Here is a 72,089-nt window from a genome sequence, read left to right as displayed (position 1 = left end):
ATATACAAATAGCTAAGAAAGGGACATAGTTTAGCAGAGATTCACATTAAGTCCCATTTTACAAAAAATTCCAGAATGGTAATACTGTTTATATATTTATTTCTTTGAAACTGATTCCAATCCCAGCAGTTTTCAAAAGTATTCACATTCAAAATCTTCCATTATTTTCCAAATATCTTTGCTAGAAAGCTCATCATGGATTTCTTCCATGTTTAAAAAAAAATTCCGATAATTATCCTACAAAGATCAAGTAAAACAGAGGCAGGGCTGGGCGTGGTGGCTCACATCTGTAATCCCAGCACTTTAGGAGGCTGAGGCAGGGGGATCACTTGAGGTCAGGAGATCGAGACCACCCTGGCCAACATGGTGAAACCCCGCCTCTACTAAAACTACAAAAAATTAGCCGGGTGTGGTGGCAAGCACCTACTTAGTGCCTCCAGCTACTCGGGAGGCTGAGGCAGGAGAATTGCTTGAACCTGGGAGGTGGAGGCTGCAGTGAGATTGAGTCACTGCACTCCAGCCTGGGTAACAAGAGCAAACTCCATCTCAAAAAAAAAAAAAAAAAAAAAAGAGAATGAGAGTAAACGTTGTTATTATTTGATCTATTCTTTTAGCACAAGTGTCCAGCTCTTGGAAAAAAAATAGGGCATTCAAACAATGCCCTTTGAGTTTCTTCTGGCAATGTAAGCCCACATCTATTATCATTTCTCTATATTATTCTTCTTCAAAATTTAATTTCCTTTTCTTTTTTCACATTTTATTTTTTCTTTATTTGTTTGTTTTGGGTTTTTTTTTTTATCGTTTATTTGTTTTTGAGACAGGGTCTTGCTTTGTCACCCAGGATGGAGTGCAATGGTGCAATCCAGCCTGCGCTCCAGCCTGGCGACAGAGCAAGACTCCGTCTCAAAAAAACAAAACAAAACAAAACAAAAAACAAACAAACAAAAAAACAGTAAACTCTGAAAAGTTTCCGAGAATAACTTGCAGAAAGCACAAGAAAAGTTTGATCAGTTCCTTTGATCTTTGGTAAACACAACCATGAACGCCGGGCATAGTAGTGGTGCTGTCATTTCCTTGACCACAGCAGAGGTTTATATTTGGTCCATCCATATCCAATTGTCCCAATAAATGTTTGACGCATTCAGCACCCATCTTCTCAGAAATAGGGAAGATGTCAGGCTGGGCTCACGCCTGTAATTCCAGCACTTTGGGAGGCTGAGGCGGGTGGATCACCCGAGGTCAGGATTTCAAGACCAGCCTGGTCAACATGGTGAAACCCCATCTCTACTAAAAATACAAAAATTAGCCAGGAGGTGTAGTGCATACCTATAATCCCAGCTACTCAGGAGGCTGAGGCAGAAGAATTGCTTGAACCTGAGAGGCAGAGGTTGCAGTGAACCGAGATCACACCACTGCACTCCAGCCTGGGTGACAGAGTGAGACTCGGTCCGAAAAAAAAAAAGGAAGATGCCCAAAAATGATTATTTTAATATGGTCATCTTTAATATGAACACATTTGATCACTTCAAATATTTAATAACTGTATGAAATATTAGGAGTTCCACCAAAAAGAATACAATTTTGCTTTTTTTTTAACATTTACCACTATTTTAATGCAATTTCCCAAAAAATGAATGAACGAATGCTAAACTATTTTGGAAATATATACTGAATAAAACCACCTTCTAAAGCAGTAGTCACCAACCTTTTTGACACCAGGGACTGGTTTTGTGGAAGACAATTTTTCCATGAATGGGGGTAGGTGGTGGGGATGGTTTTGGGATGATTCAAGCTCATTACATTTATCGTGCACTTTTATTTCTATTATTATTACATTGTAATATATAACAAAATAATTATACAACTCACCATAATGTAGAATCAGTGGGATCCCTGAGCTTGTTTTCCTGCAACTAGACGGTCCCATGTGGGGGTGTTGGGAGAGAGTGACAGATCATCAGGCATTAGATTCTCATAAGGAGCAGGAAACCTAGATCCTTTGCATGTGCAGTTTACAATAGGGTCTGTGCTCCTATGAGAATCTAATGCCACCAGTGATCTGACAGCAGGCAGAGCTCAGGTGGTAAAGTGAGCAATGGGAGTGGCTGTAAATACAGATGCAGCTTTTCTGGCTTGCCCACTGCTCACCTCATGCTGTATGGCCCTGTTCCTAACAGGCCATGGACTGGTACTGGTTCGTGGTCTGGGGGTTGGGGACCTCTGTTCTAAAGGAATATGTTTAATTTTTACAAAATGACCCTTCAAAACTAGATTGCAACTTAAGTCTTTCTACCAGCATCAAAATATTTCTTTTGTTTGCTGATGGTATATCTGCTTTATAACCACAGATAGAAAAGTTTTGTTTGGCTAGAAACATAATTAAGTCCAAATGATGATACAAACTTTCTCACTACTTTTTGTTTTTCATGTATTTTGACTTAATAGATTTTATCAATAGTGTTTAGGAGTTTACATTCCATTGCCAAAGTTTCCCATTTTTCTAAGCAGGGGAGATGTGATTCAGCAATCTCATAGTTCAGAAACTTTAAGATTTAATTTCTATCAAATTTGAATACCAGTTATCAAGTTGCATGTTCTGTTTTTTGTTTTTTAATCAGGCCATTGTTACATGGCTAGCATGTTCCGTTTTTAAAATCTTACCAGCAAGCTGTCTCCAACAAAAACACTACAAAAAATTAACCTTTTAAAATGAGCCATCTACTGGGTATGGTGGCTCATGCCTGTAATTTCAGCACTTTGGGAGGACGAGGAGGGCAGATCACTTGAGGCCGGGAGATCAAGACCAGCCTGGCCAACGTGGTGAAACCACATCTCTATTGAAAATTAGCCAGGTGTGGTGGTACACGCCTGTAGTTCCAGCTACTTGGGAGGCTGAGGCAGGAGGATCACCTGAGCCAGGGAAGCAGAGGTTGCAGTGAACCAAGATCGTGCCACTGCACTCAAGTGACAGAGTGAGATTCTGTCTCAAAAAATAATAGTAATAAAATAAAATAAATAAGCCATCTATGTTCTTTGCAGGTGTTTTTTGGGGGGAGGTATTTAGAAGACATTTATGAAGCCATGAAGTTATCAAATAAAACACTATTTTGGTTTTGTTTGTTTGTTTTGTTTTGAGACAGTGTAGCAGGACAAGCCTCAGACAAAACCCCTCAGACACCAAGTTAAAGAAGGAAGGGGTTTATTGAGCTGGGAGCAACGGCAAGACTCCTGTCTCAAGAGCCAAGCTCCCTGAGTGAGCAATTCCTGTCCCTTTTAAGGGCTCACAACTCTAAGGGGGTCTGTGTGAGAGGGTCGTGATCGATTGAGCAAGCAGCAGGTACGTGACTGGGGGCTGCATGCACCAGTAATCAGATCAGAACAGAACAGGACAGGGATTTTTACAATGCTTTTCCATACAATGTCTGGAATCTGCAGATAACATAACCAGTTAGGTCGGGGGTGGAACTTCAATTACCAGGCCCAGGGCACGGCGCTGGGCTGTCTACTTGTAGATTTCATTTCTGCCTTTTAGTTTTTACTTCTTCTTTCTTTGGAGGCAGAAATTGGGCATAAGACACTAGGAGGGGTCTCCTCCCTTATTTTCCCCCTTTGAGACTCTCACTTATTTTATCAGTGGGAGTTCTCACCTTCATTTTCACTATGTCTTCCTGCATGACAGATCGATACTGATTCATGTAGTACACTTGTGAACTCTACTAGGTGGCTGTTTTTGTAGTACTGTTATACAGTTTTTGCCTAAGGCAGCTGAGTCTTCCCACAGGAAGGGTAAAGTCCTTCTCTACTCTTGCTATACAGTATTGTCTAATGATTGAGGCTTTTTGGACCCAGAAGTTAGCAGGGTGATTTTTTTTGAGCCAGGAATTCATCAGGAACTGGGGCTGTAGTTACTAATTCTCAGGCTTCCTATGGCCATTGATCTCCTATTACAGTTCCTCTACATACATAACATGAAGTGACATTGAGAGACTGGGCTATATGCTCGGCTAATTGCAAAAACAAATTTCTGTTTTTCCTGGAATTTCTGGTACTGGCACATTCAGTTCATCATAGAAGGCTTGAAATACTGGCTCAGGAGAGCGTTTATAAACTTCTCCTCAAATCACGATATTTACTTGAAGATCCAGTCCAGCCCCATCAATTTTTAGGGCTACATGTTCCTCTTTTTTCTAGCGAGGATTAAGGGGGTTGGTTACTACTAGTTCTAAGGGGTTACACTTACCACTGGTACAGGAAGGGCCACTTTTCCCTTTCTGAAGGTGGACAGGATTTTTTCATTTTTTATCCAAGTAGCCTAAATGACACAAGATCAGTACACACATTTATTTTTATAGTCCTAATTTATGATAAATGTACTTATTTTCTGCCATATGGCCTCTTTTTTAATTAAGAGAACCACATCCTATTTCTAACTTATTACTATTAATGACAGCACAGGCATCAAATTTCAAGGTGACTTGTTTGGACACCTCTTTTTTTTTGTTTTGTTTTGGCTAACATTTTACTTGTATGGTTTATGAGCCCCCACCAGTCTTCAGTTCTTAATCTTATTTTAAAAACTGTGGTCATGGGAGGCTCAGATGGGTCATAACACACATCAGGTTGGTCATTTCCTGGGCTACATACCTTGTATATAATAACATTATACAAACAAGTTTTTTTTTAGAGTTCCAGTACACTTATAATAACTAAAATAATAGGACCATAGCAAAGTTTTGTCCTACCTCAGTGACTTGATGTATGCCCTGGGAACAGCCCTCAGTCTGAGGAAGGTCAGTTGAAGTCCTTACTGTACAAGTACAAATTTTAAGGAAAATGAGTCCCACAATGAGTTTCCTCATGCTTCGGCTGTGTGTGGACCAGTCAGCTTCCGGGTGCGACTGGAGCAGGGCTTGTCGTCTTCTTCAGAGTCACTTTTCAGGGGTTGGCAAAGCTGCTCCTGTCCACGTACAGCTCACATCTACTGATGTTCAAGGATGGTCTCGGAGGTTGGGCCTGCTAGAATAAACTGAGTCCAACACCTCTACACAGTTATGTTCAACTGGGCTCTCTGATACTGGGAGCAAGGTGGTGGGGTTTAGGGTGTTGCAAACTTCAATGGTTATGTGGGGGTTTTCACATAGCAAGCTTTTGTACTTGGCTAATCTAGCATTTGTTAACCAATGATGTCCTTTGGTAGTCATTAAAGTTACCACAGCATAGGGGGCCTTTACATTCAGGTTTTGCCTAAGGATTAGTTTATCTGCTTCTTGTGCTAACAAGGCCATTGCTGCCAGGGCCCTTAGACATGGGGCAGGGGGGTGGGCAGCCTTTGGAAACCCCGTCTAGTTGTTTTGAGAGATGGGCAACTGGCCTTGGCCAGGGCCCCACAGTCTGGGTTAAAATTCCAACTGCCATTTTTTCTGTTTCTGACACACAGGGTGTAAAGGGTTTTGTCAGGTCAGGTAGCCCCAGGGCAGGGGCCGACAGGAGTTTTTTTTTTTTTTTACCTCATGAAAAGCTTGTTGCTGTTGGTTGTAACAGATGTAGTTTATCTAATCTACATTTTTATTAACTGTCAGCTACTAAAATATTTACTTAAATCCTGTAGCTATTTGATTTTAAGGTTTAAATTGATCTGGTATTCCTTGCGGGGCTCCAGTTGCATCTAAATAGATGTGAGAGTCAAAAGACCCATAAGAGGTTTCTCTCGCTTTACGATGTCTTATTTTTTTCTCTCTCTGGTTGATGAAATGCCAGGGTGAAAGGGATAGCCAAATGGACTCAAGTACAAGTGCCACTCCAGTTATTTGGCAGAGTGTCCAGCAAAGGTCCACCACAATACCACCACACATCCACTCGGGGATTAACAAGAGCTGACAGATTGATAAGCTCTTGAAAATTCTTAAGCTCATCGCATTCCTTCAGGTCTCCAAGGAATGCTAAGTTTCCTCCCTCTCATGAGAGACACGAAGTGAACTTTGTGTTGGGAGACAGAAGCTGGATGGCTCTCGGGGGCTGACCCGCAGGGTGCCAGACTTTGGGATATAGCAGAGAAAGCTTGGCATGACTTATTACTCCAGGCTGTAGAATCCTGGAAAAGAGCTACCATGCAGCCTATGCCTGGTCGACTGGAGGACCACCTTAGCAGAAAGGGGACAATCTGGGGCTCTGGCTCCATGTGCACAAGCATAACAATTGCTTTTGTTTAATGTGCAGGTGGAATATTTGATCCATTTTAACCAGGCATTTGCATCTTGGTATACTGTCTTAATTGCTAAAGTTTGTTTTAAGTCTTTAACTTCTATGATCCTCTAGTAAAATGAATGTATGATTTTAGGAAATTACAGAAACCGGTTGGGGCAGTCCATCCTTGCTTTTTAGTGGTCCACAGAATGTTGGACCAACTACGGCATAAAAGCTCTACATTGGGGGCAAGACTCCTGGTTGGCACTGGGGTCTTTATCGAAATCTCCCCGGATTAAATGGTCCTAGTTTACTAACACCCAGTGTGAGGAGAGTCAGGAGGGACAGAAGTACTTTTCTGAGGTAGAAAGCTGTCTTTGACTTGGCAAGTCTCCACAGGGTATAACAAGGCAAGCATTAAATGCAATAGTTTGAGGTGAAATTGACTTGGTTATGTTAATAACTAGATGGTCAGCAATAGAACAAGGAAAGGAGAAAGAGTAATAGAATAGATGAAAAAAGTTAAATTTTTCTTAGCTTTAGTTTGGTACGGTTTTCACCTGGGACTATGGCTCACGACTCTGGAGGGGGTGGCGCTTTCTTGACTCGGGTGTGATGAGTCCATCCTTTTTTGCTGTACGAACAGCAGTCTTGGTGGTTAGCAGCACAAGGTAGGGTCCTTCCCAGGCTGGCTCGAGTTTTTCTTCTTTCCACCCTTTGATGAGAATGTGATTTTCAGGCTGGTGCTGGTTTACCGGAAATTCTAGGGGTGGTACATGTGCTAAAATACTTTTAGTTTTTGAGGGAAAGGAAAGTGGAAGATAAACCAAGTATATAATTTTTAAGAAATTGACCTTTTGTTTTAAATGTGGGGACCTTGGCAGTGGACTTTATAGTCTTTAGTGCCTTTTTACTGAGAAATTTCCTTTAGCACCTATTTTTATTAGTTTTTAAACCAAAGAAAGCCAAATACCATTTTACATTTAGCAATGCTTTTTGTATGATTTTTATACCAGATAAGCTAAATTTTACCTTTATATTAGTGTGTTATTAATGTTAAACCTAATTTTAATAAAACTTTGTAGACATATTTATCCAGTTTTTAATGTTTGACCATAAGGTAAGATTTTATAGACTCTGTTTAACCTTTTATAACTTTTGCTAAAGAGCAGGTTGGTGCTTTAAGAATAACCTGCTATGCTTTTATTTTAATGTCCAGTTTACAGAAAAACTGGATGATACCTCGTTAACTTTAGCCAATGTTTACACACAGAATTTTCTTTCCAATTAACATTTTAAAACTTGATTAAACCTTTGAAACAAAATATACATATTTTTAACCTTTTAATGTAGGTAAAAATTTACATTCTTATGCCTCCTTATAATACTTTCACTAAAGGTATATTTTACTTTCCTTATACACCTTGCACATAAACTGGTTTTTTTAATAGTTTTACATTCAGGAGGCATAGTTACTTTTAAATTGTACGACACTTCTTGCATAAATTCTTTTTTATTTTTATAACATTTTTCTCTTTCACGACTTTCACAGACAATTCTTTGACATGCCTCAACTTTCTGACTTATTACAAATACTTCTTTCTTTAAACAACCAGTTAATTTATTTCAGGACAAGAATGTACCATATAATACTATTTTTACATAAATTCCGCCCCCTATTTTTCCTTTTTTTTTTTTTGAAGATGATAACCATTCTTTTTCAAAGCAAACTTCTTTTATGTCTGTGCACTAGACTAAGGCCACAAGAATAGAAGTTAGTATAATACATGTTACGCTGTTAACTTTTAGCAAACTTTACTTTTGTTGAAAACCTTGTAAGTTTGGGATTTTAATTATCCTTTGCTATTAATAAGACCTTGTTTTGTCCAAATTAACTTAGAATTGGTATAGATGGCTTTTTTTTCCCTCCAATTACCCAGGAGGAACTATCGATCATCCTGCCCTGAAGGGAGTTCCTTCTAGGTTTGGTTGGACCTTTGTATGGTAATTAAGATTTAGATCCCCTGTTAGGAAACTTGCTGGGTTAAGGGAATTTTCAGTGGTTAATGTTAAATCATCCTTTTTTGAAATTTTTCAACATAATTCCTAGGAGGGTGGGCTTATTTGTGCCTGATCCATGCTTCTTCCAGACAAAACACCACACTCACACTACACGCACACCACAAAACAAAGAACGGGTGAAAACGGCACACACACACTTTTGCAGTTTACACCAAACCAAAATAAAAAAATCAGAGTATCCAGAAATCCAAGCCAGGTCAAAACCAAAACCAAAGTATCAAGCAATCCAAGTCAAGTCAAAAACAAAAACCAAGGTTCCAGTACAGGCACGCCGTGGGTGATCAGGCCACACTTCCACTCAAATGGAGTGGGCAAGTTCCCAAGACCAGGCCTGTCAAGCAATTCAAACCAAGTCAAAACCAAAACCAAAACCAAACCAAAGTGCCAATAAAGGTGCGTGATCAGGCCACGCTTCCACTCAAACGGAGTAGGCAAGTTCCAAAGACTAGTCTTACCAAGTTTCAGAGGTCCGGACTCCAAGTACCAGTTCCTTCCAGGTGTTCAGCCACTGCGTTGATCCTCCACGGGGGCCTGCCACACACTGCTCTGGTGAGGCGTCCCACCAGGCAAATGCCTACCCTGGAGCGCTCTCAGGATCTGTGTTGCTCATGTCGGAGTCCCCCGCAGGGATGTTCCACATGGCAGGCTTAAGCCGCCTAAGGAGCTGCCTCCACCATCCGCCAATCACCTCGCTTCCCGGTCAGGGAACCAAGAAATGTAGCAGGACGAGCCGCAGAACAAACTCCTCAGACACAGAGTTAAAGAAGGAAGTGGTTTATTTGGCTGGGAGCATCGGCAAGACTCCTGTCTCAAGAGCCGAGCTCCTCGAGTGAGCAATTCCTGTCCCTTTTAAGGGCTCACAACTCTAAGGGGATCCGCGTGAGAGGGTCGTGATCGATTGAGCAAGTAGGGGGTACGTGACTGGGGGCTGCATGCACCGGTAATCAGATCGGAACAGAACAGGACAGGGATTTTTACAATGCTTTTCCATGCAATATCTGGAATCTATAGATAACATAACTGGTTAGGTCATAACTACCAGGCCCAGGGCGCGGTGGCAGGCTGTTTACCTGTGGATTTCATTTCTGCCTTTTAGTTTTTACTTCTTCTTTCTTTGGAGGCAGAAATTGGGCATAAGACAATATGAGGGGTGGTCTCCTCCCTTAACAGAATCTCACTCTGTTGCCCAGGCTGGAATACAATAGCAAGATCTCGGCTCACTGCAACCTCCACCTGCTGGGTTCAACGATTCACCTGCCTCAGCCTCCCAAGTAGCTGGAATTACAGGCATGCACCACTACGCCCAGCTAATTTCTGCATTTTAGTAGAGATGGAGTTTCACCCTATTGGCCAGGCTGTTCTTGAACTTCTAACCTCAGGTGATCCACCCACCTGGGCCTCCCAAAGTGCTAGGATTACAGGCGTGAGCCATGGTGCCCGCCTATTGTGTTCTTTTCTCTCTTATTTTGAACGGTAGAGAAAGCTCTTCCTTCCTTCCTTCCTCCCTTCCTCCCTCCCTTCCTCCTTCCCTTCTTTCTTTCTTTCTTTCTTTCTTTCCTTCCTTCCTTTCTTTCTTTCTTTCTTTCTTTCTTTCTTTCTTTCTTTCTTTCTTTCTTTCCTTCTTTCTTTCTCTCTCTCTCTTTCTCTCTCTCTTTGTCTCTTTCTCTCTTTCTTTCTGAGACAAAGTCTTGCTCTTTTGCCCAGGCTGAAGTGCAGTGGCCCCATCTCGGCTCACTACAACCTCCACCTGCTGGGTTCAAGCAATTCTCCTGCCTCAGCCTCCCAAGTAGCTGGGATTACAGGCACGTGCCACCACGCCCAGCTAATTTCTGTATTTTTAGTAAAGACAGGATTTCACCATGTTGGCCAGGCTGGTCTCAAACTCCTGACCTCATGTGATCTGCCTGCCTTGGCCTCTCAAAGTGCTGGGATAGGCATGAGCCATGGTGCTGGCTGAAAAAGCTTTCTTTATTGTGAGAGACTCATTTTCCCTCTTCAGGTTGTTGCTCATGTCATATGCTATTAATATTGGCACACACACACACACACACACACACACACACACAAAGAAAACCAGTTATTTTCTTGACTAATTTATCAGTTTTAAACCAACAATTATTGATTAAAATTAGAAAAATAAATCTGTTAAGTCAGATTTAAAATACTTCATGTGTGAAAGTTTGCACTTACCAGACCAAAAAAAAAAAAAAAACTACCTCACAGTTTGTTCTTTGTTTCACAGTTTTAAATTTTAAACACAAAAATTCCATATTGAATGACAGAATTGAAGTGATGCAAGTTCTGTGTCATCTTTAAAACTACTGGGCTAATCTGTTTCAAACATAGGGATGTATAAGCCCACAGGTGAGTACAGATACCTACAACCCTGAGCACACTTCAACAGTTACATGACATCCAGAACTCACTCTTGAAACAAACACATGTGGCTGAGCAAATTAGTTACTGTTACCATACAATGTTTATTAATGGGTAAGTGACCAGGTGCGGTGGCTCATGCCTGAAACCCAGTGCTTTGAGAGGCTGAGGCAGGAGGATCGCTTGAGGCTGGTTCAAGGCTACAGTGAGCTATGATTGCATCACTAAACTCTAGCCTAGGTGACAGAGCAAGACCCTGTCTCTAATAAATAAATTAATTAATTAAGGATAAGTAACTGAAATGTACTAACTTGAACCCTAAATACATTATTAAAAGCCAACAGTGGCCGGGCGGGAAACCTCACGCCTGTAATCCCAGCACTTTGGGAGGCTGAGGTGGGCGGATCACTTGAGGTCAGGAGTTCAAGACCAGCCTGGCCAACACAGTGAAACGCCATCTCTACTAGAAATACAAACATTAGCTGGACGTGGTTGTGAGCGCCTGTAATCCCAGCTACTCGGGAGGCTGAGGCAGGAGAATCACTTGAACCCGGGAGGCAGAGGTTGCAGTGAGCCGAGATGGTGCCACTGCACTCCAGCCTGGGCGACAGAGCAAGACTCTGTCTCACAAAATAAATAAATTAATTAAAATAAAATAAAATAAAGTTAATTATTTTGCCTATGCTGATATAATTTAATTTTGCTTTCATCTCAAAACCTTAATAGCAACCTTTTTCCTGCCACACCAAAGGGAAATTGACCTGCTTTATTTCCAGGCTCTTCAAAGTACAACCCCACCCACTTACCAGTAATTCTTCTAATTCTTCAACTTCCAGTGGATAGGACAACTCCCTATCCCCTGACAATGTTCCCTGAACTTGCCTTGCTTGGTCCTGCCCCTGGGCATTTGCTCACCTTTCTTCTCTTGCCTGGGACACTCTTCCCTTGCCCAGCCATCCTACTCACCCTACTCACCCTGCAAACAGCTATGTCAGCTCTCATTTAATTAAAAAAAAAAAATGGTGGGAGTGAGAAAGACCTAGACTAGATGCTCCATATGCCCCCTAGGTCCACTCTCCTCACCTTCCCACCCAGCTCTGAGCCCTAGGAGGCTGACCTGTAGAAACTACCCCAGTAGTCTCTTACTCTCTGGCTTCCAGTTGGAACTCTCACCCTCAAACTTTGTGGGGTTTTTGTTGTTTTTTTAAATTTTCTAATTTTTTTTTGAGACAGGGGCTCTCTGTCGTCCAGGCTGGAGTACAGTAGTGTGATCATGGCTCACTGCAGCCTCTACCTCTCAGGCTCAAGAGATCCTCCTGCCTCAGCCTCCTGAGTAGCTGGGACCACAGGCACAAGCCACCATGCCCGGCTAATTTTTTATTTTTTTTAGAGATGGGGTCTCACTCTATTGCCCAGGCTGGTCTTGAACTCCTGGGCTCAAGGCATCCTCCCATTTCAGTCTCCCAAAGTGCGGGGATATCAAATGTGAGCCACTGCACCAGCCCTAACTCCTACTTTGTGAGATTGCCCTGGGATTGGTGTTGTCCCTTGACCAAAGGTCATTGTTCCCTTTAAGGTGGCCTCTTCTACATGAATGTCCTTCTGATTCCAGTAATTACGCTCTTCCCTAAATCCCTCCAGCCTGGACTTGGTAACAGCTCTGCTACTACCAGCCCAGAGCTATCAAATTATCCCTCATGCTTCTCTTACACTGCTATCTCTAGAAAGAGTGCCTTTATGAATAGATTTTTCTAACATTACCTTAATTTGAATGTCTTATCACTTTGCTTTTGGAACTCTGTATCAGATACAGTTTATACACCTCCTTAGGTTCCCCTGGCCCCAGCTGTCTCCCGTGCCCTTTGTTGCTCACTCATGGAGACCCCCACCACCGGCCATCACTACTCTCAGTGCCACATCATCAGCTGGACTGACAGCCCCCAAGCCTCCACCCAGGGGGATGCCCAGCTCCAACACAGCCCCCATTGCTCCCACTCCAATGAGAGTTGCAGCAGCTCTGATGCCCAGGCATGACCACACCTGGAAGGCTCTGGTGTTTCCTTTCACTGATGGATTTGGAGGAAGTGCTGAACTGTAGCACGTGGAAACTGGCTTTTCCAGCAGCTTCACAAAAGTGTCTGGAGACACAATCCAGAAAGGCAGGAGAGTGAATACTCATGGGAGAACTCTGACCAGTGGGAGACAGGAGAGAGGAGAGAGAGAGAAAATAGATTCCTCTCCCTTTTCCCCTTCAATGGGCTGTACTGGGACGCTGTGTTCTCTATGGCTCCTCTGAAGACAACCCCTGTGACTAAGCAACTAGCTGTGTGTTTTCCTGAAGCCATGGCCAGTTCTGGAACATATCTTCTTTTATTTGCTTCCCCTCCTCTCCTGAGGTGATTCCCTTTTCCCACTTCCCACTTCCCTCTTTCCTTGCTCTCACTGACCTGGAATTGGGCCTCCCATGAAATGTTAGCACTTAAGCTTTGCCTGATGCTCAGTTTTCTAGGAAGCTTTGTCCAAGAAAGACTCTAACTAGCAAAAAATAAATAAATGAATAAGTTAATTAATTGATTTAATTTAATTTAATTAAAGAATTTTGAGGCCAGCCATAGTGGCTCACACCTGTAATCCCAACACTTTGGGAGGCTGAGGCAGGGGAATCACTTGGGCCCAGGAGTTCAAGACCAGCCTGGGCAACATTGCAAGACCCCATCTTTACCAATTTTTTTTTTTTTAATTAGCAAGTTGTGGTGGTGCGCATCTGTAGTCCTAGCTACTTGAGAGACTGAGGTGGGAGGATCCCTTGATTACAGGAGATCAAGGCAGCAGTGAGTTATTATGCTGCTCCACTCCAGCCTGGACAACAGAGAGAGACCTTGTCTCAGAAAAATAAATAAATAAATTTTTTTAAAAGGAGTTTGAGCCGGGCACGGTGGCACACGCCTGTAATCCCAGCGTTTTGGGAGGCTGAGGTGGGTGGATCACCTGAGGTTGGGAGTTCGAGACCATCCTGGCCAACATGGTGAAACCCCATCTCTACTAAAAATACAAAAATTAGCCGGGCATGGTGGCACATGCCTGTAATCTCAGCTACTTGATAGGCTGAGGCAGGAGAATCGCTTGAACCTGGGAGGCGGAGGTTGCAGTGAGCCAAGATCGTGCCATTGCACTCCAGCCTAGGCAAAAATAGCAAAACTCCATCTCAAAAAAAAAAAAAAAGGAGTTTGAGGCCGGGCATGGTGGCTCACGCCTGTAATCCCAGCACTTTGAAAGGCTGAGGTGGGCAGATCACGAGGTCAGGAGTTTGAGACCAGCCTGACCAACAAGGTGAAACCCCATTTCCACTAAAAATACAAAAATTAGCTGCGCGTAGTGGCCCGCGCCTGTAATCCCAGCTACTCAGTAGGTTGAGGAGGAGAATTGCTTGAACCTGAGAGGCAGAGGTTGCAGTAAGCCAAGATTGTGCCATTGCACTCCAGCCTGGGGGACAGAGTGAGACTTCGTCTCAAAAAAAAAAGGAGTTTGAGTGCCATAGAGTTAGTTCACTGTATCTACCCACAACCGCATCCCACAATTCTCTTTTTTTTTTTTTTTTTTGAGACAAGGTCTCACTCTGTCGCCCAGGCTGGAGTGCAATGGCACCATCTCGGCTCACTGAAGCCTCCGCCTCCCAGGTTCAAGCGATTCTCCTGCCTCAGCCTCCTGAGTAGCTGGAATTACAGGCATGTGTCACCATGCCCGGCTAAGTATTGTATTTTTAGTAGAAATGGGGTTTCACCATGTTGGTCAGGCTGGTCTCGAACTCCTGACCTCAAGTGATCCACCCACCTTGGCCTCCCAAAGTGCTGGGATTCCAGGCGTAAGCCACCACGTCCGGCTTCGTCCCACAATTCCTGAGCCCATTACAGGTATGGCAACATTCTGTGTCATTGTTCACGTTAATGAGCAGCTCGTGACTTGATTTTCTTGCGCCAAACCTCATTGATTCCTTTCCTTTAGTATCACCTTGATTTTGCATTCATGCGTATAGTTTCTTCTTCTTTTTTTTTTTTTTTTTTTTTTTGAGATGATGTCTCACTCTGTTGCCCAGGCTGGAGTGCAATGGCATGGTCTCGGCTCACTGCAACCTCTGCCTCCTGGGTTCAAGCGATTCTCCTGGCTCAGCTTCCCGAGTAGCTGGGATTACAGGCACCTGCCACCACGCCTGGCTAATTTTTGTATTTTTAGTACAGACAGGGTTTCACCATGTTGGCCAGGCTGGTCTCGAACTGCTGACCTCGTGATCTGCCCACCTCGGCCTCCCAAAGTGCTGGGATTACAGGCGTGAGCCACCGCGCCTGGCCTAGGGTCTCTTCTTCCCTCATCCTTGACCCCGGAGCTTATTCTCATCCACCCATATCAGATCTCATAACATTGACTTAAGACAGGATCCAGCCTCTTCCTAACAATAGAAAGGAAACTTGATCCATCCAGCCCAATAATTCCTACCACTTCCCCACACTCAGAAGCTAGCGAAAGTATAAACTTTTGCTCTGGGACTTCCCAGGCTGTAGGCATCAGAAGAGGAATGGTAAGCAGCAACGGCAGTATGGTCTGGTGGCAAAACCCTGAGGTTAGAAGTCAAGGACTTTGGTTCCCACCCTTGCTCTGCAAACAATTACATTTGGACCTTCAGGAAATCAACAAGTTTGTTGCCATCCAATTTCCTGTCCTATAAGATGAATCAATGATTGGAAGCAACTTGAAAAGTCATCTTGTTCTACATCTCATTTTCCAGAAAAGGAAAGAGAAGAAGCACGAGGGAAGCCTAACAAAAACCTCCAACCTCATGGCAGAAATGATTGGGAAAAGGCTTTGTCTACAAAGTAAGACTTGTGTCAGGGGATTGCTCTTATTAAAATTGTTCCAAGCCAGTCATGGTGGCTCAAGTTTATAACACTTTGGGAGGCCGAGGCAGGAGGATCACTTAAGGCCAGGAGTTTGACACCAGACCACCCTGGGCCACATAGCGAGGCTCTTTTTTTTTTTTTTTTTTTGAGACAGAGTCTCATTTTGTCACCTAGGCTAGAGTGCTGTGGTGCAATCTCGGCTCACTGCAACCTCCACCTCCCAGGTTCAAGCGATTCTTCTGCCTCGGTCTCCCGAGTAACTGGGACTACAGGTACATGCCACCATGCCCGGCTAATTTTTGTATTTTTAGTAGAGACGAGGCTTCACCATATTGGCCAGGCTGGTCTCAAACTCCTGGCCTCATGATTAGCCAGCCTCGGCCTCCCAAAGTGCTGGGATTACAAGCGTGAGCCACCATACCCAGCTGACCCTGTCTTTACAAAAAAATTAACAGTTAGCTGAATATGGTTGTGCATGCCTGTAGTCCCAGCTACTCAGGAAGCTGAGGCAGGAGGATCACTTGAGCCCAGGAGTTTGAGGCTGCAGAGAGCCGTGATTGCAACACTGCACTCCAACCTGCGCAACAGAGTGAGACCCTATCTCAAACAATAAATTGGGCCAGGCGTGGTGGCTCAAGCCTGTAATTCCAGCACTTCCTGCGCAACAGAGTGAGACCCTATCTCAAACAATAAATTGGGCCAGGCGTGGTGGCTCAAGCCTGTAATTCCAGCACTTTGGGAGGCCAAGGTGGGCGGATTACTTGAGGTCAGGAGTTCAAGACCAGCCTGGCCAACACGGTGAAACCCCGTCTCTACCAAAATTACAAAAATTAGCTGGGCATGGTGGTGCATGCCTGTAATCCCAGCTACTTGGGAGGGTGAGGCAGGAGAATTGCTTGAATCCAGGAGGTGGAGGTTGCAGTGAGCCGAGATCGTGCCATTGCACTCCATCTTGGGTGACAGAGCAGGACTCTGTCTCAAAGGAAAAAAGAAAAAAATAATAATGAATGAATTCATTTAATTAAATTACATACTTCCTCATAATTTTTGGGAAATAATCTGTGAAAAAAACAAGATGGGCTGGGCACAGTGGCTCATGCCTGTAATCCCAGCACTTTGGGAGGCCCAGGCAGGCAGATCACAAAGTCAGGAGTTTGAGACCAGCCTGGCCAATACTGTGAAACCTTGTCTCTACTTAAAAATACAAAATTAACTGGGCATGGTGGCATGCGCCTGTAATCCCAGCTACTTGGGAGGCTGAGGCAGGAGAATCACTTAACCTAAGGGGCGAAGGTTGCACTCCAGCATGGGCAAAAAAGTGAAACTCCATCTCAAAAAACAAGACAAAACAAACAAAAATGTACAGAGCTATGTATAAAGTATTGTACCATGTGCACATTTGTTGTTGCTTATAAAGAAGAATGTTATATAATCATTATATCATCACGTATGTTTGTGTATGGATAGACTATCTTTGCTAGCAGCAATTGCTTCTGGAGAACAGAACTGGGGCATATAGAATGTGGGGGAGTGTATAGAGGAAGAGGGACAAGCCGAAGAGACGAATGAGGAAGGCACAAGCCAAATCTTTCTGTTCCCTCTTGCTTACTGGCCAGACCAAAAAAAAGAACTTTCAGTTTCAGTGAGAAAATCTGAATTAATTCCTTTGTTCTTTCTCTTTCTTCCCTAAGTAACTTAATTAAGATAGAAACAATTGGTGCCTTATTGCTCGCTGGCCCTGGCAAGGGCTCACAAATTAGTCCACATAGGGAAGTTGTGAGAGATTCTGGGAGCCTCCTAGGCTTGGAATCAGCTCCCAGCCCTCTGTCCTATTGGGAGCAAAACTTGAGCAAGATGCAAATTTCCAATCAGAAGAAAGACCTAGGCAGCAAGAGGTGAGTTGTGTGTGTATGTGAGGTTGACACCATTTCCTTTTCCCACAAGCCCATTGACAGAAGACTGTCTTAGTGCCATCTGTTGCCATCCTGTAGCCTCTCTCCATTATCTTTTTCTTTTTTTTTTTTGAGACAGGATCTTGCTGTGTTGCCCGGGCTGGAGTGCAGTGGCATGAGCATGTCTCACTGCACCCTTGAACTTCTGTGCTAAAAGTTTCCGCCTCAGCCTCCCAAGTAGCTCGGACTACAGGCACATGCCACCATGCCTGGCTAATTTTTTATTTTATTTTCTGTAGAGACAGGGTCTCTTTCTGCTGCCCAGGCTGGTCTTGAACTCCTGGCCTCAAGCGATCCTCCTGCCTGAGCCTACCAAAGTGCTGGGGTTATAGGCAAGAGCCACCATTCTCAGCCCTCTTTCCATTAGCATCAGTCCCATGGGCTCACCATCACTGATGTGTTTGCAAAAAGCAAGAATGAATCAAAAGTTAACTCCACTGCAAGCTCCAAGCATTCCTTCAGTAGTGCCTATTACCCCTCTTTTTGCTGAAAATATTCTTCTTCCTTCTCATCTCCCTTGATGCCTTGGAAGAATGTTAATTAGGCTGAAAAGAGTCAAGCCTATTCAAATTTATAAATGGACCAGTATGAAGATATGCTCCAATGAAATGCTGTCTGAAATTCTACATACATATGGGAAAGATAAAGCAGAATTTCATTAAGCTTCATAGAGAGAACATTTAGCATTAATGAATTAAAACAATAATAATAGCCAACACTTGTAGGGAAATTCCATATCTCTTCTAATCTTTAATGTTATTCGTATAATGATACAATTGCTAGGCCAACTCAGGGTACCTTGGTGTAGAGCCATAATAAGAGACTGCTATGCTCTTAACTGATTATGCATTGATTTGTATTTCCAGTTGACCTCCTTGTACGGTCACCAGGATGAACAAGATGTCATTCAATCAGCGATTATGCTCCAGGCAGCCAGATAACCAGTTATTATCACCTTTGGTTCTGTAATATGTGGTGAAGCAGATGTCTCAAAATTGGTGAAGTACTCAGAATTTATCCCAGCCTTGAAAATAAACGCAGCGCATGCTGTGTTCTTATGTGTGCTGGCTATGAGAGTTCGTCTCTCACTGTGATTTTGAAGCGTGACGAAACAGATGTCCCACAATGAGGTTAAACATAGGCAGTGTGGGAAGAAATCTATACTCCAAGTTCCAGTAGTTGAAAATGCAGCTGTTGCTCCCGGGGCTGAGGACCATTGTCCAACAGAACAGGAACGCGATTCTCTCTCCTGCTCACGCTTGTATCTGCACACCCTGCCTAGAGAGAGCTGAGCAGAAATCCGGATGAGGGTGTTTCACAGATGAGTACAAAAATGCTTGATGATATGATCTTATACCTAGAAAACCCTAAAGACTCCACCAAAAAAATTCCTACATTTGATAAATGAATTCAGGGAAGTTTCAGGATACAAAATAAACTTACAAAAATCAGTACCATTTCTTCATATCAGTAACATTCAAGCTGAGAACCAAATTAAGAAAACAATCTCATTTACAATAGCTACCAAAAAAAAAAAAAAACCTAGGCATATATTTAACCAAAGAGGTGAAAGATCTCTATAAGGAAAACTACAAAACACTCCTGAAAGAAATCAGAGATGACACAAACAAATGAAAAAATATCCCATGCTAATGGATCCAAAGAATTAATATTGTTAAAATGACCATACTGCCCAAAACAATCTGCAATCTATAATCTACAGATTCAAGGCAATTCAAAATGTCAATGTCATTTTTCACAGAATTAAAAAAAAAACCCTAATATTCATATGAAACCACCAAGTAGCCAAAACAATCCTAAGGAAAAAGAACAAAGCTGAAGGCATCATATTACCTGACCTCAAATAATATTACAAGGCTGTAGTAACCAAAACAGCATGGTACTGGTATAAAAACAATTGCATAGATTAATGGAACCCAGAATAGACAACCCAGAAATAAAGCTATACATCTATAGCCAACTGATCTTAGACAAAATTGACAAAAGCATAAAAAAAGAAAACATATAACGTATAACAAAAACATAAAAAAACAAATGTTTGGTAAATGACTACTTTGCATTTCTCCTCTCTCTGGCCCAAAGCAAACATTTTTTTTTTCTTGAGATGGAGTTTTGCTCTTGTTGCCCAGGCTTCAGTGACTGCAGTGGCGTGATCTCGGCTCACTGCAACCTCCACCTCCTGGGTTAACGCGATTCTCATGCCTCAGCCTCCTGAGTAGCTGGGATTACAGGCATGCGCCACCACACCTGGCTAATTTTGTATTTTTAGTAGAGATGGGATTTCACCATGTTGGTCAGGTCTGTCTTGAACTCCTGACCTCAGGTGTGCCACCTGCCTCGGCCTCCCAAAATGCTGGGATTACAGGTGTGAGCCACTGCGCCCGGCCCAAAGCAAGCTTTTGAAACCTGATGCTGATGCCTAAACCATGTTCTTTTAGTCATCATCTTCTTATGCATTGGCGATTCAATGGACATTTAGAAAGCCAGCTCACAGGCAAAAGGTAAAATTGCAAGTAAATACTTGATGAAAAAAGCCTTTTTGGAGGCAGATGGGAATATGCATTAAATCAAAGAACCTTCTAACAATTCCAAAATGGAACGTGCTACCTTTCAGCAGAGAGTGGATAAGTAAGATAGACTAGAATCTTCTCTCACTTATGTCCCCTTCAGGGCCCAGCACAGTTGCTTGCCCAGAGTTGGTCCTCATAAGACTTCAACTTTCCATTAATATGCCTGCTCTCCTGCTGGGCACATTCCTTCCTGGGTGCCCATGGGGCAGGGCATCAAGCAATCTTTACTGCTAGTCACATTGCAGACCTATGAAAAATATCCCCCCAGGCCCACCAGAAAACACTGGCTTTCATATTGAGTTACACCACAGAAACTTACTGTCAATAAAAGACCAAATTCCTTGTGTCTGCCAGACAGTGAGCATGCATCAGCCAGGAACCCAGGGGACTGACAGAATCCCTTCCAGGTCCCACCGTGGTGCTCGGTGACATGGCAGTCATCAGTAGAAACTTAGCTCAAGAGGCACTGGCTGATCCCCAGATGAGAAGCATCTCTCCAAAGCGAGGCAAATTCCCATCAGGTCCAGTAAATTCCTGGTACAGTCTCCATCATCTGCTTTTGAATATTTTACAGACCCCCAAGGAAAACACAAAGAGGGTGGTGACAATCAGAAGATGAGGCACTAGCATTTGTTGTGGGACCTCCAGCAAGCATGTTCATCTACCCATCTAACTTGCCAGGTGCTTAAATAAGATCATCTCTAAGGCTTGAGCTGGAAAACCTCTGTATACCTTCTGCAGTGCATTCCAGTGTTTCCATCCAATTCCTAAAGCAAGAATTATCAAAGTGGCTAGAAGTTGCTTTCTTTGTTTTTGTTTGTTTGTTTGTTTTAGAGACAGAGTCTCACTCTGTTGCCCAGGCTGGAGTGCAATGACATGATCATAGCTCATTGCAGACTTGCAATCCTGGGCTCAAACAATCCACCTGCCTCAGTCTTTCAAGTAGCTGGGACTGCGGGCATGAGTCATCACACCCAGCTAATTTTTGTTTTTAGAGATGAGGTCTTGCAATGTTGCCCAGGCTGAGCTTTCAGGACATGATTATTGTATCCTAACTATACTCAAGCCTGACAGCCCCACTGCCCATCTTCTCATAAGGGGGTGAGTAGTGCATTCCTTTGGAATTCACTTGGGGCTTCCTTGCTTCTCTTGAGCTGATTCTCTGGTGACTCATCCTAGGCTGCAACTTTTGACCTCCCAGGTGAACAGTTCTGCAAGTCCTCAGTGCACATACAGCTCTCAGCCCCGAACTTCCCCTCATAGTTCTCTCTCATGACCACTTCTTCAGCCACCAACACTATTGATCAGCTCTTAGCAATCATCCCCGTTTCTCTCCATAAGAGTTCCAATTTATTTCAAAAGAATGGTTTTCCCAGCCTGGCCAATATGGTGAAACCCCATCTCTACTAAAAATATAAAAATTAGTGGGGCATGGTGGCGGATGCCTGTAGTCCCAGCTACTCGGGAGGCTGAGGCAGGAGAATCACTTGAACCCCGGAGGCGGAAGTTGCAGTGAGCCGAGATGGCAGCACTGCACTCCAGCCTGGGCGACAGAGTGAGGCTCTATCTTAAAAAAAGAAAAAGAAAAAGAAAAAAAAAAGAATGGTTTTCTCCAAATGGAATTTGTTAACTAGAACTCAGTTCATATTGACTATGTGAGTATCTCATGAAAATTATCAAAAGCTGTATACCTTTAACCAAGAGCAGGTCCAAGTTTTGTTGGGCCTGATCTGGGGTGATATGAAATTAGGCACAGGCAGCTAAGCTATGAATACGCAAAGGCATACAGAGTGATATAATGGGGGACAGTGGGGCTGGGCACAGTGGCTCACACCTGTAATCCCAGCACTTTGGGAGGCCCAGGTGGGCAGATAGTTTGAGGTCAGGAGTTCCAGACCAGCCTGGACAACATGGCGAAACCCCGTCTCTACTAAAAGTACAAAAATTAGCTGGGCATGGTGGTGCATGCCTATAATCCCAGCTACTGGGATTATCGAGGCTGAGGCATGATAATTGCTTGAACCCGGGAGACGGAGGTTGCAGTGAGCCAAGATCATGCCACTGCACTCTAGCCTGAGCGACACAGTGAGACTCCTTCTCAAAAAAAATAAAATAAAAGCGTGGCGGTGGGTGTGTGGGATGAAAAACTACACATTCAGTGTAACATACACTACCCAGGTGATGGGTCCATTAAAATCTTATAATTCACCACTATATAATTCATTCATGTAACCAAAAACCCCTTATACTCCAAAAGTCATTGAAATAAAAAATACACTTAAAAAAATTAGGCACAGGGCTATGGAGGGGCCCATGCAAGTGAGGAGCCCTGAGGCTGAAGATTCATTAGCTTCATGGTCAGTCTGCCTCTGCCCTTACCAGAGGGGCAGAAAAGGAAATTGTTTCCTCTGCAGTGTTGATCTCTCACTTATAAGCAGCAACGTACGAGGGAGAACATGTGTATTGGAGTCAGAAAGGACTGGGTTTAAATACCGGCTGTTTCTTCACTTGCTTTGTGGTCTTGAGGATAACGTTACTTACCCTCACAATGCCTCAATTTCCTTCTCTGAGAAAAAAGAGGTAGCAATGCATATTTCATATGCGTTTACATGGATTACAAGGGATGGCATGTTTTACATAACACATGTAAAAGCATTTAACATTATTTGCTATGTAGATGACAGACTTCCATTCAACAGTTTTCACTAGAGTTGATGTATGTGAGTTAAAGCCACCTTCTACAATGGCTAGTTATTAGCTTGCCACATAACAATGGGCAAAGAGTATGCAGGCGTGTATTCAAGGATAGTATAAATGTATAAAAACAGGGTGCAAAATAGAACCACATAACCCTAAACCAGTGGCTCACAATTATTATTTTATTTTTAGGGGGGACAAGGCCTCTCTCTGTTAGCCAGGCTGGAGTGCAGTGGCATGATCTTGGCTCACTGCAACCTTCACCTCCCAGGCTTAAGTGATCCTCACACCTCAGCCTCCTGAGTAGCTGGGACTACAGGCGTGCACCATCACACCTGGCAAATTTTTGTATTTTTTGTAGAGATGGGATTTCATCATGTTGGCCAGGCTAGTGTTGAACTCCTGGGCTCAAGCAGTTTTCCCGCTTCAGCGTCCCAAAGTGCTGGGATTACAGGCACAACCACAATTGTTTTTTCTACCTCAATGTACCAGGGGGATGCAAACCATTCCAGTTGACAATAGCTTCATACAAGAGCAATAGAAAAGGAGTGTATTAATACAATTTGCAAAGCTCCTGGTATTTTTTGCCTTCTTATGATACACATTTCCTTCCAATCTATATCTCAACTCCTATAGCCCATCCTCAGTCCCAGCTGAGAATCACAGGCTTCACAACAACTAGCGCAAAATACTGAATTTATTCAGTTGATTTGACCAACCACATTGGACAAAAGTATTGGGTTTTATTTGCATAATGTAAAAACATACTTTACATAAGACTACTCACATACTTTACAATGTTACAAATATATATATATGAAAGATTCATGAAGGCATTTGATATAAAACATACACAGTATGCTATTTTAATATACAAATGCTTAAAAGAAAATTTACTCATAAGAATTACAAAATCATCAATAATTTACAAAAGTTTTCATTTTTCTTAAAGGTCACATTCTCATCCTTTGGGATGTACAAAAATTATGTGGTTTACACAGTTTTATCCACATTCAAAACATCATGTTTTGAATGTCTTCAGCATAGCATGTACAGTATAAAATGTTTCCATAGGAACACAAAAGAAACTGTCGCTAGTGGCCTGCTGTCAGATGGCTTGTAATTCATCAGTTAGCCATTTTTAAGACACTAGTCCAGCTTATTGCTACAATATTCAAGTTGTTCTAGTCACCCAAATTATAATGAATTCAATGTATACCAGAATTTACCAATAAAGGCTCAAAGAGTTACATGATATACACCAATATACACAAAACAGCTATTCTGAGTAAAATGAATATTCCATACTTAAATAAGAACCAAGAATAGTAATTTTAGGCTACTCTATTATCCTTGCGATTGGTATTTTTAAAATTTTGAGCAAAGTGCACAGTGAATGAAACAGTCAGCAGACACGATCCTTCTGTGAACTCTCAAATTCCTTCCTTAGAATCACATCACCTGAGAAATGAGAACCTTGAGACCTGGTGCATATCAAATAGCTTCACAAGTCAAACACACAGGGCCACTTGGAGGCACATTCATGGGTCACGGGAGGTCACACTGCTCCTTCAAATATGGCACCATTCACTGTACAGGGCTCCTGTGTAGAGGCAGCAGAACCAGCCTCCAGGAGATCAATGCTGTCCTAATTTCGAGCAAACATGTCATCCTTCAGCCATATTCAAGCGTTGGTGGTCCCCGAACAAGATTGAAGTAGCCAGCCAGAGCGCCGAGGTCTATGTAGAGAGAGCGTTGCCTCCTGAGCATCTCAGATTCCTCGGTGCTTCCTGTGCATGAAGAATCTGAAAAGGAAAACATTAAAAAGTAAGTAACAAGAAAACGTGTCAAATGATAAATACCTGTTCCTTCTGCAGTGAAATAAATCTTTGGGGCCTAATAAAACAGTGTCTTAAGCGTGAAAGATGGATCTTTGAACACTATGGCTAAGTTCACATAATATGACATAGAACAAAAAGTTCAAACGGGAGTCAATGGAGACAAGAAATTAGTTAGAAATCCTGGCATATTTTTCCAACAGCCAGATTGCCACAAAAGTCAGACAAGCAGCAAAGAAATATAAACAAGCGCACCAGGCTTGACATCTGGGTTTGGACCTAAATGGATTAAGAATGCCACAGACTTTTAATAAAAACGGAAATCCCTCTTTATGCATATTCAATGCTCCTGGAAAGCATACTGACTTTCCTAAGTGGGAAAAATTTACAACTGGCAAGATTTTAAGCCAAGGAAGATGGAAATGCAAGTTGACTTCAAACTCAGTATTTTATCTGTGCAGGGCAGTGCCATGATGTTCCCCCACCAAGGACTGGGGTGGCTTAATATAAATGAGTTAGGCTGGGCATGGTGGCTCACGCCTGTAATCCCCACACTTTGGGAGGCCAAGGCTGGTGGATTGCCTAAGGTCAGGAGTTCGAGACCAGCCTGGCCAACACGGTGAAACCCCATCTCTACTAAAAATACAAAAATTAGCCAGACATGGTGGTGGGCACCTGTAATCCCAGCTACTCAGGAGGCTGAGGCATGAGAATCACTTGAACCCGGGAGGCAGAGGTTGCAGTGACCCGAGATCATGCCACTGCACTCCAGCAACAGAGCAAGACTCATCTCAAAAAAAAGTGAGTTAAGCAGAACCAATTGCAAAGCTGTCATACTCAATCTGTTTTCAAAGACAAAAGTTGTAAAAAAGCAAGTTGCAGAAAAGCAAGTCAGAAGCATTTTCCAGTGACTGTGCTACCTACACTTGCACTGAAAATCTGTTATAATTTGGTGCTAAATTAGCCAATTTAAAAAAAAAAAAAACATGCTTCTGCTAACCTTGCTGAAATTTCTCAAGCAAGGTATGGTACTCAAGAAGTCATTTTCTTTTTTTCCAAGTGCTTTCATGAACTACATCAGAGGTTTGATGTGGACAGAAAGAGAAGGGAAGCAAGTGTGCAGCACACAGCAGGGTGTCCCTACCAGCAATGTTCTCAGGAAGTTCCAGCTCCTTCCTACTCAGCAGCCTCTTGCGCTCAAAGAGGGCAGAGTCCAGACTCTGACAGCGTGGCTGATCCTCTCTGGGCGGGTTCAGGGCCTCGTGTTTTAGTAGGTCTGCGGCTCTTGGGCGGTGATTGGGGTTTCTCTCCAGGGCAGCTTCTATCAGCTCTCTCATCCCTGGACTGCAGTCATCTGCAATGTCTTCCAGTGGAGGCGCTTGCTTGTGTATCTATCAACAAACCAGCTCTCTTAGCATCAAAGGTATGGAGATACACCCTCAACAGCAAAAGCATGCTAGTAACAGGACCTAGAAAGTAATCCGTTTTCCACTACATGTCCTGCAACGAATGCAGTTCGTGCCCTTAAGCAAGCAAGCTTCCCTTTAATTTCTTTTTTCTTTTCCTTTTGAGACAGGGTCTCTGCTCTGTCGTCCAGGCTGGAGTACAGTGGCACCAACACAACTCACTGTAGCCTCGAACTCCTGGGCTCAAGTGATCCTCTCACCTCAGCCTCCCATGCAACTGGGACCACAGGCCATACACCACCACACCTAGCTAATTTTTTAAATTTTTTGTAGAGATGGGGTCTTGCTTTGTTGCCCAGGCTGGTCTTGAATTTCTGGGCTCAAGAGATCCTTTTGTTTTGGTTTCCTAAAGTGCTGAGATTATAGGCATGAGCCACTGTGCTTGGCCCATTTTAATTTCTAAAGGATACCAGGTTAAACCCATCTTCTGATTTAATGTTACAAAAGATAAGTGATAGGTTTGAATGTCAGTGACAGCTTCAAATCACTGTCCCAAAAGTCATTATGCAGTAACAGGAAAGTGTCTGCTCCTGAATTTATCAACAGTAAAATGGGAATTGCATGTTCCAACACAAGCCACGCTGGTGCGAACATTAATAATAAAAAATGTTTTAAGTGTTCAAAGAACATATACAACTTCCTTTGCTGAAATATTTATGCTACTCTGATGCTACTAAGTAGCATTGCATTATTACACATACAATGGAATAGCATCAATTATCCCAATGCACATTTTAGTAAGCTCCCACTAAAATAGCTATGTTTTCTTTGCAAGAATGGAGCTTGCTTCTACATGGGAAGAACTTGTAGCTACCTGTCATTTCACCATTGCCTCATTCAGATGGGGGTGGTATAGAAGGCAGAGCAGTCTCTCCCAGCTTGCGGGATGCATAACTCAACAGCCCCACCACCCCCAGCCCTGGTTGAACCCCACTTACTATGTACAGGTAGGAGGGATAGGCTGAGCGAGGGTAGCGCTTCACCCAGGGTGGGGTGCCCGTCTGCATGTGGATGAGCGTGGCCCCCAGGCTGTAGATGTCTGCTTTGGTTGAATGGCCCCTGCATAAGATGACCTCTGGGCTCATGTAAATCTGAAAAAGAAGTGGGAAACATTCAGCTTCATTCCCCTCCTTTGTGTGGGTTTCCATTTCCCTAATCGAGTTCTGGAAATTGGCTCATTTGCCTTAAACTAGGAGAATAATGCAGGCATTCCCCAGGAACCATGCAGCTCTTGCTGGAGGTGTCCCTGCAGTCTGATGAAGAACACCTGGCCAGGCGCGGTGGCTCACACCTATAATCCCAGCCGTGGTGGGCGTATCAGTTGAGGTCAGGAGTTCAAAACCAGCCTGGTCTCTACTAAAAATACAAAAATTAGCTGGGCATGGTGATGGGCACCTGTAATCCCATCTACTTGGGAGGCTGAGGCAAGGAGAATCGCTTGAGCTCGGGAGGCGGAGGCTGCTGTGAGCCAAGATCGCACCACTGCACTCCAGCCTGGGAGACAGAGCAAGACTCAGTTTCAAAAAACAAAACAAAACAAAACAAAAAACCACCTTTTTCTGCTTGATCTGGTGGCAAAGAGCCTAGAACCAGGAATCTATCAGGGACTCCCACTCATCAAAGTTCTGCAGTACACTGATCAGGTGCAGCTAAGTTTTCAACTAAAATGCCAATTCCTTTTATATTTAAATGAACTACAAACAGACTTCTTTATCTGTTTGTCATTACACTGCTAACCTTCTAAATATCTGCAATGATAAAAGGCGATAGAAGTCTATAGGGTATTAACACAAATTTCTTGAAAGGGAAAAACTTAAAAAATAAAGTGTAATGTTGTAGAAGTGATTCTAAAGGTCACTTTTTACAAACTATCTGTTATTTTTACCTACCATGTAGCCCAGTGACTAAATATTAAATGCAGCCATATTAACATTGTATAAGTTATATTTGGTCTCGTGAGTCCATGCTGAATAAACGGGGCTGGTTTTATAAACAGTTTCTCTAACAAGCATTTATTTCTGAACTTAAGAAAGAAACAAAGAGAGGTGGGGCATGGTGGCTCATGTCTATAATCTCAGCACTTCGGTTTCTTTTCTTTTCTTTTTTTTTTTTTTTTTGAGATGGGGTCTCGCTCGTCACCCGGGCTGGAATGTGCAATGGTGCGATCTGGGTTCACTGCAACCTCTGCCTCCCGGGTTCAAGCTATTCTCCTGCTTCGGCCTCCCAACTAGCTGGGATTACAGGCATGTGCCACCACGCCTGGCTAATTTTTGAATTTTTACTAGAGATGGGGTTTCACCATGTTGGCCAGGCTGGTCTCGAACTCCTGACCTTGTGATCCACCTGCCTCGGCCTCCCAAAGTGCAGGGATTACAGGTGTGAGCCACTGAATCTCAGCACTTTGGAAGGCTGAGGCAGGAAGGATGCTTGAGCCCAGGAGTTTGAGATTAGTCTGAACAAGATGGAGACCCCTCATGTTTACAAATTAATTAGTTACCTAATTTAATTAAACATTTTTTAAAAAAAGGAACAGAGCAAACACTGGTGACCAGTGATTTGTATTCATGGCTGGTGCAGATATATAGTAGTTAATATCCTAATTATCAATATTTCGCTTGAAACAGCTTGTACACTGTCTGCCATGTGAATAAGAGAAGGGAGGTCAGTGTTTCTGGAACACATTTCAGGGTAAGTAAGTAGAGAACTAGCTTACAAAAACCAGAGAAACTGCCCAGTCTCCCCACCCTAACCCTGCTGAACTCCTTCCTACAAGCCACTTCCGGGCCAGCTTCCTTTTGCTCTCAGCAAATAGGTGAAACTGAGCTCCTGTTCTCAAGCTTTCCCTGCAGCAGAGCCAGAGGACTTTCCAGAAGGACTTTGCTACTAAATATATCACAAAGTTAAAAAATTAATGCACAGCATTGTACCTATAGTCCACCATAGTGTATTGTATACTTAAAAATGTGTTCAGAGGGTAGAGTTCATGCTAAGTGTTCTTACCACAATCAAATAAAAAAGAAAAAGAAATGCAATGGGTATTACTAACTGTCCATAGAGGATGCCTATCTTCTCTCCTGTACGCCCTCCTCCCTGCCAATAAAGCAAGGATTGGGCGGAGTGCCCACTGCTGGTGTAGCCTACAGGGGCTGTGCAGAGGTGGCTCTGCAGGTTCTATGTGACTGCACGCCTAGGCAGCCTGGGGGGATAGAACATCTGTAAGCCTGGTGGCCTGGGTGCTGCCCCTCAGGCAGAGACCCCAGAGCTTCCTGGCTCAGAGCTCTTGTTCCTCAAGCTCTACCAACTACCAGTTAGATCAGGGAGCAGCAGGGCATGATGTTCAAGCACTCTGGCTGATTAGAAGGCATGAAACATTAGAAGCCCTGGTGGGACGAACACAGGGCTCTCTGAGAGTTCTGCACCCTTGGGGCTGGGCACTGGAGCAAGAAAAAACCTTGATGTCAGCGATCGAACCCTTCACCTCTCAACATGTTTATTAGAAAGGGAAAGAGACCGTGTGTGTGCGTATATGTGCACGTGATGATTGTTAACTTACAAAGGTAAAACCCAGCAGACTTAGAAGGATTTTTCAAAAAGGACCAAGTTCTAAAAGTAATTCTGATTTGTTATTCGCATTCACTATGTATTCTTTCTCTGTACCTTGCAACTCAAAAACAGTCTATTCTGTATATGCTGGATTAACCCTGTATGTGTATTACATGGTTACAATAGAATGCTCTGAATACCAATGCTTAGAGAGAGAATTCAAACAGGGGTAACCAGGGTTTGCATTTGGGAGCTATACTGCAGAAATCAGAAATTGTCTACGACTGTGCAGTAGCCACATGATCAAATTCTAACATCAGCCAATCTGCACAGTTGACTAATTAGATCTCCTGGCTCTTTAAGTAAGAAGGGTAAAAGCAAGCTTGTTGAAAGGTTTCACTGGTGACTTCACAACTTTGTTCATTATCAAACTTCAACTCGTGTGTACTAGGCAGATATTAAATGCAGGCTGATTAGAAGACAGTTTATATTTATAAACACCAAGGCTCAGTTTTGCACTTCACAAAAAGCTATTTGCATTTGCCATAACCTGATCCAGATACTACTCAGGAGTAAAATATGTTATTATCTCATATCCATGCATTCTGCTAGACAGCCCCAGAAAGAACACTTCTTTCTCCAATGTTGCAAAATGTTCAACTTCACCACACTGCCAGGAAGAGAAAAGTATTTTCCATCTTTAATACCATAAATAGTTTGTTTTTCAAACTGGTTCCAGGAAAGAGGGTGGTGGAATATTACATATCTGAACTCCTGACTAACGCCAAATATGCTGAAACATTTTCCAAAGAAAACATGTCGTAAGCATTAAGTCTTATTAGATCTCACACTTTGGTAAAGTATTCTTAAGATCTGGGGACTAAGCATTCTTAAAAAAAAAAAATTACAGCTTCCCTTCTGAATATTGTTCTGCTTAAAGGCAACTGTCAAGAATCCTTGCTCGAGTATTTTCAATAATAACTTCAGTAATATTCACAAAAGCAAGGATTTCTTCTGCTGCCCCGGAGAGTGCTGGCTTTGAGAGAGTTGAGAACGGACTTACAGGATCTTGGTTTTTTTTTTTAGGACAAGGTCTTGTTCTATTGTCCAGGCTATGGGTGCAGTGGCATAATCACAGCCTACTGCAGCCTCATCCTGGGCTCAAGCAATCCTCTCACCTCAGTCTCTTGAGTAGCTGGGACTACAGACATGCGCCACCATGCCATTTTTACAAAAAGTAAAGTTTTTGTTTGTTTGTTTGTTTGTTTACTTTTTGTAGTGATGGGGTCTCACTATGTTGCCCAGGCTGGAAGAATCTTGGTTTGAAAGGAAGATAATTTTTTTGTTGCTGCAACCCAGTTAAGTGCAACACGTATACTAGCTAGACTAGACTAAGGGTTGTCGTCTGATTGAACACCAAGACTGACCTGGTAACCCTGACATAGAGGTGCAGCCAAAGACCCTCTCTCTATTTCCTGTGGGCACTTCCAGCAAAGAGAAGGGCATGGGGCTGAGTGGCTCAGGCAGTGAAGCTTCCCCTGGTAGTGGTGAGGGGCCAAGGAGGCAGCTTTTACACCCATTTACCTTCCTGCTTGCATCCAACCTTGTGCCCGTCACAGTCAACTGTGAACTAAACTGCTGTGCCTGCTTGCTTTCTTTTTTTCTTTCTTTCTTTCTTTTTCTTTTCCTTCTTTCTTTTTCTTTCCTTCCTTCCTTCCCTTCTTTCTTTCTTTCTCCTTCCTTGCTTCCTTCCTTCCTTCTCTCTCTCCCTCCCTCCCTCCCTTCCTTCTTTTTTTTTTTTTTTTTTTTTTTCAAAAGAGATGAGGTCTCACTATATTGCCCAGCTGGTCTCGAATCCCCAGGCTCAAGCAAACCACCCCCATCTCCTTGGCCTTTCAAAGGGTTGGGATTACAGGTGTGAGAACACCACGCCCATCCCTAAACGGTTGCTCTTTTAATAATTCAGGTAATTTAAAGTAAGTCCTCCCACCAAAGAGTGAAGATCGCTGGAGTACCACTAAGGCTTGCTCCTCATTGCCTTGTCTCATGCTTCCTCGTTGGTGCTCACAAGAACCTGCCACATAGCAGATGCTCAATGGATACTTGCTAATTGAATCAACCAGTCAGCCTAATGATGTGAATGTTAAATATATTATTTGGGAGCCCGTGAATGCATTTTTCAGAATCTCATTTAGAGTCAGGAAAGAAAGGCTTTTCTGGGTCATTTTTTGCTTCACAGATGAGTTAAACATGAGTGCTATTTTACATCTTTAAATAAGATACATTTATGCTCACTACTTGAGGTTTATTATAGGATTCCTAGGCTCAAAGAGAGGCCTTTAGAGTCCTCATAAATATTAATGACCATAATTAAGACTGTCATTGAGCCAAAACTCAGTGATATTAGTTATATCAGTAATATATTTTAATAATGTATGTAGCATTATAATTTTTTAAAGTTATGTAGTAGTTAGACCTTAGGATTAGACTTAGAAAGAACTGGGTTCAAGTCCAGGGTCTGTCACGGAGTGACTCTGGACACTTTATTTTAATCTCTGTAAACTTATTTCCTTTATTGTAAAATGAGAATAACAATAGTATCTGCTTACAATAATAGTATTTACAACAACTGGGTTGTTGTAAGGATTAAATAACATACTGCTTTTTAAGTGCTAAACTTATTATAAAGTTAACTATAATTCTATAATTATTATTAAAGCTGAACTGTGGGCCAGACACAGGGGCTCGCACCTGTAGTCCCAGCACTTTGGGAGGCTGAGGCGGGAGGATCACTTGAGGCCAACAGTTCACGACCAGCCTGGCCAACATAGTGAAACCTGCATCTCTACTGAAAAAAAAAAAAAAATTAGCTGGATGTGGTGGCACATGCCTGTAATCTCAACTACTCAGGAGACTAAGAAGCGCTTGAACCCAGGAGGTGGAGATTACAGTGAGCTGAGATCATGCACCACTGCCCTACAGCCTGGGCGACAGAGCAAGACTCTGTCTCAAAAAAACAAAAACAAAAACAAAACCAAAACCAAAACCACACAAAATAAAGCTGAACTGTGGATATGATCTATTTTGAGGGGCTTTTTTTTTTTTTTGAAACAACATCTTGTTCTGTCATCCAGGCTGGAACTCCTGGGCTCAAGCAATCCTCCTACCTCAGCCTCCCAACTAGCTGGGACTACAGGCGTGTACCACCACACCGAACTAATTTTTTTTTTTTTTGAGATGGAGTTTCACTCTTGTTGCCCAGGCTGGAGTGCAATGGCACGATCTTGGCTCACCTCAACCTCTGCCTCCCGAGTTCAAATGATTCTCCTCCCTCAGCCTCCCGAGTAGCTGGGATTACAGGCATCTGCCACCATGCCCAGCTAATTTTGTATTTTTAGTAGAGATGGGGTTTCTCCATGTTGGTCAGGCTTGTCTTGAACTCCTGACCTCAGGAGATCCGCCCATCTCAGCCTCCCAAAGTGCTGGGATGACAGGTTTGAGCCACCGTGCCCGGCCTGAACTATTTTTTTTAATAGAGATGGGGTCTTGCTATGATGCTTAAGCTTGTCTCAAAGTCCCGGGCTCAATTGATCCTCCCACCTCAGCCTCCCAAAGCACTGGGATTATAGGCATGAGCCACCACACCTGGCCAATATGATCTATTTTGACATTACATTGTTTACAAATGTTCTATATTATACATATCAACATGTATATTATATTACAAATACTATTATGTATTATAAATAACATAGCAGAAAAATATAATAAAAAATCTAGTGCTAAACTTAGTACTTGACACAGAGCAAGTGCTCATTAAATGTGTTCCAAGGAAAATAATGATTTAATGCAATGGGTTTCTTCCCCTTCTTGTCCTTCGTTCCCACAATAATTCTAGAACATTTTTTCCTTTTTATTCTTAATAAAATAGTAACCCTTTTCATGTGAACATAATTACCTCTGTTCCTCGGAGGTCCTTAGGAAAATAGACATCTTCGGTCATTTGAACACTTAGGCCAAAATCCACCAAAACAGCTTTTGTGGACATGAAAACAATGTTGCTAGCTAAAATGAGAGGAAATTTTTTTAAGATAAAATTTTTTATATACTCATAAGTCAAATGAAAACATTATCTAAAATAATAATGAATCTCCAATCAGAAAAGACTGAAATGCTTCCTCTAGTGAGATGGGTGTATTATATTCAAAAGAGGAGAATGAATCTCAGAGTTTAGGTGAAAATCAGTTTGGATCCATCAAGAATTCAGCCAATGTGGGTATGAATGATTGTAGCCATTAATAATGTTCAAAGACTTGAGTTTCAAACTCTAAGACATAAGCATACTGTTGTCAAGCCACTTTTCTAAAACAGAAAAGTAAAATACCTATCTTTTTTCCCAGTAAAAGTTGTGCCACTCTAATTTAGTACTGGCTATTAAAGGTTTACCTATTTCCTCATCATATCAGACTCCTAGAAAACAGTTAGCGAAGGTGTGTTTAATGGATTATTGTTACATTGGTATACAAAATGAAAGAGGTATTTGTTTCTCAAAAATACTTGTCTCTGTGTTTGTATGTTTTTAAGTAAATTGCTTTTTTTTTTTTTTTGAGACAGAGTTTTGCTCTTGTTACCCAGGCTGGAGTGCAATGGCGCCACCTCAGCTCACTGCAAACTCCGACTCCCAGATTCAAATGATTCTCCTGCCTCAGCCTCCCAAGTAGCTGGGATTACCAGCACCCACCACCACGCCCAGCTTTTTTTTTTTTTTTTTTTTTTTTGTATTTTTAGTAGAGACGGGGTTTCACCACACTGGCCAGGCTGGTCTCCAATTCCTGAACTCAGGTGCCACTTGCCACAGCATCTCAAAGTGCTGAGATTACAGGTGTGAGCCACCATGCCCAGCCTAAATTGCAATTTTAAAAGCGTTTTTAACAGAGCAGTACCTAATAGGTATGTAGCTATAACCTTTCAACAACTGTTGAAAGTAATCTTTCCTTATGACTTTGAAAGCTCTAGTAACCCCACATGATTCTAAGATATGTCTCTGGAGAAGGAAGACAGACGGTGCTCTGAGGGAGCTTTCCACCCTCCATGGAGGGTCTTCGGATTACAGGAAGGAGCTTGTTTGTCTCCTGAATAACTAGTCTTTTTGAGCCAAAAAGGTATATGTCCAAAGATACTTACGTTTAATATCATGATGGATCACTTTCTTTGAGTGCAGAAAATCGAGTCCCTTGAGAACATGCTTTGTCACCCAAATAATTTCAAATTCTCTCATTGGTCCACAGCTCTCCAGTTTCTCCAGAACAGACCCTCCCTCGCCTGCTTCCATAAAGAGATGGACGGTTTCACCCCACAGGACTGCGCCATACAGCTCTGCGATGTTCTCGTGCCGGAAGCAAGCCTGGATTTCCACATCAGATGGCTTAAATTGATCTACTGGGATCTAGAACACAAAAATACGAGTGAGATTCTAAATAACCCCAAAGTCACCTTAAAAATATATAATATAGGTCAATGCAAAAAACAAAAGGCAAATAAATGCCCTCAAGAATACTCTGCCCTGTGTGAAAATGGACTGCCCAGTTACAATAATGTTCATCTTAGATCTGCCTTTAACTATGTTAGCTTCAAATATAAAATTCAGAACAAGAAAATAAAAAACAAAATAGTGAGTTATTCTTTTCATTTAGAAGTCAGAAATCCATCCAAAGTTTTAAAATTACGAATGAATCAAAAAAGAGATAATTTCCCACCTATTAGACAACAGTATCTATGGTCCCTAGATTTTAGGTCGTATTTTCAATATTTCAGTTGGTTGTGAGATAATATGAAGTGTTTGTTGCCACAGTTCATACTCTATTATAGCAATGTATTTAAAATAAGCACTGGGGCTGGGCACGGTGGCTCATGCCTGTAATCCCAACACTTTGGGAGGCCAATGCAGGCAGATCACTTGAGGCCAGGAGCTCGAGACCAACCTGGCCAACAAGTCAAAACCCCGTTTCTACAAAAAATACAAAAATTAGCCAGGCATTGGTTGTGCACACCTGTAATCCCAGCTACTCTCTTATTACAATAAGAGAAACCAAGACATAATATTTGGCAATTATTTATTTTATTTTTTGTTAACTCAAAAGTGAGTGTATTTTATTTTGTTGTACTTTTTGAAAATTTAATTAAAGCAAAACAGACATACAAAAAAGTGTAAAAATGATGGGTCCAACTCAGTGAATTATCAAATGAACATACAAATGTAACACCTAAATCAAAATGAAAAACCACGTCAGGCCAGGCGTGGGGGCAAGTGCCTGTAATCCCAGGTACTTGGGAGGCTAAGGCAGAAGAATTGCTTGAACCCGGGGGACAGAGGTTGAGGTGAGCCGGGATTGCGCCACTACACTCCAGCCTGGGCGACAGAGCTAGACTCCATCTCAAAAAGAAAAACAAACCAAAAAAACACACAGATGTCTATTAGCATTCAAGAAGCCCCCCTCTTGGCCCCTTCCAGTCGCTACCCTCCAAGAGTACCCACCATCCTGACATCCAGTAGCATAGATTTTGTTTTGCTTGTTTTGGTCCTTTATATTAATGGAATCTCATACAGAAGATCTCATTTCATGTCTGGCTATTTGGGCTCAACATAATGGTTATGAGATTAATCCACATTATTATAGTTGTAAATCATTTATTCTTTTTACTATCCAGAATTTCACTATGTAAATATATTCCATTTCAGCATTTTGGAAGTTTCCAGTTTGGGACCCTTACAAATAGTGCAGATATGAACATGCTAGCACATAGCTTTTAGTTTTTGGTGGCCACGTGGACAGGTCTCTGTGGAGTGAGTGCACCTACAGGAGAGGAATTGTTGAGCCATAGGGGGTGTGAATGCTCAACTTATGTAGATACAGTTTTCCAAAGTAGTGGCACCTTGGCAGTTATTGTTTAATAAGAAGGGATAGGGGCTGGGCGCAGTGGCTCATGCCTGTAATCCCAGCACTTTGGAAGGCTAGGCAGGTGGATCACTTGTAGTCAGGAGTTCGAGACCAGCCTGGCCAACATGGTGAAACCCCGTCTCTACTAAAAATACAAAAAATTAGCTGGGTATGGTGGCGGGTGCCTGTAATCCCAGTTACTCGGGAGGCTGATGCAGGAGAATCGTTTGAACCCAGGAGGTGGAGGTTGCAGTGAGCCGAGACCCCGACACTGTACTCCAGCCTGGACAACAGAACAAGACTCTGTCTCAAAAAATAATAATAATAAAAATTAAAATTAAAAATAAAAAAAAAGGGATAGGGTCTTTTCAGTCATTGATGTATTTAAATTCAGCCCTTTAAATCTGCCTTCCTGAAAAGGCTACCTCCTCCCAGTTTCTGCCTCTGCCTGGCCCCCTCCTCAGTGGGCGGAATGACAGGAGAAGCACATAGAATTGCTCCTACTTTGCAGGATGGCTCTTCTCTACTTCTCTCCAAGAGTGATGATGTTATTTATCCAAATCAGTGCTTTAAAAACCAGCACTTATCCTTTTAATCATCTAGATTAAAATCAATTATGCATCTAAACAGAGATTTTAGGGCTGAATGGCCCCAAGCAGCCAATACATCCAGAAAAACAAATGCTTTGAGGCAGTGCACCCTCAGATAAGACCCAATCAAAGGATAAAAACCTTTGGTTAATGCAAATGGACAAACAAACAAAAGCCAGAATGCCAAACACACAGTGTGGGTTATCTAGGTAGAAAACACGTACCAGTTTACACGCCATTCTTTTCTTCGTCTTTATATCTTGTGCCAAGTATACCTTTCCAAAGGCTCCCCGAGGAATAAAATCAGAACCAATATTCCTGTAAGTCAGCTTCCAAGGGATCAGGAGAACATCGGAATCTATTTGGTAACGTCCATTTTGGGGAGTGATGACCTACAACACAATAAAAATGTGAGAGGGTGAGAACTTCAGTCAAGTTGGCTTTTTCTAAGACCCACCTATTAGGAAGCTGGTTATTTTAGCAGCATTCTGATACACAGTTATGAAATTAATGTCACTGTGCTTAATCCTACCAACTGTACAGAGACTATATTTAGAGCTTGAGGAAGTCAGAGAGAGCATGTAACAGACACAGGTGCCTGGTCAGACCTGGTCATATTTCCACCTACTCATGAGTAATTAATTGCCAAATAGAACTTTAAAAATTATTTATCTAAAAAAGCATGACTACGGCAACCAAAAGGCTGAAAATAAAGATTGCGTAAATATAAACCGTGCCTGCAGGTTGACTTGTTTCTATTACAATGTGCGAACCTGTTAGTCCACATAGCTATTACTCACACATGACGCATACAGAGAAAGAGCATCAAAATTAACTGATGATCACGGAAGATTTTGGAAAACCACAGCATATGCCAGAGCTATGAGTTGACAATGCTATGTAAATTAAGTGAGGGCAGAATTGCTTCTCATCTACTTACTCACTTAATATCTATCGCATGCATTGTCTCTATTGCGTGCAAAATAGGTGCTAGGCACTGTGTTTGGTGCTGCGGAGGCAGCCATGAACAAGAGATGGCTGATCCCTGACCTCCCAGGGTTCACAAGCAAGCCGACTCTTAGAACTAGAAGTTTTGAAACTAGTTGATTTAAAAAATTGAGAGACAGCTGGGAGCAGCGGATAATGCCTGTAATACTAGCATACTGGGAGGCTGAGGCAGGAGGATATCTTGAGGCCAAGAGTTCAAGACCAGCCTAGGCAACATAGCCAGACTTCATTTCTACAGAAAAAAATAAAAACACAATATAAATTTTAAAATAATAAAACAAAAATTAAGAGGTCTATTCTGACAGCAATGTGGGTTCCAAGCGCACAGGCATTTGTCAAAACTCGTAAAATTGGACATTTAACATCTGTGTATTTGACTATATATAAAATATATTTCAATTTTTAAAGAGGAAAAAATTAGAAAAGAAAATAATTGTAATTAAAATTAAAACAAAATAATATGGTAGTTCATGGGAAATGCAATCTGGAACGCATGCCTGTAACATGTCCAAAGTGTTCTTTCAAGGGATAAATCGCCTCAGTACCACTTTCTCCTCAACGTAATCAGTAATATTACAGCTTCTGATTCTGAACTCAGGAGTTATGAAACTTCTTTTTTTTTTTTTTTTTTTGAGATGGAGTCTTACTCTGTTGCCTAGGCTGGAGTGCAATGGCACGATCTTGGCTCAATGCAATCTCTGCCTCCTGGGTTCAAGGGATTCTCTCATCTCAGCCTCCTGAGTAGCTGGGATTATAGGTACGCACCGCCACGCCTGGCTAAATTTTGTATTTTTAGTAGAGATGGGGTTTCACCATGTTGGCCAGGCTGGTCTCAAACTCCTGACCTCAAGTGATCCACCTGCCCCAGCCTCCTATAGTTCTGGGATTACAGGCGTGAGCCACGGCGCCTGGCTCAGGAATTGTGAAACTATCAAAGGACCTTAACTTATTTCAAGTAACAGAAGAAGCTGAACAACTAGGTGCGGTGGCTAACGCCTATAATCCCAGCACTTTGGGAGGCTAAGGTGGGAAGACTGCTTGAGGCCAGGAGTTCAAGACCGGTCTGGGTGACACAGTGAGACCCCATTTCTATTTTGTTTAAAATTTAAAAGAGGCAGCAGCAGCAGCTGAAGGGAATGTGACAAATCCCCAGATCTACCACATGGGAAGAGAATGAACTCCTGATTCATCTGCAGATGCGTGGGACTTCTTACTCGGGACACGGCTGCAGAAATAGTTCTAGTAACTGTAAGGGCCATTCAGTCAGCTCCACCACTGCTAATTTAGCTACACATCCCACAAACAGATGTGTTCACTATTAGTCAGGGAATAAAGCAGAGACTACCTCTAATGCTTATAAATATGAAGTCATTAAATTTAGAAACTATTTACTGAGTGCTTCTGCTGTGTGAGACCCTGTGCAGGGCCCTAGAGCTAACATGAATAAGTGCAGATGGCGGTCTTGCCTTGTTTGAAAGATGACTTCCTTTCAAGAAGTATGCAGCCTCTGGTCGCTGGAGGCCTCTTTTGCAGCATGCTGAGAACATGATAGATTTAGTCCCTTTTCACATTTAGACAGAACCCTACTCACGACACTCAAGAGCACTTGCTGATTTTCCCTTTCTTATCATTAAATATTTACAGGCCTGATTTCACCGCACCCTCCAGCGAACCATCTCTGTGTTTAACTCATCTTCATGAAAGTTTTATTAACCTAAATTTGTTATAACCCAACTTAGGTTTTTTTGTTTGTTTTTGTTTTTGTTTTGAGACGGAGTCTCGCCCTGTCACCCAGGCTTGAGTGCAGTGGCTAGAGTGGAGTTGCAGATCTTGGTTCACTGCAACCTCCGCCTCCCAGGCTCAAGCCATTCTTGTGCCTCAGCCTCCCAAGTAGCTGGGATTACAGGCAAGTGCCACCACACACAGCTAATTTTTGTATTTTTAGTAGAAATGGGGTTTCACCATGTTGGCCAGGCTGGTCTGAAACTCCTGACCTCAAGTGATCCACCCGCCTCGGCCTCCCAAAATGCTGGGATTACAGGTGTGAGCCACCTGTGCCTGGCTTATGACCCACCTCGAACCAGTGTCCTGTTATTCTGTCCAAGAGGACAAAAGATAATTTCAGCCATTTGTTGAGTGCTAAGTACAGCAATGTGCTCAGTACTTCAATATATTATCTTATCGAAGTCTACAACAATAGTCTGAGGTTAACTACTATTTTTATCTCCATTTCACAGATGGGGAAACTGACTTCAAGAGGTTAAGGAACATGCTAGTTAGTGCCGGCATTAGGATTTGAACTCAGATCTGTCTGACTCCAAAGCATATCTCCTAGTCTGGGTAAGAGCCTTATATATTCCAGAAGGCCATAATTAAAGCTGAGCTAAGATGAAAACCCAGTTATTAAATGCCGGATTACAAAGATAACTCAGTTATTTATGTTTACATTATTTTCGGAGCATACCTTAGCCTTCTCCTCTATAGATCAAATAATGCAAGTTCCTTCGCCCCCATTCACCCCTATTTTATAACTTCCCACATTCTGGGGACCCTGCTTTCAATGCCTGTGAGTTCTCCTAGGCTCCTTTCATGACTGGCCCTGATTTTCTAGTGTAATGTGCAAGTCCTGACCAGTTTGTAGTTCTGCAAATGCCTGGTTCTTCCCCTAGCCCCGGATCCCCCTGTATTTAATTTGTGTGTGTGTGTGTGTGTATGTATGTGTGATGGAGTTCCGTTCTTGTTGCCCAGGCTGGAGTGCAATGGCATGATCTCAGCTCATCGCAACCTCCGCCACCTGGGTTCAAGCAATTCTCCTGTCTCAGCCTCCCAAGGTACTGGATTATAGGCATGTGCCACCACGCCCAGCTAATTTTGTATTTTTAGTAGAGATGGGGTTCTCCATGTTGGTCAGGCTGGTCTCGAACCCTGTATTTAAATTTTAGATGGGTGTTTTTCTTCTTTCTAGGGGCCCGTATAAATTTTTTTTTTTAAGACAGGGTCTTGCTCTGTCACCTAGACTGGAGTGCAGTGGCCACATCACAGCTCACTGCAGCTTCAACCTCCCAGACTCAAGCAATCCTCCCACCTCGGCCTCCCAAGTAGCTGGGACTACACATGTGTGCCACCTCACCTGGCTGACTTTTTTACTTTTTGTGGAGATGGGGGTCTCACTATGTTGCCCAGGCTGGTCTCAAACTCTTGGGCTCAAGTGATCCTCTGGCCTCAGCCTCCCAAAGTGCTGGGATTACAGGCGCGAGCCACCACACCCAGTGCTATCAAACCATCTTAGGGAACTCTATGCTGCTTATCTCTGCCAGTTCTTCAACTTACCAAAATCATCTCTAAAGGCAGGCATTATAAGCACATTTTCTATTTCCTCATCCAGATCACCATCATTTATACTAAACAACACTGGGCCAAGAAGCAGCATATTGAGAAAAATTTTTAAGTATTATAGTAAGAATAAATTCTACAAGTGACCTGTGTGATATGCTACTATGAAACAGACATGGTATTGATCTATATTCATGCAGGCATATTATCTAGCACAAAGGCTAAGCTAGCTCTGTCCTACTCTGTTGATCACAACAAATGGATCCTCACATTCAAAATATGGCTCTAAGATAGACACTAATACAAGCTTGAGTTCACAGGGTCCTGCCCAGATGATGAGACAGTTAACAGTACAATTCATGAGAAGTCATGCACACAGTTGGAAATACATGTGAAAGAAGAGAGAAGATCTGGGGAACATGCAATTTAAAAAATTTTGGAAGGACTGTCATAAGGAAGGGGTGTAACAATTGTATACAACAGTAACTCCCACAATGCCTTGCGTTCATTTAACACTCACTATGTGTAACCAGGTCACGTGTATTCATTAATTGTTCCAAATATCAACTCTATGGAGTGTCATGATGTTATCCATTTTATGGATGAGTAAACTGAGGCAAAGACGGGTGAAATGACCAGCCCAGGGTCACACAGCTAATCTATTTCAGAGCTGAACTACATAACCCTGGTACTTTAATTCAGGGCCCATCGTCTTCACCACTGCTCATCATATGCACTTTTTTTAATGGCCAATAAGTAGGGCTTGCACTAAACGGTCAGAGATGAATTTTGGTTCTATATAAGGAAGAGAACTTTCTTACAGTCAGGACTGGACAAATAGGAAACTCTGTGTCCCAGTGTGTAATGAGCTCCTTGTCACAGTAGACTTTCAAGAACAGACCAAAATGTTCTACCAGTTATTGGAGATGATGAACAGGGTGATTTGAGTACAGACAGAGGGCTGGACTCAAGTATCTTAAAGGCTTTTTCAACTCTGAGAAGCCATGACTCCATGACTAAGCCCTAAGGAACATCTTCAGCTCTCACACTTATAAAGTTGTAAAAAAGGGGTGAAGGTTTTGGGGTCCTTCAGTCCCCATAAAACCACCAAAGAGTTGAGTGTTTGGAACCCATTTTAGATTATTTGTTTCTGGACCAGATTATGAATCAGCGTAGATGATAAATAACATGCAGCACTCTTACCCAAAGCAATTCCCAGGTTAGTCTCCCAAAGCTTCTTCCCCAGGTTTTGCTGGATGTTGGTGGGATCCTTAACAAATATTATTTTTAGTCAAATCACACACACAATCACTGAACATGCCTGTTCTTCAGGATGCTTTTGTAATTCCTGGTTCTGCACCCTGTCTGAATAACTATGGTGTTGTGGTTGTTGGCTGCCTGAACACATCAGGTCTCTATGTCTCTGGGCCTCTGCACATGCTGTTCTCTCCACCTGGACCCTGTCCACTTCATCTAGCTGACTCCAACTCAACACTTCAGACTGCAGCTTAGGCATCAATCCTTCTTGGAAGGCTGTGCTGACATTCTCCTTCCTTCTGCCACACTCATGGCTATGTAAAGGATCCTGCCTGTGCACTGCCAGAGCAAACAGCGTGCAGATGTGCTGGGAAGCAGCACACTCTACTATAATTGCCTATTCATCTGCATCCTGCATGCACCAGGCAGCAAGCTCCCAGAGGCACAGACTGTTCCATATTTTCTCTAGCACCTGACGCACTGTAGATGTCCAAGCTCTGTCTAGCAAATGAATAGGTAAATACTTGAATGAAAGTTTCCCCATCCCTAAGTAGATACATCGTATAGATGGATTTTACCTAGGAACCAATCAGCTGCTATTTTCCTAAAGCCAAGAGAGAGCAGCAAATGAAGCCCAATAAGTAAAGTTTTGATAGGGTAGTGGGTGGAAGATGATGGGAACAGAAAGATCTTGAACACTGGGTGGTTCCAATGTTCCACGTGAGGATGAAAGGGAGCTGAAAGCAAGCCCTGCCTCCCTCACTACTGTCTTGAAGTGACTATGATCAGAGACGACAGTCCCAATTCCTAGGCTATCATTTATGAAGCATGGAGCTCTGATGGGTTACCTAGCAGGCACAGCAATGTAGTCCATCTTTAATGTGAGTGGCAGGAAAGTCAACTGCAGCCCTCCAGAGTCATCGACCGCTGGGTCGATTTGCCTAGTGAAGCCATGTCTAAGATCCAATGGATTTTAAGGTCCTCCTCTTATTCTATTCTGTTTTTTAGTCTTCTTGTTTTATATGTTATATTCTTGATCATTTTAAAATAAAAATCTTTTTAAAGTTTTTCAAGATCCCTGCTTTTACTTACGTATTTGTTTATTCTTAAAATTTTTCCTGGCCAGGTGTGGCTCACGCCTATAATCCCCACACTTTGAAAGGCCAAGGCGGGTGGATCACCTGAGGTCAGGAGTTCAAAACCAGCCTGGCCAACATGGTGAAAACCCGTCTCTACTAAAAATACAAAAATTAGCCGGGTGTGGTGGCAGGCGCCTGTAATCCCAGCAACTCAGGAGGCAGAGGCAGAGGCAGAGGAATTGCTTGAATCCATGAGGCAGAGATTGCAGTAAGCCAAGATTGCGCCACTGCACTCCAGCCTGGGTAACAGAGTGAGACTCTGTCTCAAAAAAAAAAAAGAATTCTCCTTAATTATGTACTTGTTCATTTAAAGAGCACAGGACCCACAGCAGGTAATGACAACATTTTACTCAAACCCTTTGCTGATACACTTTTACCCTCATCCTAATGTCTTAGTCTCTCTCCTTTTTAGGATTAACTTTTCTGGCCCCACTCCTAAAAGACTTCAGAATGCTATTTCTTTGTATTTCTTCTAATTTTCCTGAATTCCTTTCTGTACATTCCCAGACAGGCCAGGGAATAAGCAAACACACCTAAGTCTTTGCATATTTACAAGGAAGAATAATTTGGTTTTTTTCTGCATATTTTCATTTAAAATACTCATTTTTTACAGAAGGAGCAGGATTTTTAAAAAATTTAATTCCCATTTTAACAAATAAACACGTTAAAAATGAGAGAAATACACAAACAATTATATTTCTCGGTATAGACATATATATAACTTTGAATCTGAGTTCTCCAACTATCCTTTATTTGGGAAAATCAGATATGGCTTCTAGTTCAAATGATTACTTCTCATTTATAAAAGGAAGAAATATTCTGAAGGTAAAGTACTTAGTCGACTATTAAATAGAGCTTGATAGAGCCAGACCAAAGCAGTCACACAAAAATGCAAAATATTATCTTGCTCCATGGTGAGCTATGGTTGAATATGACTGGCTTCTGACAAAACAATTCACTACATACCTGGCCTAAATTACTCTGTTGTTTTTAATTAAATGAATGTGGTATGAAAAAAAAAATAATTAAGTACTTTGTCTGGACTCTGCACTCATTCAGCACCGACTTTCCCCCAACATTAGCCATTTTGCCATTTAGATACACCAAAAGAAAGGGCGTCACTTTCATCAATAAGCATGTTTTGCAAGTTACCACCTACTCCTTTGCAAATTATTCTTTTTAAAAATATTAGGTTACCTTTAGCCAGCACCTACGTTCACCTCTGACATACTAAAAGCCTGACAGAATCCCAGGCACACCTAAACACATCACCTGATCTACTATTATGGCAACAAAATGTTGCCACAATATTTTGCATGATTTGCATACTTGCGATGATTAAGCAAATATATCACTTGCCATTCATACTTTGCCAATTAAAGAGAGTGAATCTGTGGATAGCTATTTACTGCCTACATACTACATTTTTGCAATAAATGAATTAATAACATTTCAAGATGTGACAAGAAAGGAACAAATAATTCAGCCTTCAAGATGAATTAGTGACAAAGTGTTTATTCCCCTCTCAGACGAAGGAGTCTCATTAAGCCTTTCTTTTCTGCATAACTGATGAATAAACTTTTTAGTGAATTGTTAAATTAAAATACGTTCTTCTTTGTTGTTGTTGTTGTTGAGACAGAGTCTCACTCAGTCACACAGGCTGGAGTGCAGTGGTGTGATCTCGGCTCACCACAACCTCCACCTCCCAGGTTCAAGGGATTCTCGTGCCTCATCCTCCCAGGTAGCTGGAATTATAGGCAGCCGCCACCACGCCAGGCTAATTTTGTATTTTTAGTAGAGATGGGGTTTCACCACGTTGGCCAGACTGGTCTCTAATTCCTGACCTCAAGTGATCCACCCACCTCGGCCTCTCAAAATGCGGGGATTACAGGCGTGAGCCCCTGCGCCCGGCCAAAATACATTCTTCTTAATTATCTATTTGTAGAAATACTACTAAAATATGATCAAGATTCTTTAAATAGAACCTTTTAATGGAGACTTTTTTTTTGCATCTTTAACATGGAAGTGCTTCTTACTGATGATTACATTTTTAAAAATCATGCCTGCCAGCCCGTCTAAACCAAATTCAAACGCCACTCTGCATTAAATGAAGCTGCAGTAGGAAAGCTGAGCACATAGCACCCAACTGATCGGAATGAAACGTACCATGTTTAATAAAATTCCAGATTCCTGTGGTCGTTGTCCATAAAAATGCTTTGCAGTGTTGGATATATGGTTTGCAAAAGCAAGCAAATCCTCCACGGTTCCATATCTGACTGATGACAACCATGGTACCTCTTGGCCACTAAGCAGCAGAGACTTAGAACGCTCATCATTTTGATTGCTGTCTTGACACATGGTCATTAGACTGGGTTCATAAACTGCTGGTTCTTCACTTGCATAAAGATTTTCCATAATGTCTATTACATCAGACACATTTAAATGTTTAATTAATAAATCAATTTCTTCTTTATTGTCACTTCCAGTGCTCATGTACTCCATTACTGTTGCTCTTTCTGGAGAGTCTAGGAAAGAAAACACAAATACTTAGTTTACAATATGTGTATTTGCATTCAAGACCAATGGGAAACTGACATACAAGGATTGGCAACAGGATTTTATATGCTTTTGTTCAGAAAATGAGGATTCTGTGTCAACTGTGTGTATGAATTCAAGTTGACAGTGCAGAGTTGAAAGGGACCTAAGATAACCTGTAGCCCAGCTCACTTTGCAGAGGGGAAACCTGAGATCCAGAGAGCTTACTCTTACTCACAGAGTCAGTGGTATCAGCTACAGGCACTGAAAACAAACTTTCACTAAACATACACACGAATCAAGAGCAGCTCAGGAATCTTTGAAGACTTCAGGCTACCAGCTCTTTAGGGCTTCCAGCCTTACACAATCCAGCTATTCCCCCAAAGTGGCACCCTCCCTGCAAGAATCGCTATGGCTTTTTTATGCCTCCGGTGACTTTAAAGAAAAATAACCTCTTCACTAAACGCAGGAGCTAACTTGGCAAATAAAACTCAGGCCCTGAAAGCCAGAAGCTGGAAAAATGGATTTCAATCTACACAAATTTGATGGCAATAGGTCAAGTTTCAGGAATGATTCTTATGCAAATGAGTTAAACGGCTAATTGGAAGGATGACAGGAAACCTTGTTCTCCCAGTGTTGAGTATGAGAAAGATGATGATACATTTAACCTATGATTCAGCTGTCCTCCCTTAGGACCAGAATTCTTTAATAGTGCAAAGCAAACATCTTGAGGGTCCCAGAAGATTAATATCTAAATAAATGGCCTTCTAGAAGCTGTGAGTAGTAGAAAGAAGCCAGGAAAGTCAAATCTATCATAAGCAAGGCCAAGTGACTGTATTAACCAAAATTGCATTTCAGCTCTTATATACAAATCAGCTGCCACACTTGGAGATCTGCAGATGAGAAAAAGAAAGTAAAGCAAGGGTAAAAACTGACGTTGTTACTCAGGATTTTAGAACAACTCTGTTCTGAAGGAGAAAAGACAAAAGGCTCTAAGATCTAAGAGAATTTCAAGGCACATTGGTCTACTTAAATCATCGATTGCACTCCCAAAAGCACAGCCTCCTTCTGAAAGGTATTTCAAGTTCTGAGAAGCACAAGCCTTTAACACACAGGACACTCAGGGCTAAAGCCACGCACCTCTGATCAACCTGGAGCTTCATTTCAAAGCTCCAGGAAATGCTCCACTGCAGAGCCACCTGCATGCATGACCCAGCCATCTGCCCCTCAGTGAATTTTATTTGACAAAAGAACCATGCAATTTAGTGTCATCATTCACTTACTTGATGGTCATTTTCTGACGTATGAATTGTGTCTGAGGAAAGCAGTCTAGCATCCTGCAATCCAACATTCCTCTGGTCTCAGACTGCTTGGAGTCAAATCTCATTGCCTCCCTCCACACCCCCATTTACTGCTTGCATGACGTTGAGCAAGTATCTTCACCTCTCTCAACCTCAATCTTCCCCATCTGTAAAATGGAAGTAATAACAGCACCTACCTCATGAGGTGGTCGTGAGGATTAACAGAGTTCGCGCTCATAAAGTGCTCAGTGCAGTGTCAGGGGCATGGTAAATAAGCTGTGTCATTTTTAGCTGCTTTATATGCATGAGACAGAAAAGTACTGAGTCAGACTCCTGGCTTTGCAGATACTGCGTTAGCTTCCTTTCTTATCTGCAAATGAGATGTGGCTACCTATTCCCCTGGCTTCTTCGCGGTAAGAAGATTGCATCTAAAACAAGACATAAAGAGAGAGAAAAAAAAGGCAGAAACCTATGCTTTCATGGCTATTATCACCACAGTGAAATCTAGAGTGAGGGGGCAGCTTCCCCTCCCGAGATCTTGCACATCTTCGAGGGAGATTGTGATTCAGGTTCTTGGAGTCTACTGAGTTAGGAGAGGAACTTCTTAGATTATTGGAGGAACATTTGACTTCGGTTTTACTGAGCCGTTTAGTTGCAGTTTCTGCTTGTCGATTTACTGGAAACACAGAAGTTAAAAAAAAACAGCCTAATTTGGGGCCTCAGGGGTTGAAAGGATCCAAGTCTCCTGGACTTATTTATCAAATAGATGACTTGACAGAAAAAAAAAAAGTTCTCAGTACTAACACGAATCAAGAAAGAAAGAGGAAAAAAGTCCACACAGTTCAAATTCACTCTGCTGATCCGGGAAGACAAATTTTAGAGGTTTTTTTTAAAAAAGAAAATAGTAGTAGTGGTATTCTTTTTATTCTTTATTCTTTTATTTTTTTAATTGGGGGGTTTTCCTGCGAGGACTGGAGATTCTAAAAGACAAATTCTAAAAGAGCTGTAACACAAGATTTTAGTTTTTAAACCCTGCAGAAAAGTCTCAGGCATTTATATGTAAAACCCAAGAGCTTAAACACACACAACCACACCCCTAAACTGTGAGTTGCCTGGAAAGGGGAGAGGGAGGGAAGCAGGACCCGGGAGGTGAAGGAGTGTCTGACGCTGAGACTTTTCTCAGTGCCTGCATTAATTCCTTAGCAACACAGGGCCCCTGTCACGCAAATCTATGTTCCCCAGAAACCCTGCTGACCAGTTCGCCTGCTAACTGCGCCTGCAAAAAGCCTCAGCACTTTCCAGCCTTAATTAAGCACACAATATGCTAATGGTTTCTGAGTTATTCATGATCTGTACCCATCTAGATAAAGTTCAGATTGTGAAGGTACTCTAGTTTGCAATAAAGACCTTTAGTATAAGATGATTTTTCCTTTGACACAGTTTACAATAAAAGTCCTCATAAAATTCCTACTTCCTAACCAAACAGAAAATTATGCCAGCTTTTGGAATTGGAGAGATGTGCAAATACAGTCAAAATTAGTTACACTGAATTATTTCAGGAATCAGCAATAAAATCACGAGGAAATTCTGTTCCTAAACATTAACATAATACTCTTGGCTGCCTCCATATACATAAACAAAATGTGAGTGTTTCCTGGCAAGTGTGAATGAAAATGGCCAACGTAACAGCATATGCTTCTGCCTAACAAAGAATAACTATTCCTTGTGTTATTTCTCATTTAAAATATTTTTTTAGGCCGGGCGCAGTGGCTCATCCCTGTAATCTCAGCACTTTGGGAGGCCAAGGAGGGTGCATCACCTGAGGTCAGGAGTTCAATACCAGCCTGGCCAACATGGTGAAACCCTGTCTCTACAAAAATTAGCCGGGCGTGGCAGCGGGCGCCTGTAATCCCAGCTACTCGGGAGGCTGAGGCAAGAGAATCGCTTGAACCTGGGAGGTGGAGGTTGCAGTGAGCCGAGATCGCGCCATTGCACTCCAGCCTGGGCGACAAGAGTGAAACTCCGTCTCAAAAAAAAAATTAAAAAATTATATATACATATCTATCTATCTATCTATCTATCTATCTATCTATCTATCTATCTCCTGCCAAAATAGTACATTCTCCCTCAGGGCACATTTCTGATTATGTTTTTGCTCTCAAAAAGCCGCGGATTATGCGTTTCAGGCGTATGGAAGTTAGGACCGACACTCTGCTTCAAAACCTCTACATGCCTCAACGTTCCCATTTGCTTTACACGACAAAGTCCTCATGGGCCGTATGCCAGACGTCCTGCACACAAACCTCAATCCGCCGGAGAGAGCTGGGGGCGTCAGCTGGAAGTGGATTACACGCTCCTTGGCACAAACGACTCAGGCCACAGGTATGTAAAGCAACTGCAAGAGCCTTTCTGTCCCTGTTTTTTTATCAAGAGCAGCCTTTTATCTTGTCTTCCCAAAAGTGAAATAGACAAGCATCGCAACGTTTCACTCTTAAAGGCAGCCAGTGGCCTTCCCCTGTTAACTATGGAGACAATCCCTAGGGGTCCTTCTCCGCCCAGAGCTAGAAAAATTTCAGAGTCCTGATCATGCACTATCGCTCGAAAACAACTTTCGTGAAAATAACTTTTTTTTTTCTCCTAGTATTCTTTCTTAGACCAAAAGCCCAGCCTTCGTGTTCTGCTATGACCCCTTTAGTCACGGGATAGAGTCCAGATTACAAACTTGAATTTAGTTCCAGCCATTCACAAGTCTCTGGGCTCCGCCAACCCACACTCCCACTCCTCTCCTCCTGGTTCTCTAAGTCAAGGGAGCCTAAAAGGCTTATAAATTATCAAAGCACCCAGCATTTGGGAGGATCGGGTCCTCCAGCCTCCGAGCTGCACTCACCGGGTCTCGGGCAGGGAGAGTGCGGCCGTCCAGGCAGCGTCGGCGGCGGGAGGCGCAGTGACAGCGGGTCGCCGCTTCCCCGCGCACTGCCCAGACCAGCACTGCCCTGGCGCTGCGGATACGGGAAGGAGGAGGAAGGGGGAGGAGTCGCGAGTCTGCACCCCGTGAAACCCTTGCGCAAGGTGCTTTCCAGCTGTGCCTGGTGCAGCCGGCGACCCGCGAACGCAGCTGTGGGCACGCCCCCACCTCTTGCCATGCCAGAGTTTTCCCCTCTGCTGGGGGCACCCTCCATTTCTGCATGGGAATCCCCGGGGCACCCAGACGGGACGCGACCCGAAAGACACGCCGGAGACCCCCAACCCTGGGTTACCTGCGGCCTTGGCGCTCCCACGCCGGCCAAGCGCTCCAGCCGCGGCCCCCCGAAGGTTCGGTGCGATGCTGGCTGCAGCCCTGTGGGAACCGGGCACGCCGGACCACTGGGATCCGGTGGCGGCAGCGGCAGAAGCAGGAGCCAGGGCGCCGGACCCCAGAGCGTGGCGCGCAGTCCAGAGCGGAGCGGACGAGTGAGTCCCGCGTCGCCCGCACGCCCAGACCGCCCTGCTCTGCCCCTGACTCACGGCGTCTGAGCCTGCCCAGGGGCGGCGCAGCGGACGCCAGCCACCGCCTCCCCGACTTTTCCATTTCCCCCTTCTCTCCGTAAACAGAAAGAGACTGCCCGGTTGCAGGGGAAGCCAGAGCCCCCGCGCTGGGAAATTCCGCGTCTCCCCCCCCCTCACCCCGCCGCCCCTCATTTGCCCTCTGGGCGCCCGGGCGGAGCTGGAGGAGGGACTAGGGAGGAGCGAGGCGGCGCGCGGGGAGGGGCGCGGGACGTGAACTGTGGCCGGAGTCGAGAGCCTGGGACGGGGACGAGTTTTCCCCCGGGCCTGGTGACCCAAGGCGTCTTAGTGGCGGAGTTGCAAGAGGCGGTTGTGCCCTTTCCCCGTCCCCAGGGAAGGTCGTATATCTTAGTGTACTCGCGCCCTCCTCGCTTCTCTGGAGTCCCAGGGTCCGGCGAGAGGGCACGCTCCTGGGGAGCGGCGGGGAGGGCGGTCACCAGACCTTTTTCCGCGCGCCCCACGCTCTGGGGTGGGGACAGAGGCGCCGTGTGCCCTCCCAGCAGTGCTGCGGGAGGCCGGGGAAGCTTCGGGGCTTCTTGGAACCGCGACTGTGGGTCCGATTGCTAGTAGCACGGCCTCGCCTCGCCCAGATTTCGCTTCAAGTTCACACACAAAGAGGGCAGTGACCCGTGGTGCGCACGCACACATTCCAGCTTAGAGATTTCCAAGAGGCTGCCGCAGGGTGGGCCCGGAACCTGGGTGTTGGGCGCTCGGCTGGGAGCCTGTGCACTCCGCCAGCAGAACCTGGTTTTCTTCTTTGCAGTCTTTATTAAAATTGGTTATTTTGCAGCACCGCCTCATTAGGAAGCGTACTTGTACTGATCTCCCCCCTCCTGCCTACCGCTAACTCTCAGTCTTAGCTGCTCATCTGGGGTTTTCCTTCTTGAGTGTCAAGCTTTTACTCCAGGTGTAACCGGAAGAGAGTTCTAGAGAAAAGCGCCACTCTCCCGAAATCCACTCTGCGGGACATTCCCAATACCCCGCCACCCCCTCCCCCTACATTTCCCACGTATCAAGCACCCACTAGGAGCCAGGCATTCGGCTAGAGCGCGGAGAGCGAGGGACCATGTAAGGTCCACATCCTCTCTCTCTCTCTCTCTCTGCCCTACGGCCCAAGAGGTGGGGTGTCCCAGGCACAACCCAGATTCAAACGCGGTCACACTCCAAGTCCACGCCCTGTTCTTCCCAGTGCCCAGGTCCGTGCTCCTTCTGCAGTTTCTAGATTGCCTCGCTCGGTGGCGCACGCCCGTAATCCCAGAGCTTTGGAGGCCGAGGCGGGAGGATCACTTGAGGTCAGGAGTTGGAGACCAGCCTGGGCAACATAGCTACCCCGTCTCTACAAAAAATCTAAAAATTAGCCAGGCATGGTGGCTCACTTGTGTCATCCTAGCTACTCAGAAGCTGAGGTAGGGGGATCCCTTGAGCCCAGCAGTTCGAGTCTGCCGTGAGCTATGATTGCGCCACGGCACTCCAGCCTGGGCGACAGAGCGAGGCCTTGTCTCAAATTTAAAAAATAAAATAAAACAAAAAATTTTTTGAGACTGAGTTTCGCTCTTGTTGCCCAGGCTGGGGTGCAATGGAGCAATCTGGGCTCACCACAACCTCCGCCTTCCTGGTTCAAGCGATTCTCCTGCCTCAGCCTCCCGAGTAGCTGGGTTTACAGGCATGCGCCACCACGCCCGGCTAATTTTGTATTTTTAGTAGAGATGGGGTTTCTCCATGTTGGTCAGGCTGGTCTCAAACTCCCGACCTCAGGTGATTCGCCCGCCTTGGCCTCCCAAAGTGCTGGGATTACAGGCGTGAGCCACCGCGGCCGACCAAAAATAAAATTAAAAAAAAAAAATTTGCCTTGGACCTTCTCTAGAGCCCTCCACATTTCTGCTATGGAAAATGAATTACAATTCCAACCCGAGGATGTATTGAGAGAATTGCTGGAGGAGATTGGTTAGCTGAGGTGACAAGCCAGGGGCTTTTTGCAGGACCTTAACTCACAGACAACAAGCCCAGGTAGCAAATCCAACGTCGAGGGCCGATTGACTGACTGGGCACTGTCATCCCTCAAGTTATTTTAAATACGAGAGCGATTTAATTTATATTCATTCACCTCATGAAGCAGGGCGTTTGCCATTCCCTCTAAATATCCAGGCAGTCCCTTGCACCTAGAGGAGAACCCCTTCCTGAAGCCTCCACCTTTCTGATCTTGGAGGGAGGGAAGGCAGCTTCCACCAACCCGGCAGCACTGACCCGGCAGAAGCAGCCTGCGCCGAGGTTGGGGAGGAGAAGCCCCGCTCGCTTGCGCGCCGGATGGGTGGAATTTGGCATTGGCTCAAGCGGGTTATCCCAGTCTCAGCTGAAGCCGAAGTTATCAGTACACTTTTGGCCTTTTCGCTGAAAACCAGGTTAGCACAAGTTGTTACCTCTGATTGTAAACGTGAGAAACAGAGACGTCTCTTTCTCTACTGCCGTGTTTAGACAACAAAGGAAGATCTTTACACGAGTTTTAAAAATAGAACCATGGAACCACTCCCCTCCCCCGCCCCGCCTTGAGTGAGCTCATTAAAACCACACCTAATCTTCTGGGAACTGCATTATTAGCCTTACTTCCTACATAGAAGTCTCCCAAATATAGCTGCATTTTAGGGAGCTGGTGAAATGGCTGGTCTAGCAGGGTTCTCTCTTGCTTCTGGCTTAAGCCAGAGCCGGTTCATCTGTTGGGGTAAATTAGAAGGTTTTACTTGAAAACATTTGTAAAGTTTTTAACAAAGAGACCAAAAGGGAGAGAGCAACTGAAAAGAAAGAAAAAGTTTGTGGACTCCCTGTATGTATGTATGTATGTATGTATGTATGTATGTATTTGAGACAGGTTCTGGATCTGTCGCCCTGGCTGGAGTGCAGTGGGGCGATCTCAGCTCACTGCAACCTCCACCTCCCTGGCTCAAGTGATCCTCCCACCTCAGCCTCCCAGAAAGCTGGAACTACGGGCGCATGCTACCACACTCGGCTAATTTTTGTATTTTGGGTAGGGTTAGAGATGCGGTTTTGCCATGTTGCCCAGGCTGGTCTCAAATTTCTGAGCTCAAGCGATCTGCCCGCCTCAGCCTCCCAAAGTACTGGGATTACAGGCGTGAGCCACCTTACCTGGACTCTTTGCATTTTTCTGGTCTGGCTTTTCGTTTTCTATGCAGGCTTACAAAAACAATCCTGGTCTTCTAGGGGCAAGCTAAGTGAGTTTTAAACCTACCAATGAGAAGTCCCTTGAGCCACAGTGCACACAACCATAGAGGGTTATTCTAGAAGTGATCCTAAAGCACATTACGAAACAGCTCTCTAGAAGCTGATTGAAGCAAGCAAAATGCATTTGCAAATGAGGTTGTAACCAATTGCAGTTTACCTGAAGAGGCTTGCTCCAACTCACAGGTTGGGACATTAATGGGTTTGTAATTTGTAGTTTGGAAATCCAAATTATTTTACTCACAGAAACAAAATTATTAACAATGGGTAGGTAACCCTGTTGGCCCATTAACCGATGTAACCATAATTGTGCTCTAGACTAATTAATATGATATGGGGCATTGTTTCTCAGTTTTTTGTATTCATAAAATATGGAATTTTGTGAATAAAATAACTGCAATAAATTGGGAGCATAGCTATAGGTCACTTGCTGAAAATATGTTGATTTTTGTAAAAAAAAAAACCCAATAAAATACAAAGTATTGAAGGTAGATAATTTGAATAAAGCTTTAAATGAGATATTTTTAAAGTTAAGAGGAACTTGAGCCTGATTTCATGATCATAACTTTTTCTTTATGGTTTCATGTTGAAACAGCTATACAGATTAAGATGTTTCCATAACAACTTCTTTATACTTTTGATAATAACTTTCAGGTGAGAAGCTGTACAGACATATAGGTAATAAATTTACAACTATTATTACTGTCTTAAATTGTAAACAATTTGAAATTGGATTTTAAAAATCCAGTATCTTTTTTTTTTCATTGATCTGTGTAAGTTTCTTATGATAATGTGAGTGGATTTCAGATATAATTGAAGTTTTTCTGGCCAGGCGTGGTGGCTCATGCCTGTAAGCCCAACACTTTGCGAGGCGAGGCAGGTGGGAACACCTGAGGTCGGGAGTTCGAGACCAGCCTGACCAACATGGTGAAACCCCGTCACTACTAAAAATACAAAAACTAGCCGGGTGTGGTGGCTCATGCCTGTACTCCCACCTACTTGGGAGGCTGAGGCAGGAGACTCACTTGAACCTGGGAGGCAGAGGTTGCAGTGAGCTGAGATCGTGCCATTGCACTTCAGCCTCGGTGACAAGAGCGAAACTCCATTTCAAAAATAAAAAATAAAATAAAAATAATTAAAGTTTTTCTGGTGTTTTTTTTTCCTTTTCTTTCTTTTTTTTCCAGACACAGTCTCACTCTGTCGCCCAGGCTGGAGTGCAGTGGCACGATCTCAGCTCACTGCAAGATCTGCCTCCCAGGTTCAAGGATTCTCCTGCCTCAGCCTCCTGAGGAGCTGAGATTACAGGTGCATGCCACCATGCCAGGCTAATTTTTGTATTTTTAGTAGAGATGGGGTTTCACCGTGTTGGCCAGGCTGGTCTCAAACTCCTGACCTCAAGTGATCCACCCACGTCAGCCTCCCAAAGTGCTGAGATTACAGGTGTGAGCCACCACACCCGGCAAATTGTTTCATATTAATGGTTTCAAACAGGACATGGTGGCTCACACCTGTAATCCCAGCACTTTTGGGGGCCAGGGGAGGATTTCTTGAGCCCAGGAGTTCAAGACCAGGTTGGGCAACATGGCAAAATCCTCTCTTTACAAAAAAAAAATTAAAAAATTAACTGGGCATGGTGGCACACACCTGTAGTCCAAGCTACTCGGAAGGCTGAGGTGAGGCAGAAATTTAAAAATAAATATGCATTCATTCACTGTAAGAAAAGTAACAGGCAAGGCAAAGGTTAAAAAGAAAAGAACAAGTTTTAAGTTTCCTCTGCCTAGCAAGCTCACTTCAAGGACAGTTATAAGATAATGCTGTCCACAAAGCCAAGGACAAAGGAATGGGCTCCAGACAACACCCCCCTCCAGAGAAAGGTTGAAGGAAAAAAAAAAAAGAAGAAAAAGACAAATTCTTTTACTGTTACTCCTTTCCCTGGTTTCTTAAGCATGATTATGTTTTACAAATCTCTGTATTTAGCCAGTTCTTATTTTTCTTTTGACACAGCTATAAGGTCACTAGCTATGCAAGGCTACAAGTTATGCTAAGTCAACAGTTATGCTATAGATTATGTGACCTGTCACTGTATGATTAATTGCTTTTGTTTGGCTTTTGTAGGTTTGCTTATAAAAACCCCACTCAGTCTTTGTTCAATGCTCAGCTTTTTGGATGTGAATCCACTGAGCCGGTGCATACCTAAAATAAACAATCCTCCTGTTCTCCATATCGGTCTCTCTGGTCCTCAGTTTCTTGAGCCCAGGATGTTGAGGCTGCAGTGAGCTATGATCATGTCACTGGCTGCAGCCTAAGTGACAGAGTGAGACTCTGTCTCAAAAAAAAAAAAAAAAAAAGGAGGGGCGGGATTTTCAAAATGACAAAGTAACAGGCAGAAAATGCATGCCTCCTTAGAGCAGTTAGCTTGGATACCACTGAAAAGGCACATTGGCCCGAAGAATGAAGGATCCAATGGAGGTAGAGATTTAGGGTTGCCTTTTCCACTGTGGGAACCAACAGCTCCACCCCATGCCCCACCCCTGCCACTGACTGCTCCTTGGACTATGGCCATCTGCTCCAATACCTAAAACATAAACTCCTTCCTCTAGCACAGGCTAGGCCCTCTATTCATGACCATGCAGTCATGAGAATCTGTTCAGCCTCAGTTAGCATCTTGAGGTGGAGCAGAGCCATCCATCAGACCTGTGGGGACCACAGGGTGCTTCATTAGATTCTGCTGTCCCCCAGCAGCCCTCTAAGACAACCCAGGTGAGATTGGAAAGACACCAGGCCCTGGAGCCGCAGGCCCACCTGCCTGCCTTAAGGAATAGAGATGAGTATCTATAATGCATTCATGGTACAGCAATAGGCAAGGCTATGCCCTCAGCTCTTACAACCCTCTTCCCTTCCCATCCACCTTAGGACTATGGGAGAGGAATGCAGACAAGGTTGAAAGGGACAGTCTTCTCCATCCTCCTCCTTCCGTTTTCTTTCTCCTCCCCTTTGGGAGGTAGCTCACCAGCTTTTGCCTTTACTGTGTAAAGTGAAAATAGCAACTGAGCAAGGGAAATGGGGCCCCAGGCAGAGATGAGGTCCTCCCATGGGGGAAGGGGAGAGAAGTCCCCGGTAACCCTGGGAAGGGAAGGGGAGTTCCTAAATTCACTCAGCTGTGGCTGTTGTTTATCTTGAAGGCTGGGTGTAAATTGGGCCTGTATATGAACCAAGACCATCTGTTCTCATGTGCAGAAAACTAAAATGTAGGTCTCTCAAAGGGCCTAAATAGCATTATTCTGTATGCTAAGTGTTAAGAATTTAATTACTTACTTAGTGTTGTGGCTTCTCCAGATTTGAGGTTCTTGAACTGCACTGTAAAAACAGAACTATTGGTCTGTGCTCCTCTGTTCCACCTCCCAAATGGAAACTCCTTGTGCAGTGTTTCTCGATCGTGGCCTTCCGAAATGACCACACGGCATAGGACTGCTAGCCCCCAGAACTGTGCAAGGCTGTGTCCTCATGTGCGTGCAGTAGCTTTCACTTGCCACACTATTTTTTTTCTGAGACAGAGTCTTGCTCTGTCATCCAGGCTGGAGTGCAGTGGTGTGATCTCAGCTCACCGCAACCTCTGCCCCCCAAGTTTCAAGCGATTATCCTGCCTCAGCCTCCCGAGTAGCTGAGATTACAGGTATGCGCCACCACGCCTGGCTAATTTTTTGTGTTTTTAGTAGAGACGGGGTTTCAGCAAGTTGGCCAGGTTGGTCTCGAACTCCTGACCTCAAATGATCCGCTTGCCTCGGCCTCCCAAAGTGCTAGGATTACAGGCATGAGCCACAACACCTGGCCTCACTTGCTAAACTTTTAAAGGGGGAGAAAGGCTCAGCAATCATGCTCCCTGCAACTCCCTATCTCCTTAAACTGCCTAGGGCTAAATACTATGGTGTAGCCCCAATTGAGTTGGTGGAGATTTCCCATATGCAATCTTAAGTGCCTCCTCTCACTCCTTTACATATTAACCTCACAGTCCTCTCTCCCCCCAGTACAATGCAGGGCCTGAAAATACTGCACGCGAAGGCTCTGCCTGTGAAGGGAGGGAACTGCTGTCAACATGTTGTTTGGGCAGGGGGAGGAATTGGTTAAAAATATAGATATATACAGTCTGATCCCCATCCTGCACATGCAAGTATATGCATAAAAAAAGAAAAAAAGGGCTCGGCATGGTGGCTTACCCTGTAATCTCACAGTTTGGGAGGCTGAGCTGGGAGAATCACCTGAGCCCAGGAGACCGGCCTAGGCGACATAGTGAGACCCCACCTCTAAAAAAAATTTGTTTTTTAATTAGCCTATGTGGTGGGGGTGCCTGTACTCCCATCTAATCAAGAGGTTGAGGTGAGAGGAGCGACTGAGCTGAGGAGGTTGAGACTGCAGTGAGCTGTGATCAGGCCACTGCACTCCAGCTTGGGTGACAGAGCAGGACTCTGTCCTAAAAAAAAAGAACATGCGTGACCAGGTGTGATGGCTCATACCTGTAATCCCAGCACTTTGGGAGACCGATGCGGGCAGATCACTTGAGGTCAGGAGTTTAAGACCAGCCTGGCCAACACAGTGAAACCCTGTCTTTACTAAAAATATAAAAATTAGCCGGGTGTGGGGGTGTGCGCCTGTAATCCCAGCTGCTTGGGAGGCTGAGGAAAGAGAATTGCTTGAACCTGGGAGGCAGAGGTTGCAGTGAGCCAAGATTACACCACTGCATTTCAGTCTGGGCAACAGAATAAGACTCTATCAAAAAAAAAAAAAAATTAACAAAATAAAAGTAGAATATTATACCCTTCAAAAATAATTTATTGGTCTTTTTGAAATGGTGTTTTCCTCATGCAATGGCTTGGGAAATGGATTTTAAAGGTTGTGGCGTGCTATCTTCATGTGAGACTTTGTTTTAAGCTGAGCTAAACACATTTTGTTCCTTGGCTTTTCCTTTCTTAGTCCCTTTTTGTGCTGCTATAACAAAATACCTGAGACTAGGTCATTTATAAAGAGGAGAATGTATAAAGAACAGTTCTAGAGGCAGGGAAGTACAAGATCAGGGCACTGGCAGGTTGGGCATATTTGGTTGTCTGGTGATGGCTGCTCTCCCCTGCCGTGATGGTGCCTTGTTGCATGATGGAATGTCAAAGGCCAATGGAGTCACTGCTCCCTGAAGCCTCTTTTATAAGGGCTTTAATCCCATTCCCAAAGGAAGAGCCCTCATGGCTTAATCACCTCTTAAAGGTCCCACCTCTTAATCCTGTTGTCAGAAGCTTTTGAACCAGAGCGACTCCATCTTGAATACAGCTGGGTAAAATAATGCTGAGACCTACTGGGCTACATTCACAGGTTAGGCATTCTAAGTTCCAGGATGAGATAGGAGGTCAGCACAAGACCTTGCTGATAAAATAGGTTGCAATAATGAAGCTGACCAAAATCCACCAAAACCAAGATGGTGACAAAAGTGACCTCTAGTCGTCCTCACCGCTCATTATATGCAAATTATGCATTCACATGTTAAGAGCACCATGTGACCAGCACCGTGACAGTTTACAGATGCCATGGCAATGGCAGGAAGCTATCCTATATGGTCTAAATGGCAGAGGAACCCTCAGTTATGGAATTGCCCACCCCTTTCCCCGAAAACTCATGAATAATCCACCCCTTGTTTACCATATAATCAAGAAATAACTATAGGTATCCTTTGCAGAGCCCCTACCCTGCCTATGGAGTAGCCATTCTTTATTTCTTTATTTTTTATTTTTATTTTTTTTTTGAGACAGAGTCTCATCCTCCAGGCTGGGGTGCAGTGACGTGATCTCAATTCACTGCAACCTCTGCCTCCCAGGTTCAAGCGATTCTCGTGCCTCAGCCTCCAGAGTAGTTGGGATTACAGTCATGCATCACCATGCCAGGCTAATTTTTGTATTTTTAGTGGAGACAGGTTTCACCATGTTGGCCAGGCTGGTCTTGAACTCCTGACCTCAGATGATCCGTCCACCTCGACCTCCCAAAGTGCTGGGATTACAGACGTGAGCCACCATGCCTGGCCCCTTTACTTTCTTAATAAACTTGCTTTCGCTTTACTCTATGAACTTGTCCCGAATTCTTTCTTGCATGAGATCCAACAACCCTCTCTTGGGGTCTGGACTGGGACCTCTTTCCAGCAACACTATCACATTGGCAACACCTGAATCTTGGAGGGGACATATCCAAACCATAGCAGTTATGCTGCAGTACTAAAAGCAATTGCCAGCAAATTCAGTTTCTTTAGTGTGGTGAGGGGAGATTGCTTGCCTTTTTAAATTAAATCTATGGAGTAATGCCCATCAGAACTTTTTTCCTTTTTAAAACAATATTTTAAATTTTTATTTTATTTTTTAAAGACAGGGGTCTCACTATGTTGGCTAGGCTGGTCTGGAACTCCCAGCCTCTGGCAATCCTCCTGCTTGGCCTCCCAAAATGCTGAGATTTCAGCCATGAGCCACCCTGCACCCAGCCCAGAAGGATTTTTTCCTTAATACTTAGATGCTTTGATTGATCAATTTCGTAATAATGAAGCATCATCATACACTCTGACTGTATTAGAAACAATATTAAGTCTGGACGTGGTAGCTCATGCCTGTAATCCCAGCACTTTGGGAGGCCCAGGTGGGCGGATCCCCTGAGGTCAGGAGTTTGAGACCAGCCTGGCTAACATGGTGAAACACCATCTCTACTAAAAACACAAAAATTAGCCGGGTGTGGTGCAGGCGCCTGTAATCCCAGCTACTCAAGAGGCTGAGGCAAGAGAATCGCTTGAACCCAAGAGGCAGAGGTTATAGTGAGCTGAGATTGCATCATTGCACTTCAGCCTGGGCAACAAGAGCGAGAATCCATCTAAAAAATAAATAAATAAATACAATTTTTTTGAAAACCATTAATAACAACTGCATTTTGAACACATACTATGTTCCAGGGACTCTGCTAAGCCCTGTAGATGGATTATCTCCTTTGACTGTCACGACAGTCCTGAGGTGGGTCCTATTCTCTCCATTTACGCGTGGGATTTACATGAGTTTAAAGAGGTTAAGTGTCCAGGGAAACCCGATTCTAATCCATGTCTGGCTGACTCTAAACTCAAATAAACAACTTCCTGCATCTACAGGCAGGGGCTCTGCCTCCTGCAGCAAAGGCAACTCTGTGTGCAGCTGGTGTTTGTTGGTGCCCGTTGGAGGAAAACAGGGTTGCCATGCGCCGGTTGTGAAATGCCTCAGCCTGCTCTCCCAGCCCAGCTTCTTTCCTATGCGGGCTGAAGACGTGAATGAGTTTCAGGCAGTTTGCAGGTCTAATGTTTTAATCTTTGATCTCTAACTCAGGGGAGGGGCTGTCAAGGAATTTCAGCTATTTCCTGGGAGTAGGGATGTGAGGCAGGGCTGAGCTCAAGACACCTTCGAAATAGGACACTAGTTTGCTCACCCTTAAAGTAGTCCTGCCTTAATTTCTCCAGGTTTGCAGGAACACAGAGAGACGTGCTGCCTCCTCTCATCCAGAGATGCTGAAGAAGTTCTGGATGGGACAATAGGAGGTGGGAGGAGGTATTGCTGGGGCTTCAGGCCTGTTTCTACAGTGTTCCCAAGAATGTTTGAGGGAGAGGGAGGCATCTTTCCCATTTGCCCAGCCAGATCTAGCACAAATCCCAGTCTTCCAGGCCAACACTTTCCCTACAACAACAGTTCCCTGCCCAGAGACTCCTAAAGGCAGTGGCATGCTGCAATCCCTTGTTAAGGCCTTAACCAAAGCCAGCATTAAACTTTTCAGGGAACTGTGAGAACGAGTTGTTAAACATAGCCATTATTAAAAATAAAATTCCTGGCTGGGTGCACTTTGGGAGGCCAAGGTGGGTGGATCACTTGAGCTCAGGAGTTTGAGACCAGCCTGGGCAACATGGTGAAAACCCGTCTTTACAAAAAATACAAAAATTAGCCAGGCGTGGTGGCTCATGCCTATGGTCCCAGCTACTTGGAAGGCTAAGGTAAGAGGATTGCTTGAGCCCAGGAGGCAGAGGTTGCAGTAAGCTGAGATCTCACCACTGCACTCCAGCGTGGGGCAACACGGTGAGAACCCGTCTCAGAAATAAATAAAATAAAATTTAAAAATTCCGAGAAAGTAAAGTATATATTAAAGACAAAGATAATAAATACAAAAAACTCACCACTTCCTGATAATTGTGTTACATTTGCCCCTTCTTGAGGCTCTCCAGGTTAGTTAGGTCTGTCATATCTGTGTGGTGGAAACACTGCATAATGATGTACTTCTCTTTCCAACATTGCATTCTGCAGCCTCGCATTGGTAACTTGAAATATGTCGTGGTGGGAGAATTTACATCACAGAAATCAGCAAATACTACACATCGGGGCAGGGCTTTCAGAAAGCTGATTCTTAAATATTTACTAGCACACTACTGCCAATGGGCAGAGTTTGTATTTTCTGGTACTTTTGACTTACTTTATGTTTTCTAATATTTATTTATTTATTTATTTATTTAAGACAAGGCCTCACTCTGTCACCCAGACTGGAGTGCTGTGGTGATCATAGCTCACTGCAGCCTGAAACTCCTGGGCTTAAGCAATCAGCTGTCTTCAGCCTCCCAAGCAGCTAGGACTACTGGCACGTACCACCACGCTCTGCTATTTTTTTTTTTTTTTTTACAGTTTTTTTACAGAAGAGGATCTCACTCCATTGCCCAGTCTTGTCTCAAACTCCTGGCCTCAAGCGCTCCTCCTGCCTCCCAAAGCGTGGCCCTTTTTTTTGAGACAGAAAAAAAAAGTGTGATCTCGGTTCATGGCAACCTCCGCCTTCTGGATTCAAGCAATTCTCCTGCCTTAACCTCCCAAGTAGCTGGGATTACAGGCGCCCGCCGCCATGTCTGACTAATTTTTGTATTTTTTGTTTTAGTAGAGATGGGATTTCACCATGTTGGCCAGGCTGGTCTCAAACTCCTGACCTCATGATCCACCCACCTTGGCCTTCCAAAGTGTTGGGATTACAGGCATGAGCCACCGCACCTGGTTAATTTTTGTATTTTTAGTAGAGACGGAGTTTCACCATGTTGGCCAGGCTGGTCTCCAATTCCTGACCTCAGGTGATCCATCTGCCTTAGCCTCCAGAAGTGCTGGGATTACAGGCGTGAGCTACCATGCCCAGCCACCTGGCCCTTTTCTAATGTTTAATAGCACATCTGTCTATCTTACTTCTATCTGTGTAGCAAAATCACAGGCAATAAATGGTGACTGTGGCCTCAATTCATTAGCTGTTACTGTAGCTCCATCCTTATTCCAACAACATAATCAAGGGAAGAGGAGATTATCTGTCACCTGTCTTGAGGGGCAGGCTGTCGCCTTAGGATAGTCCCTCATGGGCATGGCCAGCCTGTCACGGGGGGGCAGTGAAGGGGCACATTCACTCAGAAGCTTGAAACTCCATGCTGATGATGGCTTGGTTTTAGGACCAGTGATTCCCATTTGCCTTATAAGTATTACCTAGGAAATTCTCATTCAGTAGGGGTAGGCTTGGGCCCCTGAAATCTGAACTTCAGAAAGCAAGAAGGGACTGTTCCTGGGAAATACTAACCAAGTGAAAAGAACACTTTTTAAATTCAAATCTCTGCTTCCCCATTTTCTGTCCATGTGACCTTGGGCAAGTCACTTAAACTCATAGAGCTTTGGTTTCTTTATTATATAACGGAAAAAAGAAAAGCTATCTTGTTTTCATTTTACTTTTCATAATATCAAAACCTCTTAACCTACAGCTCTAACCATAGGAGAAAAGTGAAATCATGCATTGCATGTATTTATACTGTACTAAAATGTTTTTGAAAAACATACTTTCATTTACTCAGTTAATATCCCTGATGCAGTGACCCTGAAAGTTGCTGTTACAAGGCTTGTTTTGTATTTGAGGGATCTGAAATTTGGAGATTAGTAACTTGTCCAAGATCGCTCAGATAATACACATGGCCAAAATTCTAACTCAAATATATTGCCTTCAAAATTATATAGCCATTAGGTTATTATATTCTTGGACTTCGCAGGTGCTAAGTCACCCACTCACTCAAGAGACACTTATGCACGTCAGTGGGCCCAAGGGATTGCTATAGGTATTGGAGGTACAGCCCACATTATTCGGCTGCTGTCAACCATGAAGCCACTGGCCAGCCCTCCTCACTTCTGCATGCAGCCCTCAGTTGACACCAGGTTGCCTCCCACATCCTTGTTTGTCTGAAACCCATCACCATGAGTGGTTCTAGCTAAGTAAACTGCTGCCCAGTCGGATCCCCCAGTTTTATCCCTCAGATCCAAGATTCACAGAGCATCGTCTGGGTGCAGAGACATCCTGGCAGAAGGAGATACTGGAATATTGAGATGTATCTTCTTGGCTCTAGTTCAAGCAATTCTCCTGCCTTAGCCTCCCAAGTAGCTGGGATTACAGGCGTCTGCCACCACATCCAGCTAATTTTTGTATATTTATTTATTTATTTTTATTTAATTTGGGGAAACTTCAGATGCTTCCCATCCTGATGCACAGATTATAGCTCTAACTGCTCTCAGAAGAACAGCAAATTAGAGAGCATACCAAGAGTTTATACTTTTTAAAAGCTTAAATCTGATTTCAAAACAATTCCTGTTTGCTAAAGACTTGCTAGAAAATAGGGATAATGAAATTTACCCACCAATCCCAACACTCAGATCAACAATAATTGCTGTCAACATTTTAGTGAACATCGTTCTCATTTTGTAAAGCACAGATATTAAGATTTTGTAACCTTTATCTCTGGCACCTGCTTCTAAAATCAGCTTTGCAAGTGAGAAGAAAAGAATAACCACTATATCGTTTTAAAGACAATTCTGCTCCTTTATCCATTCATTCAACAAATATTTGAGTGTGTAGTATATGCCAGTCACAGTTTTAGGTGCTGGGGAGCAGCAGTGCACAAAACTCAATGGACTTCATGGAGTCTAGAGTTTAGTCAGGGAGAGAGAGAGAGACACTGGACAAATAAATAAATACCCATAAGTGCACAATTTATGACACGTTTCAAGAGGAAATGAACAAGGTGAAGGAAGTGAATGGGATGGGGAGAGATACTTTGGGACTATAACTTACTTAGGTCAGGGAGAATATTTCTGAGACTGTGATGCTCACATAAGCATAATGTTCTGGATTATAGCAACCTGGTATAAGTCAAAAGTCACTGTGGATGAATAAACATTTGTCACTTAAGTCCGTGTTTCAATTTTGTTATTAATTGATATGGATACATCTTGCCCCTGCATTCTAGCCTGGGCAACAGAGCAAGACTCGGTCTCAAAAAAAAAAGAAAAGAAAAGAATATTATAAAGAAATGTTGCTTTGCATAGTTCCCATAAATACACCATAATCAAATACAATCAATTCCACAGTATTTGAACCTGTTTTAGTCCAAATATAATCAATTACACAGTATTTGAACCTGTTTTAGTCCCTGGTGGAAAGTCTGAGGTAAAAGAAAAAAATATGGGCTTTAGTGTTATATAACATCCAGATGCCAATTTTTTTCTTTTTTGCCCTGATACTAGCTGTTGATTTAGAAAAGCTATTTAATCCCTTTGAGCTTTACTTTCCTTGATTATAGGAAAAAAAAAAAAAGGCATAAATAGAGTGAAAAAAATTAACCTCCTTGATGCCAGAGAAATAGAGTAGCACTTGGTGGTGGATGGGTTTTTCTTTCAACTCAATAGGGCTCTGTTAGTAACAGAAACCCCGCATGGAGGTTTCTCCAGTTCCTGGAGAAACCTGGGTAACCGACTCAGCAGGTTGAAGCCTTATCACTGTGGCTTTTCTTTTTAAGATATGGAAACTTCCGGTTTCCTTCTGTGCCTCTTTTATTTCACTTACTTCATTGCATCACAAGCTATGTGGCAGTGGTTTCATTTTTACCATGTGAACTGGATTATCCCACTGCAAATCTCCCTTGAGTTCTTGGAAAAATATCTAACATTGATAAGAAACAGGAAAATTTTAAGAAAATACCCAACTAAGGAACTATTGAATGTTTGACATAGTTTGCAGAGGCTTTAGGAGATCTTAACAGGTTCTTTTTTTTTTCTTTTCTTTTCTTTTGGGACAGGGTCTCCCTCTGTCATCCAGGCTGGAGTGTAGTGGCACAATCCCGGGTCACTGCAACCTCCAGCTCCAGGGTTCAAGTGATTCTCCCGCCTCAGCCTCCTGAGTAGCTGGAATTACAGGTGTGCGCCACCACAGCCTGGCTAATTCTTGTACTTTTAGTAGAGACCGGGTTTCACCATTTTGGTCAGGCTGATCTCAAACTGCTGACCTCAGGTGATCTGCCTGCCTTGGCCTCCCAAAGTGCTGGGATTACAGGCCTGAGTCACCTCCCCTGGCAACAGTTTCTTTCTTTCTTTCTTTCTTTTCTTTCTTTCTTTCTTTCTTTCTTTCTTTCTTTCTTTCTTTCTTTCTTTCTTTCTTTCTTTCTTTCTTTCTTTCTTTCTTTCTTTCTTTCTCTTTCTTTCTTTTTCTTTCTTTCCTTCCTTCCTTCCTTCCTTCCTTCCTCTTTCTTTTCTTCTCTCTTTCTTTCCCTCCCTCTCTTCCTTCCTTCCTTCCTTCTTTTTTTTTTTGAGACAGAGTTTAGCTCTGTCACCCAGGTTGGAGTGCAGTGGCGTGATCTTGGCTCACTGCACCTTCTGGATTCAAGCAATTCTCCTACCTCAGCCTCCTGAGTAGCTCGGATTGCATGCGCCTGCCACCATGCCCCGCTAATTTTTTTTTTTTTTTTTTTTTTTTTTTAGTAGAGATGGGGTTTCACCATGTTGGACAGGTTGGTCTTGGACTCCTGACCTCTGGTGATCCGCCTGTCTCGGCCTCCCAAAGTGCTGGAATTACAGGTGTGAGCCACCGTGCCCAGCTAACAGTTTCTTAAGAAAGGTCAGTTTAAAGGCCTGTTTTTGTGTCTTAGGGAACTACATGGAGTGTTCGTTTTTTAATACACTGGGACAAAGAAGAGCAAGCCTAGTGTTTAATGTCCTGAGCCTTTAGCTATGCGGCTGCCCAGGTGGACTTTTCTTTCCCTAACCCAGCTGGTTGCCATAAACCAACGAGAAGTAGCTTGACCCAGGAAGAAAACATGGGTTCTATCCCCAGGAGTGGAGTCAGAGTATTTCCCAGATGCTGGTCCCCATCTAACTAGAGGCTGTTTCCTCTGCCTTGCAACCACTGGCAGGTACAGGCACTTCTGCCCACAAGACAGTCTGGCAGCAGTAGCATTTCCTAAGGGAGCCAGTGACAGATGGCTCTGACAGGGTACAACAGCCTGCAGAGGAAAGAAACATGGGACTGCAATCTCTCTTCACTCATGTCTCTTCCAAGGACACTTCCTTTCTTCCTTTCTTATTTTGAAGAAAAGAAGACATGAGTTAGTATTAAATGTGGCAGGAATAGTGGGCCAGGCATGGTGGCTCACTCCTGTAGTCCCAGCACTTTGAGAGGCCAAGAGGGGAAGGATTGCTTGAGCCCAGGAGTTCAAGACCAGCCTGGGCAACATAGGGAGATGCTGTATCTATAAATAAATAAATAAATAAAATTAGCTGGGCACGGTGGCGCCCACCTGTAGTGCCAACTACTCTTGAGACCGAGATGAGGGGATCACTTAAGCCTGGGAGTTCCAGACTGCACTGCACTCCATCCAGCCTGGGCAACAGAGTCAGACCCCAACTCAAACAAACAAAATAATAGAAATGAGTAATGCTGTACTTGTACGGGTGACTGTGCATCTGAACTCATGGAATTATTGGGGTCTAACTTCATAGAACTCATTATTAAAGAGGGGATCACAGTTGAAAATCACATGTAAGTAAATTAATAAAACTCTCTGAAACCTAAGTCAAAAATTAATATGGAAGCAAACATAGATAAAAAGCATTCACTTGGTCTGCATGGAGAAAAGTGCTTAACTCTAGCAATAACTGGATTTGATGAGATGTTTTTCATGTGATAAAACATACTCTTTAGCACTGTGCGTTATGGCTCATGCCTGTAATTTTAGCACATTGGGAGGCTGAGGCAGAAAGGTCCCTTGAGCCCAGGAGTTCGAGACCAGCCTGGGCAACATAGGTAGACCTTGTCTCTATAAAAATAAAATAATAAAATAAAATGAAATAAAATGAAAAAAGAAAACCACATCCTTTTCAGAAAATTAAATACAAAGAGTGGGCGTAGTGGATCGTGCCTATAATCCCAGCACTTTGGGAAGCCAAGACTGGAAGATCTCTTGAGCTCTAGAGTTTGATACCAGCCTGGGAAACGTGGAGACAATCTGTCTCTACATAAAATACAAAAATTAGCCAGGCATGGAGGCTTGCTACTTGGGAGGCTGACGGGGGAGGACCGCTTGAACCCAGGAGTTCAAAGCTGCAGTGAGCTGTGTTCACACCACTGCACTCCAGCCTGGGTGACAGAGTGAAACTCTGTTTCAAAAAAAGAAAGAAAGAAAAGTAAATTAAAAAGTAAATGTAGAATTCCATGAATTATTGGCACACATCTAGTGATGGTCTTCAGTAATGGTTCTCATGCTTTAGCTAAAACCATTTATAAATGCTAAACCTTGTTTTTAAAAAAATACAGATTCCTGAATCCCACTTCTAGATATTCTGATGAAGTAATTCTAAGGGTGCAGCCCAGAATCTATATTTTGGTAAGCTCACCAAATACTTCTGACTCACGAATCAGTTCCCTGGACCAACTTTAGAAACTATAGTCTCCCAAAAACAGAAAGAAAACTTACTTGGGAATATGGAAAGCCAAACTGCAAGAACATTAGTGTCAGATTCCAAAATCCAATGTTCACACTTTAAAACATTTGCCTATGGGCACTGGTACATGACTTTCAGTCTCACTGATCCTTCCTGATCTCCATAGCAACAATGGCTTAGAAAAAGAAATCACAGAGGAAATAAGAAAATTGTTAATGCTACTTCTTTTTTTTTTTTTTTGAGATGGAGTCTCGCTCTGTCGCCCAAGCTGGAGTGCAGTGGCATGATCTTGGTTCACTGCAACCTCCGCCTCCTGGGTTTAAGTGATTCTCGTGCCTCAGACTCCCAAGTAGCTGGGATTACAGGTGTGTACCACCACACCTGGCTAATTTTTGTATTTTCAGTACAGACAGGGTTTTGCCATGTTGGCCAGGCTGGTCTCGAACTCCTGGCCTCAAGTGATCCCCCTGGCTTAGCCTCCCAAAGTGCTGAGATTACAGACAGGTGTGAGCCACCACACCTGGTCAAAATAATGAAGTGTTTCATAATGATGATTTCTTACACTAGATAAAATATTCTATTAATACCTGTATCCTAGGGTTTTGTGGGTGTTAACTGAGCCAATATACCTAAAATGCTTAGACTATAAGTGGCTAATATTAATAACTTAATAAATGTAATATGTTAGCTGGGCATGGTGGCATGTATGTAGTTCCAGCTACTCTGGAGGCTATGGCGGGAGGATCAGTTGAGCCCAAGAGTCTTAGGCCACAGTGACCTATGATTGTGCTTGTAAACAACCACTGCACTCCAGCCTGGGCATCATAGTAGACCCTGTCTCTAAAATATATATATGTGTGTGTGTGTGTTTGTGTGTGTGTGTATATATGTATGTATACATATGTGTGTATATATGTATGTATACATGTATGTGTGTATGTATGTATGCATGTATGTGTGTACGTATGTATGCATGCATGTATGTGTGTATATGTATGTATGCATGTATGTGTGTATATATGTATGTATGCATGTATGTGTGTATATGTATGTATGCATGTATGTGTGTATATATGTATGTATGCATGTATGTGTGTATATATGTATGTATGCATGTATGTGTATATATGTATGTATGCATGTATGTGTATATATGTATGCATGCATGTATGTGTGTATATGTATGCATGCATGTATGTGTGTATATATGTATGCATGCATGTATGTGTGTATATGTATGTATGCATGTATGTGTGTATATATGTATGTATGCATGTATGTGTGTATATATGTATGCATGCATGTATGTGTATATATGTATGCATGCATGCATGTGTGTATATATGTATGCATGCATGCATGTGTGTATATGTATGCATGCATGTATGTGTGTATATGTATGTATGCATGTATGTGTGTATATGTATGTATACACGTATGTGTGATATATGTATAAACAGATCTCTTCATATATGTTACGTACAATGTAATATTATATATGTGTTATATATAATATACATGTTCACATATTACACATGTTTATATATTGTTACATAAAATATATATCAGATGTAACATATAAATATGATATAACATGTAACATAGAAATATGATATATACATACGATATATACATATATGTAACATATATAGAGATCTATATTTATATATTACATATAAATTATATTATATAATATAAATATGTAGTATAATACATACATATAATACATATATAACATGTAATATAAATTATATGTAACGTGTATAAATAGAGATCTATATTTATAATCTATGAGTATTCTAATCTGTGGATAGATTACAAATTAGCTAGTCCCCTCCTCACATTGAAACTGTAGATTGCTTCTAACTTTCCTACATGTACGGCATTGAATATTCCTGTATGTACCTTCATGTGCGTCTCTAATTCAGATAGATTTCTAGTAAAGGAATTACTAGATCAAAAAGAATGAACAAGTTTAAGGGATGGACCTATAATCATAATGATTAGCAAGTCAGTCAAATCTGTGTTGGAATCACCACTTATTCTATGACCTTAGTCATTTTGTTTAATTTTCTCAATTTTCATGTCCATAAAATGGGGATAATAACAACATTCACAGGCATATTGTGATGTAATTAGACACAACACAATACTGTCACACAGTATGTTCAAAGTAAATGTAAGCTATTTTTATGAGGACATTTGAAACAGCAGGGCATTGCTTCATCTTAGCATTGGGTGAGAAAGCATTGGACAGTTTTCAACAGTGACTCCATGTGGCCGTAATAGAAATAGCAGTGGCAGAAAACACGTGTTGTCAGAAATCACCAGATTTATCAGTTCTTTCTTTGGTGTTTGTTTACAGGACTGTCCATTTGAATGGCCAAAGCCTGTGCCTGAGATTCTTTTTTTTTTTTTTTTTTTTTTGACACGGAGTTTTGCTCTTGTCACCCAGCCTGGAGTGCAACAGTGAAATCTCGGCTCACCTCAACTTCTGCCTCCCAGGTTCAAGTGATTCTCCTGCGTCAGCCTCCCAAGTAGCTGGGATTACAGGCATGCACCATCACACCTGGCTAATTTTGTATTTTTAGTAGAGATGGGGTTTCTCCATGTTGGTCAGGCTGGTTGCCAACCCCCAACCTCAGGTGATCCTCCCGCCCTGGCCTCCTAAAGTGCTGGGATTACAGGTGTGAGCCACCTTGACAGGCCATGAGATTCTTGAATAATCTGATACAGACAAAGTTCAGGAAAGAGATAATGGGCCCTGCCAATCTTTTTTTTTTTTTTTTTTTTGAGATG

The 72,089-nt window shown here is 43.2% G+C and overlaps 1 protein-coding gene across 9 annotated transcripts; it reads right to left on the bottom strand.

Annotated features, from left to right (window-relative positions):
• Positions 1–23,452: 23,452 nt before the first annotated feature.
• On the bottom strand, positions 23,453–51,418 carry MAP3K8 (mitogen-activated protein kinase kinase kinase 8). 9 transcript variants are annotated; one of them, XM_024254046.2, is made up of 9 exons: positions 50,979–51,111; positions 47,919–48,149; positions 46,052–46,410; positions 37,373–37,540; positions 34,805–35,066; positions 33,579–33,685; positions 27,016–27,168; positions 25,756–26,002; positions 23,453–24,578 (listed from the first exon to the last, which is right to left on the bottom strand). In XM_024254046.2, the coding sequence occupies exons 3-9, from the start codon at positions 46,385–46,387 to the stop codon at positions 24,448–24,450; spliced, it is 1,404 nt and encodes a 467-aa protein (XP_024109814.1). In that variant the 5' UTR covers positions 46,388–46,410; positions 47,919–48,149; positions 50,979–51,111; the 3' UTR covers positions 23,453–24,447. The 9 variants fall into 9 exon arrangements, with proteins under 9 accessions (XP_024109814.1, XP_024109812.1, XP_063583599.1 ...); XM_024254044.2 differs by lacking the exon at positions 47,919–48,149 and adding an exon at positions 47,704–47,888 and having other exon boundaries at positions 50,979–51,100; XM_063727529.1 differs by having other exon boundaries at positions 47,919–48,015; positions 50,979–51,087.
• Between the last annotated feature and the right edge of the window lie 20,671 nt (positions 51,419–72,089).

Source organism: Pongo abelii, chromosome 8 (assembly GCF_028885655.2).
Source record: "Pongo abelii isolate AG06213 chromosome 8, NHGRI_mPonAbe1-v2.0_pri, whole genome shotgun sequence".
NCBI lineage: Eukaryota > Metazoa > Chordata > Mammalia > Primates > Hominidae > Pongo > Pongo abelii.
The sequence above is the reverse complement of the archived record's forward strand: the minus strand, read 5'-3'. Positions and strand labels throughout refer to the sequence as shown.

Excerpts from the sequence above, each read along its gene's own strand:
- MAP3K8 (XM_024254050.3), bottom strand. The coding sequence starts at position 51,399 with ATGAGGGGCGGCGGGGTGAGGGGGGGGGAGACGCGGAATTTCCCAGCG. Across the intron at positions 26,003-27,015 it reads ATCCCTCCTACCTGTACATA|ATACACAAGCAAGCGCCTCC; the intron begins GTAAGTGGGGTT and ends GTTTGTTGATAG. Across the intron at positions 24,579-25,755 it reads ACTTCCTGAGAACATTGCTG|ATTCTTCATGCACAGGAAGC; the intron begins GTAGGGACACCC and ends TTTCCTTTTCAG.